The 72,089-nt window shown below is 44.7% G+C and overlaps 1 protein-coding gene across 1 annotated transcript; it reads left to right on the plus strand.

The window, feature by feature from the left end:
- The first annotated feature begins 9,500 nt into the window (after positions 1-9,500).
- LOC120394302 (butyrophilin subfamily 3 member A2-like) lies at positions 9,501-41,257 on the plus strand. Its single transcript, XM_039518555.1, has 13 exons — positions 9,501-9,602; positions 14,986-15,131; positions 16,330-16,680; positions 21,951-22,235; positions 24,168-24,266; positions 24,622-24,648; positions 26,068-26,094; positions 31,561-31,587; positions 32,116-32,142; positions 33,779-33,805; positions 36,083-36,103; positions 36,304-36,330; positions 39,293-41,257. The coding sequence occupies exons 2-13, from the start codon at positions 15,014-15,016 to the stop codon at positions 39,856-39,858; spliced, it is 1,602 nt and encodes a 533-aa protein (XP_039374489.1). The 5' UTR covers positions 9,501-9,602; positions 14,986-15,013; the 3' UTR covers positions 39,859-41,257.
- The last annotated feature ends 30,832 nt before the right edge of the window (positions 41,258-72,089 follow it).

Raw genomic sequence — 72,089 nt, forward strand, 5'->3', positions numbered from 1 at the left:
TGCCTTGAGGGAGGAATTTGAGGCTGAAAACCAACAGTAATGTTTGGTGCCTTGCACAGGAGTGAAGTGCAGTGGTTACAATGTTAGTAGGAATCTGTTTTTCCTAAGCTGATTTGCAGTGCCTGTTTCTTTCCTGGGCTAAGGTATCTTTGACTTTCTGCAATAATAAAGACTGTTTTCAAAGCCAAGAATTCATTTATTGAAAAGAAAATAACTTTCTTGACAGACACACAACATTTTGGGAATCTAAAAGGGCAGGGGGGTGGGGTGGGGAACTGTACAATCACAGATTTGCATATGTCCTGTCTGGAGTACTGTGCAATGACTGCTGCACTTCAGGATGCCTATACTGCATGGTGATGGGGGTTGAGTGCAGAGGGTAAGAGTCGTAGTTCTCAGGGCTGGTTGGTGAACATACAGGTGTTGGAGGCAGCTGGTGGTAGTAAGAACCTGGATGCTGGGGAAGGGGGTTTTGAGCTGACATTGGGGCACAAGGGAAAGAGCTTTGGGACGCGGAGGGGGCGGCGCGGTAGTGCTCTGCCTGCATTGCTACTGGATAGAGTCCGCTTGGCGTGCCAGGATGCTTATCAGCTGCTTTGTGCTTTTCTTCCTGGCCGCTGCATTTTTCTGGCAGATCCTGCTTTCCCTTTCCCTCCAGTCCTGCACTTTTTGATTCTCTGTGGCAGAGTGATCCATAACTGCTTGCAGCAGGTCTTCTTTGCTTTTTCGCGGCTTCTTCCAGAGGTTTTGGAGTCTTTGAGCTGTTGATAACACGGGCAGCCGAGAACTCAAGGTTGCTTGTGGAAAGGCAAAAAAGGCAACACTTAACAGAGGCAGCATTGTTTATATCTCAGACAGTTATTCCCACACAGTGAAGGAGTAACATTCTTCACAATAGCATAATTTTCCCATACCAAAGAGAGCGCACATAACCCACAGGAACCCCAAAATGGTGAGTAAGGGGGGCTGATTGCTTCAGGGCTGTACTGTCCTCGGGGTTTCTGTGCATTGGGGAAAGCAAACAGCTGCAGGGGGCACCTACACTGAACACTGTCCCAACAGTTTCCACAGGAGTTGATCCTGGAAGATATCTCGCTGATGCGGGTCACCTGGGAAGAGCGGGAGGGTCTTCTACAGCAATGCGGATTCCGCCCTGGCCCCTATGCAGCTTGCCTGTGTGCAGCAACGGTCCCTCCACCCCTCGCTATTCCACATCTAGGCATGCATGCAGAACCCTTCCTCCTCTCCCAAAAAATTTCCATCCTGAAAATAAAAGCCGCTTACCAGGAACCCGCTCCTCTGTTTGTCCTCCACCAAGTACCGGCTGCTGCGACTGGCTACCCCGTCCTCCTGGCTTGAGAAGAGCTCCTGGCTGCATGCCTCCAGGGACTCTGGGATGTCTTCCCCCACCCCAGTACCCTCACTCTCGGTTTCCTCCCCACCCTTCTCCTCCTCCTCCTTCCCCCCCCCCTGCTTTGAAGTGTCCATCGTGGTCCTCAGATTGGCGGTGGGGTCACCCCCAAGTATCGTGTCCAGCTCTTTGTAAAAATGGCAGGTCATGGGAGCAATGCCAGAGTGGCGGTTTCCCTCGCGGGCTTTGCAATAGGCACTCCGCAGCTCCTTCACTTTAACCCTGCACTGCAGCGCATCCCGGTCATGGCCCCTTTCCAGCATGGCCCTTGATACCTGCCCAAAGGTATCGTAATTCCTACGGCTAGAGCGCAGCTGGGACTGCACAGCTTCCTCCCCCCAAACACTGATGAGGTCCAGCAACTCGCCATTGCTCCATGCTGGGGCTCGTTTGGCGCGTGGAGGCATGGTCACTTGGAAAGATTCACTGATTGCACTCCACACCTGGCTGAGCAAACAGGAAGGGGATTTTTAAAATTCCTGGGGCATTTAAAGAGCGGGTCACCTGAGGCCAGGGCAGTAGAGTTCAAACTGATGAGCAGAGTGGCTGAACAGGCATTCTGGGATACCTCCAAATACCTCTGGAGGCCAATAATAGCGCTTTTGGTGGCCACACTGGCTGAGCAGCGCTGCATCACCAGCGCTGCAGTCATTATTCCCCAGGCCGAGGTGGAGTACAGCCAGCGCTGTAGCCAGGGAGATACAGCGCTGTATGTGCCTTGCAAGTGTGGACGGTGAGTGAGTTGCAGCGCTGTAAAGCCACCACCAGCGCTGCAACTCGCCAGTGTAGCCAAGCCCTTAGAATATGACTTTTTCCACACCTTGTGCACATAGGCTGGAATTTGTCCCTTTCTCTCCTTGCCTCAGGGGTATTAGCTCAGTGGTTTGAGCATTGGCCTGCTAAACCCAGGGTTGTGAGTTCAATCCTTGAGGGGGCCACTTAGGGATTCTAGGGCAAAATCAGTACTTGGTCCTGCTACTGAAGGCAGGGGGCTGGACTTGATAACCCTTCAGGGTCCCTTCCAGTTCTAGGAGATAGGTATACCTTTTTACAGTTATGCTAAATCTCTTTACTGCAGCTAAACTAGTTTCTTGTTTTTCAAGTTTGGCTTGTTGCGCTTGGTTTTGCTGTCTTACCAGCTCATACATCTTTGCTATTTGAATAGCTGTGGCCAGGGTTAAATCTCTCTTCAGTTTTAGCTGCTGTGAAATGCTTTTATCTGTTAACCCAATAACTAGCCTGTATCTGATATTTTCCTGTTTTGCATTGCCAAAAATCACAGTATTCATGTATACAGAGCTCTTACAAAACATTCAACAGTTTCACCTGGTTCTTGAATTCTCTGGTGGAAATATACACTTTCATAAACCACATATCTCTGAGGTATAAAGTATTCATCTGACACAGATCCACAGGACTATTGCAATAGCCCCAGCTTTGGAACAGTTTCTAGTTCCCTCTCACTCCTTCAGTGTGCCAGAGTTTCTTGGGGTCCCACTTTGGGTAAGCCATGAAGCTTCAGAGCCTCCTTAGACTGGAGCCCTGAACTGTCACCACTCCTGTTTGACACCGTGAGCTCTATTCAGTGAGTCCCACTGAGACATACCCGAGGGAGATTTGTGCAATCTTAGGGATCAATGCACCTCCATAAGCATCTGCAGTGGCACTCAGCCAATGCTGTCAAACAGTAGAGGTTATTAGTTGACTGGAACATGGCATAGGAAGTACTTGGTTAGTATGGAGAAATGAAGGTTAAAGCATAGTCCATTCTGCAAAGCTGGAGCCCAGCTAAGCTGCAGTGAACCCCCATTGTTCAAGCTCCATCTCTCCCTCTGTCTGATCTTCCTTGATCAGAATCCCAGGTCTACCCCTGACAGCTTCCCACAACATTTATACCTCTCCTTCATACCTCTACAGTCCTTTGTTCCCGTGCTAGGGAGTTGCAGCTCAGTCCTCCTGCTGAAAGATGGATAATCTATGGCAGTGGTTCTCAAACTTTTAAACTGGTGACCCCTTTCACATAGCAAGCCTCTGAGTACGACCCATCCCACAGTTCTGATACCAATATGAAATCATGGGAAACCAAAGAAATGAGGCAAGAAAATGTTGTCTAAAATCCACTAAATGTTAATGCAGCCAGAGCCTAGCACAGTAGGCTGATACAGGCTGCTCCATCCACTAAAAGAATGCTTTGTTTCAATTCCCATTCTCACAGCCTCTCTCTCAAACCACACACACATCAACAATACAGCCAGGGAGGGAGGGGTAAGCCCAATAAACTATAAAATAATTATGAACTAGAACTGGAACCCAGAAATAAGGTTGTCTATAATTTTCTATTAGGAGCCCCTCTTTGCAGTTGCTTGTAACTGTGCCATTTCTTTTCCCCTTTCAGAATGGAATTTTCTATGACTGGTGACTGATATGTCACATTTTTATTTAAAGTTTGATTAGCTCAGCCATTTTCAAAGCACAAAGTTAGTGAGAAAAAATGCTTGTATGTTTTTCCCAATACTTCACTAATTTTTAACAGCTCTAGGCCTCAGGATACTGGATTAGGAACTTAAAACTAGATGTGTGTGAAAAATGTTTTTTTTAAGTTTGCTGGCAAGACTGAAAACCTAAAAAAACATTTTGGGTTGTACCGTATGACTGGAGAATTACTAACATAGTTCCTATTTTTAAGAAAGGGGAAAAAAGTTATCCAGGAAACTACAGACCTATTAGTTTGACATCTGTAGTATGCAAGGTCTTAGAAAAAAAATTTGAAGGAGAAAGTAGTTAAGGACATTGAGGTCGGTGGTAATTGGCACAAAATACAACATGGTTTTACAAAAGGTAGATTGTGCCAAACCAACCTGATCTCCTTCTTTAAGAAGGTAACAAATTTTTTAGACAAAGGAAATGCAGTGGATCTAATTTACCTCGATTTCAGTAAGGCATTTTGTACAGTTCCACATGGGGAATTATTAGCTAAATTGGAAAAGATGGGGATCAATATGAAAATTGAAAGGTGGATAAGGAACTGGTTAAAGGGGAGACTACAATGGGTCATACTGAAAGGTGAACTGTCAGGCTGGAAGGAGGTTACTAGTGGAGTTCCTCAGGGATCAGTTTTGGGACCAGTCTTATTTAATCTTTTTATTACTGACCTCAGCACAAAAAGCAGAAATGTGCTAATAAAGTTTACGGATGACACAAAGCTGGGAGGTATTGCCAATACAGAGAAGGACCAGGATATCACACAGGAAGATCTGGATCACCTTGTAAACTGGAGTAATAGCAATAGGATGAAATTTATTAGTGAAAAGTGCAAGGTCATGCATTTAGGAATTAATAAGTCTATGATTCTATGATTCTATGAACAATGAATAGTTTTTTAAAGAAAATAAATTTTTGGGGTTGAATATAACAGTTCAACGCAAAATGAAATGTTTCATTTGGATTCTGAGCACTTTTAATTACATAAAATTAAAGGAAATTTCAAAAGAAAAAAAGTCATTTTGAACAGTATAATCAAAATGTTAAAATAAATTAGTTCAATTTTTTCCATTTTTTTTTGCTGAAACATTTCTGCAAAATCTATACAAATTCATTAAATGTTTCAGTGCCACTGAATATGTATTTTTTGCCTACAAGAATTTTGATAAATTTTTACCCAGCTCTATCTGAAATCTTGTAGGCAGATAGCCCTGAGGTCACAGTGGTATCTTCTGCAGCCTTTGTGAAAATTTGTCCAGATCTGGCTGAATTATCAGCTGCAAAAAATCTCCATTTCACATGTGCTTGACATATCTGAAAATACACTTTTGACCCATTTTGCTGCACTTGCTCCCAGACCCTCCTGAGCCTCCTTTGTCATTCTGAAATGACTGCAAAGGTCTCGGGCACAAAGGCTCCTCCTGCCACTGTTGCTAGTTTGCTCTATCAAGTACTTTGTGGCAGGAGGAAAACGGACACTAGACTGGGAGTTAGGCGGGCATGATTTCTAGTCTAACCTCTTCCACTGCCTGACCCAATAATTCTCTGAACTTCACAACCCTTGTTATTTAGGAAGAAATGTATGTAAGCAGATATCAATCCCCCAACACCACATACATATACAACATTTAATAGAAGTGGTAACTGAGGATCAGAAAGGCAACACAAAGTTATTTCTGACAGAGCTGAGACTAGAACCCACAGTACTGAGACCCAGCATTTTTACAGTCCAGCAAATGGGTGCACATAATGGAATTTAATGAGAAAATAACATTATGACATTAAGGTTGCAAGGTCAAGCACTGAATATGCTAGAATTAAGGTTGTCTTTGCAACCTTAGTTTGCCAGTTTGCGTGCATGCATTATGATAGACTTTAATTACATAATCAATGTTATGTTCACAGCATACAAGCAGTGAAATTAGATTAAAAAAAAAACTTGTAAAATACTTTTCTTGGAAGATTGCAGTGTAACACTACCTTATTGCTTAGAATCTTGAACTTTAACATGCAAGAACCAATACCAGAGAGAGACAAAGCAGGCGGCTCCCTTAGGCAGTGATGCAAAACTCACACCAGCTTGCTCTAGGCTGGTTCTTTGCAGACTGACTGCTGAAGACGCAGATCACACACTTCCCTGTAGAGCCCCCTAGCCTGCAAGCAGCACTAGGAATAATTCCTGACAATTTAAAGTGATAGCTTATCATTTTAACACAGTTTTCAATACACCATAATCACATAGTGTTTTCCCCTAACCTAATTCTCAGAAATGACTGGATCATTTTTACTTAAACTTTCTAAAAATAGTTTAACCTGAAGTGGAGACCAAGTAGGACAATTTCAGCCCAAACAGTTAAAGTTTGGAAAAGATACAAGCCATTTGGGAAAAAAGCAAAACAGCAAAAAAAGCAGGGCTCTGTAAAGGAAAGTTAGGCTATGTTAATTAAAGTGCCATTACCAGCTCTTCCTGTACTTAAGACTAAGAAGTAACATTGCAAAATTTGCTCCATTACACATATTCTCACCTGATAAGGAGATGAGAAGCTTTCAATCAGCACTGACTGCAGGTTAGGGTATAAAGTTTCAGCATACCCTTTCCCCTAACAGCTTATACAGTTGAGAAACAAAGTGGGTGACATCTGATCTGTCAGTCCTCATCCTCAAAGGAAACCTGCTCAAACATTTTCAAAAGATATGTCGGGGAGCTTAAATTCATAACATTGCTAGACACTAAAAAACCTGAACTGAATAGAGACACTGGATCTATGGCTTATTACAACAATCTATAACCCACTAACAACCCCCCTCCCGCCACCTCCAACTGCCTTTCCCACCTGTCCCTTCCTTTCACCCTTGTATTTAGCAGTGACACTCTGAGGGTATGTCTACACTATACGCCGGATCAGCGGGTAGCGATCGGTTTATCGGGGATCGATATATCGCTTCTCATCTAGACGTGATATATCGATCCCCGAACGTGCTCCAGTCGACTCCGGAACTCCACCAGGGTGAGCGGCGGTAGCAGAATCGACAGAGGGGGCCGCAGCCATTGATCCTGCACCGTGAGGATGGGAGGTAAGTTGAAATAAGATACTTCCACTTCAGCTACGCTATTCCCGTAGCTGAAGTTACGTATCTTACATCACCCCGCCCCCTAGTGTAGACCAGGCCTGAGATACTTTCCCAGAACTGAAGAAGAGCTCTCTGTAATATCGAAAGCTTGTCTCTCTCACCAACAGAAGTTGATCTAACAAAAGATATTACAGCACCCAATATCTCTTGCTAATTTCCTGGGACACACATGGATCCGTAGCTAATACAGTTGTCACACAACTTTAAAGGAAAATTAAGCTGGGATTTTCAAAGGGGCCTAACTGAAAATCAGTGGAATATGGGTGCCCAGCTCCCTTAGCTTCATTTGAAAAATCCTGTCCGTAAAACAGGATGATTCTGTAGTTAAATATTAAACCCTGCCACGCAGCATTTCTAGATGATAAGAGCGCAGTGCAGATGGAATTAAAAATCCAATATCCACAGGATAAGTGACAAATCATCCAGGTGTGGCAGTAGTCCCTCAGAGGCAAAACCTGTCTGATCTCCTTTGGGAATGGAAACTGGTGCCTGCAGAAGCACTTGTTGGGTTCCACTGTGCTAGACAGAGCTGGCCAAAACTCAGGATTTCTGGTTCCTTCTGTTTCACTCTGCTTCTGGGACTCCCAAGAGCTGCCCCACCAGCTGACCCAGAAGCCCTGGGTATTCAGCCCCAGGTCGGTCTGCATGGCTGGCTTTCCCAGAGTTGCAAACCCTGGGGCCTATCCCAGGACCTCCAGACTCCTAGACTTGCAGCAGTGAACCGGGAAAACTTGAGAGCCTCTTGTATTTCCAGGATCCCTGCTGCAGAGTTGGGAGCCTAGACTCTGAGAGCCCTAGAGTTTCTGCTATTTCCAGAGCAGCTCAATCTATAAATATTAACTCTTACCTTTAAGGGCAACATGTTAGAACACAGAGCAACACCAAGTGGGAGGGCAAGAGCTATTTCTGTGATGCCATCACCTGAACAGAGGGAGTCTTCTCACACTAAAGCCTATTGCCCTACAAATAATCATGATTCCACTAACATACTGTAGGTATCAGCAGGGAGTAATGGGGTAGAAACCAACAAAAGAACATGGGAATACACAAAGATTTTTTTTTTCAAAATATTTTTCATGAAAATATTGATTTAGTTGAAACAACTATTTTGTTGTTTAAATTTTGCTTTGAACAAAAGGATTCAACTTGTTATGTGAGTTGGAAGGAACACTGTGATGCAAAAATCATGAGACAAGGCACTAATATAATAATTATAGTGTATTATAATCCCAAGTACCAAATACTGAAAGACTGGGACTTTTCCTTATCAGTGACCATCTATACTTTCACAAATGCAGGGTAATAGTGCTTCAGATGCTCCCAGTGTGCCTCTGGACAGGGTAGACAGAAACTAGACAAACAACAGGGGAAAACTGAGAGGAAAATGCTACTGAAAATACATCATAACAGCTCCTGCTAGTCTCAAATAGAGCAGAAACAGATTAATAATATGAAGGGTATCGCTAATATTCAGACTAACATTTGCTTGCAATTTCAGTCTGCCTGTTGGCCTTACAGAATCTCTGTGAGTGTAATGGACCCAATCAAATCTCTCTATTCTGTCTGATTCTTTCTCATAGAAAATGGTTTTCAGTTTTATTGCAGTATTTGGTTGATGAATAACTATAGGCTGGATGATGAATCGTGCTGCAAAGGTGCCCAAGGATTTAAGGTTTATAAGCCTTCCCTTCTGCATATGCTCCTGCAAACCCTCCTGAACTTTGGATCCGGGTATGCAGGTGTAAGCTGGTGCTGTGCACCTGCTATTCCTGTCTGAGCAGGGAGTGGGCAGACCTTTGGCACTGACAAGCACGTCTGAGCCATTACCAAGATTAGGGTAGTACTTTGCTATTAGTAAAAGACCAATCACCAGTTATTAGTGTTCCATTCATGGTGCACACACTGAGAGGTTAGATAAAAACATAAAATATTATTGTTGGAAAGTTGCAGCCTAACACTGTTTATTGCTTAGAATCCAGAACACTACCAGACAAGAACCGCAAAACAGAGAGAGACAGGGCCAGCTCCAGGTTTTTTGCCGCCTCAAGCAAAAAAAATAAAATAAAATAAATAACCGGAGTGCAGCCCCTTGGAAAGTGCCACCCCAAGCACATGCTTGGAATGCTGGTGCCTAGAGCCAGCCCTGGAGAGAGAGAGAAGGTTGTTTCCTAAAAGAGAGAGGCAGAACTCACTTCACCTTGCTCTAGGCCGGCTCTCTGTAGTCTGCCTGCTGAATGATCCAGATCACACACCTTTCTGCAGAGCCACCTAGCATGCAATCAGGACCAGGAAACCCTTTGCAAACTGAAAGTGATAGCTTGTAATTTAAACACAGTTTTCAACACACTACAATTAATCCCTGGAGGAAGTGGGGCAGGGATGGTATTGCTCCTTTGTCACATGATTTCTTCCATACACTGACTTGACTGAGCAGATTGTTAAACTCACACTAGATAAATACAGAAGAGTAAAGAACAAAGTTCAATAGCCATAAAAGGGATCTGTAACAGGAGAAAGCTTTGTCTCAGCCTTAATCCCCGTACAGCATGTAATGGCTGCCCCGGATTCTGCTATTCAGGTAAGAAATCACAGTTTAGCTAAAACAGAAATAAAACTTGTCGTGTTTACAGGGATATTCAGATGGATGTTGGCCTAGTGATCTGGTAAAAAAAAGCCTCACCGACGGATTAAATTTGAGAATTAAAATTAGATTCTTCCAAGTCTGAAACTGCATGACAGAGAAACATTACTGCCATTTGCAGGTAAGAATGAATTTGCTCAGAATAGTATGTTTCACCTTATTTCAGGCATTAATCTCAGGAATAAAGTGAACTAGCCAACAGACATGAAGAAAGATGAGGAATTTGAGGTTGTTTCTGTATGGGAGAGTTTTCAGACAGCTCCTTATATTAATAGTGGGGTGTGAGCACTGAGCTTTTTTTATAAACTAGTAACGATGCTTAAAAGAGCTGTGTTCTCAAATCAGCCAAGACAAAGAAGCCTGTGTTCTCCACTGCAATGTATTGGTTTTGCCACAAGTGCACACAAAAAGGTTGTTGCTCTCTTTTTGTATTGAAAAATTAAATATGTCCTGTGTTTTCCAGACAGTTTATACATAAAATTATGGATGGCCAGCCTTTTTGTGTATGTATCTGTATCAGTCTGTCGATGGGATTTTAAATAAGGTCTATGGGTGCTAGGCACCCAAATGCCATTTAAAGTTAATGAGCCTTTATTTTTTAGCCTTTTGTCTGCAGGGGCGGCAGGTTATATGGTCTCGAGGACCAGGAATATTCAAGGCTGGGGTCTGTGCTCCACCAATATTTGGAGCTGGGTTTCTCCCCTGGCCCTGCCTGGAGCGGGCCCCGCCCCAGAGCGTCCCCCCTCTGCCTCAGAGCTTCCCTGCCTGAAAGAAAACAGCCCGTGCCTCTCCCTTGCTTGTGCTGCCTGCTGCCCACCACTGCTTCTGCCTAAGGCTATAGAGAACAGCAGCAGGCAGACTGTTGGAGCACCTCAGGAGGAGGAGGGGGAGAGGGGAGGGGGCACGTACGTGCTTGGGAGCCATCTCTCCCGGTCCCCTGGCACCCACCTGGAGGAGACGCCAAGGGGACTTCCGGCCAGGAGATGACATCTGGAGTTGACCTCACTCACCTGAGCAGCTGCTGGGGCTTCGGTGAGGTTTGACCCTGTGATCCACCCCCTCCTCCCCCGCAGCCCCCACTCCTGCCCCACGCTGGGCAAGGGGCATCCCCTTCCCACACCCCCAGTGAGGTTAGGGTGAGGGGCAGCAGGCTGCAGCAGGGGAGAAAGGAAGCCACATGTGATGGCAGTCCCCCCCCCAGCACCCACCCACCACAGGGGAGATGGGGAGGGGGGCTTCCTAGACCTGAGCAGCTGGGGCTTGGGTGAATTTTGTGACACCCTGCCCCCCACCCCACCACCCTGCAGCCCCCAGTCCTGCCCCACGCTGAGCATGGGGCAGCTCCATCCCCCATCCCCAGTGAAGCTAGGGTGAGGGGCAGCAGCAGAGGAGGCCACACGTGATGGCAACTCCCTTCCCCGCCCTGGTACCCACCATAGGGGAGGCGAGTGGGCTTTCTGTACCTGAGAGAGGCCCTAGGAGCATGTGCGGTGACCATGGTGCAGAGTGACTGTGCTGCCGGGGGAAGTGGGGGAAGAGGAGGGGTCCCTCCCCTGGAGCTTGCTGCTGCCAGTGGGAGGGGAGTCCTCTCTGTCCCTAGCCCTGGGGCAGCCTGTCTGCACCCCAAGTTCCTTATCCCCAGCCCTGCCCCACCCCAGAGCCTGTGCCCCCAGCAGCCCAACTCTGAGCCCCTTCTGCACTGTGAACCCCTCATCCCCAGCCCCACCCCAGACCCCTCACCTGAGGGGAAAAATGTGCAATTTAAATTTGGTGGTCAGTTTGGAGTATCATTGTGTTTTGCACAATACTTGATTATTTTATACCCTTTAAAGTATATAACTAGTCATATACAGGTGTTACAAAGTGGGAATGTTCTTAATGTTTTCTCTGAATACTGTGTGGATCCCTCAGTTTCCCCTATGCATTTCTCAAGGATCTAGATGGTGGGATAAGAGGATGTGATTGTTGTAGAGCCCTAGAGGGCTAGTGTAGTGCCGTCTGCACACAGAATGACTGAAACCCTGTCTCCGGGCAACTGATGGCCTGGGCCACTCTCCTGCAAGGTGCCAACTGAAGGTGTTGGAGAACAAAGAGATCAGGTGGCCTCCTAATGCCTGGAAAAGAGACAAAGGCCAGAGGAGAGAGTGTCAGTGCCTGTGCGGACTTCAGGGAAGTGCATGGTATGGAAAGGGATGCTGGGATGCTTTGGAACTACTCCATACAAAGCCATTCAGGACTCTCTCTGAGCAGACTGTCTCCAGGGCAAGAAGCTTACACCTTCCTGGGTCTGACCTTGGAGCATTCAGCACGCCCACCATGCGCTTTCTGCAGCGAGTCTGCCCAGGCAGGTCCTGGGGCAGCCAGAGGTCCCTGCACTCCAACTCTGCAGTCATACGTGACTCTCAGCCAGCCAGTAAAACAGAAGGTTTATTAGATGACAGGAATACAGTCTAAAACAGAGCTTGTAGGTACAGAAAACAGGACCTCTCAGTCAGGTCCATCTTGGGGGGTGGGGAACCCAGACCCAAGTTCTGGGCCTCTCCCCATTTCCCCAGCCAGCTCCAAACTGACATTCCCTCCTCTGGCCTTTGTGTCTCTTCCGAACAAGGAGGCCACCTGATCTCTTTGCCCCTTCAGTTGGCATCTTGCAGGGGAAACTGAGGCACCCACACAGTATTCAGAGAAAACATTAAGAACATTCCCACTTCGTCACAACAGGTGCAACAAAATATAATACTTTCCACTTTTAATTGACCCTTGTAATCTTGTGGCACCGACGCATTGTAGCTTCATTTTATATCATCTTACAGGGCAGGAACAGGGGGTGGGGGGAGCACCACCATTTTGGACACCAGCAGAAATTATACAAACCTGCCGCCTATGTTTGTCTGTGTGTGAGTAATCCCCTTTCTAGTTCATGTGGCAAAGGAGACCTGGAGATAATGATAGTTTCTGATTTCTTTTGAAAAAGGGAGTAAAATATTTTGAAAGTTAAGACAGAAACATTTGACCCTTTTTAAAAACAGATCAGATACTGCTTTCGCACAGGTGTAAATCTGGAGTAACTCTATGGATTATATGAACAGAGAATCAGTCCTATCTATTCCCTCCCCCCCTTTTAAATCTTTGTTTCCCTTTATTTCCTTCCAGACCTAGTGAAAAGCACACTCTGATCTTAACTTCTGTGTGCATAGAGAGTGTACAGACTGATCCACAGAAAGGTGCATTGATAGGATTTAAAAGTACAGTAGTGGGAACTGATGTGTAGTTCCATTTTGTTCTGCAGGAGATCTGGCCTCCATTTGAGCTCCGATCTTTCATTTTCCTTTATTGGGAGAACGTTGGAACTCACCCTTACAGAGGGCTGAGTGCCTAGCGCACTTTGCTGGGTGCCCTTGTGTCTATCCAGGAGCATTGCTGGACTCCAAGGAGAATCCAGTCCCATTCCAACCTGAGCTGGGCAGGACTGAGTTTAAAAATATCAAAAGAATGGTGTGGAATTTATAATTAGATATAGGAGGGATTAGGGGGGAGGGATGGATGGATGGATTGTTATTCAAATTCTACACTGAGCAATCTTTCCTATGTGACTTGATAATGGGGATATATTATTAGCAGATGGGGTTGATCAGAGGGGAGGAAATGAGGAACAATTGTACTAGGGCCCTGAGCACAAGGCGGGGGGGGGCAAAACCAGAGAATCATAGAATCATAACGTATCAGGGTTGGAAGGGACCTCAGCATGTCATCTAGTCCAACCCCCTGCTCAAAGCAGGACCAATTCCCAACTAAATCATCCCAGCCAGGGCTTAGTCAAGTCTGACCTTAAAAACCTCTAAGGAAGAAGATTCCACCACCTCCCTAGGTAACCCAGTCCAATGCTTCACCATCCTCCTAGTGAAAAAGGTTTTCCTAATATCCAACCTAACCCTCCCTCACTGCAGCTTGAGACCATTACTCCTTGTTCTGTCATCTGCTACCACTGAGAACAGCCTAGATCCATCCTCTTTGGAACCCCCGTTCAGATAGTTGAAACAGCTATTAAATCCCCCCTCATTCTTCTCTTCTGCAGACTAAATAATCCCAGTTCCCTCAGCCTCTCCTCATAAATCATGTGCTCCAGCCCCCTAATCATTTTTGTTGCCCTCCGCTGGACTCTTTCCAATTTTTCCACATCCTTTTTGTAGTGTGGGGCCCAAAACTGGACACAGTACTCCAGATGAGGCCTCCCCAATGCCAAATAGAGGGGAATGATCACATCCCCTGATTTGTTGGCAATGCTCCTACTTATACAGCCCGAAATGCCATTAGCCTTCTTGGCAACAAGGGCAAACTGTTGACTCATATCCAGCTTCTCATCCACTGTAACCCCAAGGTCCTTTTCTGCAGAACTCCTGCCTAGCCACTCAGTCCCTAGGCTGTAGCAATGCATGGGATTCTTCTGTCCTAAGTGCAGGACTCTGCACTTGTCCTTGTTGAACCTCATCAGATTTTTTTGGCCCAGTCCTCTAATTTGTCTAGGTCCCTCTGTATCCTATCCCTACTCTCCAGTATCTACCACTCCTCTCAGTTTAGTGTCATCTGCAGACTTGCTGAGGGTGCAATCCATGCCATCCGCCAGATCATTAATGATCTGTAACATCTGCATAAATTCAGTGAAATGGGAGGGAGTGGGGCCCCAAATTTCTCTGAAAGGGCCTGTTAACAGATAGATAATTAGCAATACATCAAAAACCCTATTAAAAAAAGGCACTGACTTCAATGAGCTTTGGGTCAGGCCTTCTATGAGGAATTGTAATCCACCGTGTGTGTGTGTGTGTAGTGATCACTTCATAGGTGGTATAGAGATGTTACTTTTCTCACATTAAGTACCTGTCTAGCTAGCTCAATCATAACAGTTTATGATTTCAGTTCTGTAAATCCCCACTTCAGTCCCCAGTGTCAGTCAAGAAGGCAGTTGTCCCACAATCATCTTTTAGTGCTAAGAACTTAAATACAGGTTTTTAATTTAAAAAAAAATGTATCTGACAAAATCCCTTTATAACCCCTGCGCATTTCCCAAGGGCCCTGGTCAGCACTACCTATTCCTTCCTTCCTGTGGGAAAATTATCAGTAAAGATAATTACTTTGAAAGACTAAGAAGGGTCTGTAATGGGTATATTTCTTCAACACAGCTCAGAGTATATAGGAACATTGGTTCCAATCCTGCTCCAATTAATAGCAGGATCAGGTCCTTTGTCTATAAGTTTCTTTTTATTTTTCCTACTGTGTTGAGCTATTTCTACCCTCACGGCTGTCATTTTTTGTTCTGCATTTGAAGAGACTGGAAGACTAAAAATTTCCCTTGGATGTTTCATCACTGTCCTATTGATGTCTTGAAAGCCTGCACAGTGATGGGGTCCGTATTTCACTGGGTGACAGCTGTTCACATACTAACTTTTCTACAGATGCCACATTTGATTTCAGGTAAATAGGGTTCTGTGTTAAACATATGCAATGAAATAACTAATCATTACCAGGGCCAATGGAAAACCATAGATTACAAAAATGATGTATTCATATGTCATCCTTTACTTTGCGAGGTATAAGGTTTCATTTAAAAAAAAACTATCTAAAATTTTTATTTTCCAGGTACATTCCCATATAACCAGTCCTGTTCAACCTCTTGACCTGACTCAAATGCAAGCCAAACAATCACATTATGTACTATTCTAATACAGCTTATCCATACAGACAAATGTATTCCCTTTGGGAGAGCAATTCACTTCTCTGCACCACTTAAGTCATATTCAATCCCTCACCATAGAGTTAATGTGGGACTTATTTTGTTCATTGGCCTATGTTAATTTACTAGGCAGGTTCTCATATCAATTTCCAGGGCTGTTCTTTGAGTTCCTTACAGGATCACTAAAATTCACTATTAAAATCTGAATGTCCCATAGCAGATGATATGGGCCCACATCATTGAAGCCCCCATTATGGAAGAGCCATGCAAAACATATTAGGTCTTTGATATGCAAAGTGAGACACTTACTGATGTTAGGTGGTACCTATTTCCAGTGATAGCCCCACTTGAAGTCAGTGCTACAAGTCACAGGGTTACTCATTGTGAGAAAGAATGGCAGAATATGGCATCTGTGACTAAAATACCAAATGTGTGATAAAATTTCGGACTGTTCAGATATAAATGTTTAATGGTGAGAGTAACTGACCAATTTTCCAAGGGCCATGGTGAATTCTGCATCACTGATATCTTCTAAATTAAGATTGGAGGTTTTTTCTAAAAGATCTGCTCTAGGAATTATTTTAGGGAACTTCTTTGGCCTGATGATCACAATGGTCCTTTCTGGCCTTGGAATCTATGGACCTATGTATGTGCATAAGTGTGCCCATGTATGGTTGTGCAATTACATGCACAACCATACATGGGTACAACCAGCTGGTGGTTCTTCCCATGTAAGAGGCTTTGGTGCTTTGGATATTCATTACCAGTTCCATTTTTTCCTGTATAAAAGTGCAGCTAGAGCAGGTGAAATATTTCAGCCAAATAGTTTAGTCAATGAAAATTGCTGTTGACCCAAAACTATTTGCCAATAGTTTCCTATAGAATCAACAAATGAGAGCATCGGCAATGGATACAACCTCTGTTTCTGTCTACACACAGGTCAGTTTAAAATCATCCCTCCTCAGAATCCTGTCATTGCTATCATTGGAGAAGGGGTTGTCCTGCCTTGCCAACTGACAACTCGTAATAATGCTGAGACAATTACTGTCCAGTGGATACTTTCTAGAGGCTCAGAAAAAATAGATGTGAGCACCTATGATGGACCAAATAAAGCAAAGAGTCAGGATGAGAGATACCGAGGCAGAACGCAGTTCTTCCAAACTGAATTTCAAGCAGGAAATGTGTCTCTAAACCTGAAGGATGTCATTGTCTCTGACAAAGGGAAATACACCTGCAGTGTCTCTTTGGGGACCTGGTATGATGAGGTGGTGGTAGAACTGGATGTGACAGGTGAGTGGAATGGCTCTCTCTCTCTTCACTCTAAGGTAATACAGTATATAATGTGGCAAAATGGCTGATGTTGGTATGGTGGGTTCTGCGCTTTTCTTGGTGGGGTGCTAGGATGCCACTCCTTGCCCCTGCTCTTGGGGCACCAAGGGCCCCACTAGTGGCCCAGGAAGGTGGTAAAGGAGGGAAGCGGGGGAGGGGTCTGGGTTTGCACCTCACTCTGAGCCCCAGCCCCTGTCAACTCTGAGGGTTTCTTATCCTCTTCCCCCTTGAGGTGGGGGTTACCCTCAGTCCTTAGATGGTGGGAGAGGGAGTCTCCCTGCCTCTGGTTCTCTGGTATTTCAATGATCAGGAACACACCTCCAAATTCCAGTCCTCTCTCCTCCCTCACACCACCTGTCTGCCTGAAGCAGGGTGTTTTATTAGATTCCTGACAGGGCCTTAACTGACTACAGGTGCCCCAATTAACCTGTAGCAACCCTCCCTAATCTACAGGGAATCATGCCTTAATTAGCCTAGGGCTTATATATTTCCCCTCTACCACTCTCCCACTGCTCCCTGGCCCTCCCGTATCACACTAACCATGTGGGGCCAACAAAGAGTAAAGGGACGTGAGGGAGGGGCCTTCCTGGGCCCCAGGGTCCAATGTCCTTCCTTTACCCCTTCTGCTCACCCTGTTAACAGTCTTCAGGGGAATTTGTCGGCCGGCTACAGCTCACAGGCCAGGGTTTGATCCCTTGTTCCCCCTCCCCTTTGCAAGGGGGGAAGGAAGATTTGGCTGGAACAAGGACCAGTCTCTCAGGCAGCCCCTAGAGGATCATCTGTAAGGGCTCAGTCTCACTGAGACTGTTGCCCCTGTATGGGGTTTATTTTCCACCTCTCTTCCTGGAGTGTATTGTTTTGACCTCGTTCAAGGGGGCTTTGGGGCAGTGTGTCTTGTAACTATCTCCTCCTTGGCTGGACTCCCTGTGCTGCCAGTAGTCCCTGGGTGGAGCAACCTCCTTCCTGTTCACCTTCCTGTGCTAAGCTTACACTTTTAAGCTCCTCCCCCTCAATAGAATCATAGACTCATAGAAGAATCACAGAAGATTAAGGTTGGAAGAGACCTCAGGTCATCTAGTCCAACCCCATGGTCAAAGCAGGACCAATACCAATTAAATCATCCCAGCCAGGGCTTTGTAAGCCGGGCCTTAAAAACCTCTAGGTGCAGGTCTACACTATGGGGGGAAATCGAAATAAGATACGCAACTTCAGCTACGTGAATAACGTAGCTGAAGTCGAAGTATCTGATATCGAATTACTTACCGTCCTCACGGCGCGGGATCGACGTCTGCAGCTCCCCATGTCGACTCCGCTACCACCGTTCGCGATATATGAGATGAGACGCGATATATTGATCCCCGAGAAATCGATTGCTACCCACCGATACGGCGGGTAGTGAAGACGTACCCTATGGATGGAGATTCCACTACCTCCCGAGGCAACCCATTCCAATGATTCACCACCCTCCCAGTGAAAAAGGTTTTCCTAATATCCAAACTAAAGCTCCCCCACTGCAACTTGAGACCATTGCTCCTTCTTCTGTCATTTGCCAACACTGAGAACAACCAAACTCCATCCTCTTTGGAACCCCCCTTCAGGGAGTTGAAGGCTGCTATTCAATGCCAACTCACTCTTCTCTAAATAAGCCCAGTTCCCTCAGCCTCTCCTCATAAATCATGTGTGTCAGCCCCCTAATCATTTTTGTTGCCCTCTGCTGGACTCTCTCCAATTTGTCCACATCACTTCTGTAGTGGGGGGACCAAAACTGGACAGAATACTCCAGGTGTGGCCTCACCAGGGCTGAATAGAAGGGAATAATCATTTCCCTCAATCTGCTGGCAATGCTCCTACTAATACAGCCCAATATGCCATTGGCCTTCTTGGCAACAAGGGCACAATGCTGACTCATATCCAGCTTCTCATCCACAGTAATCCCCAGGTCCTTTTCTGCAGAACTTCTGCTTAGCCAGTCAGTCCCCAGCCTTTAGCGGTGCATTGGATTCTTCTGTCCTAAGTGCAGGACTCTGCACTTGTCCTTGTTGAACCTCATCAGATTTATTTTGGCCCAATCTTCCAATTTGTCTAGGTCACTCTGGACCCTACCCCTGTCCTCCAGCATATCTATCTCTCCCCGCATCTTAGTGTTATCAATGAAATTGCTGAGGATGCAATCCATCCAGGGCCGGTGCAAGGAAGTTTCACACCCTAGGAGAAACTTCCACCTTGCGCCACCCCCCCACCCAGCTAACCCCCCCTCCCCCGTGGCAGCTAACCACACCCACCCACTCCTCCCACCAGAGGAGCCCCCACCTCGCAGCAGCTAACCCAGCCCGCCACCCCCTTACCCAGGAGCCCGCCGCCCCCAAGCTGGGGAGCCCCAGCAGCTACCTCCCCTGCAGCTAACCCTGGCCGGGAGCCCTCCATAGCAGCTAACCCCACCCACCACCACCCCACCCAGGGAGGCCTCCCCCGCGGCAGCTAACCCCGCCCATGGAGCCCGCCCCAGTTCACCTCCGCTCCACCTCCTCCGCTGAGCATGACGGAGCCGCTCTAATTCTCCTGCCCTCCCAGGCTTGTGATTGGAGGAGAATTAGAGCGGGGGCTGTGTGCTCAGCGGAGGAGGCAGAGTGGAGGTGATCTGGGGCGGGAAGCGGTTCCTCTGTGCACCCCTTCCCCCCCATTACTGCAGGCGGCCCTCACCGCGCTCCCACCCCCACCACCAGCTCACCTCAACTCCACCTCCTCGCCTGAGCGGGCTTTTAGGTGCCCTCAACCACTAGGCGCCCTAGGCGCCTAGTTCACCTAGTGGTTGCACTGGCCCTGAATCCATCCCATCATCCAGATAATTAATGAAGATGTTGAACAAAACCAGCCTCAGGACTGACCCCTGGGGCACTCTACTTGATACTGGCTGCCAACTAGACATCAAGCCGTTGATCACTACCTGTTGAGCCCAACGATCTAGCCAGCTTTCTATTCACTTTATAGTCCATTAAACCAATCCATACATTTTTTAACTTGCTGGCAAGAATGTTGTGGGAAACTGTATCAAAAGATTTGCTAAAGTCAAGATGAATCACATCTACCACTTTCCCCATATCCACAGAGCCAGTTATCTCATCATATCTGGTATCAAGTGAAGTGCCTTTTTCCAATATTCTGAGGCCTCCCCCGATCACCACCAGTGTTCAAAGATAATGGCCAATGGCTCTGCAATCACATCAGCCAACTCCATCAGCACCCTAGGGTGCATTAGATCTGGCCCCATGGACTTGTGCATGTCCAGCTTTTCTAAATAGTCCTTAACTTATTCTTTCACCACTGACGGCTGTCCAGTGCAGCAGTCTGTGAGCTGACCTTGTCTGTGAAGACCACGGTGAAACAAGCATTGAGTTTCCACTTCTTGTAAGCTTTCTTTTTGTGTTTAAGCTCACTGAAGATTTCTCTGTTAAGCCAAGCTAGTCTCCTGACATATTTTCTATTCTTTCTGCATATCAGGATGGTTTGTTCCTGCACCCTCAATAAGGCTTCTTTAAAATACAGCCAGCTCTCCTGGACTCCTTTCCCCCCTCATATTAGCCTTCCAGGGGATCCTGCCCATCAGATCCCTGAAGGAGTCAACGTTTGCTTTTCTGAAGTCCAGGGTCCGTGATCTGTTGCTCTCCTTTCTTCAGGATTCCTGAACTTGACCATCTCATGGTCACTGCTGCCCAGGTTGCCACCCATTACTACTTCCCCTACCAATTCTTCCCTGTTTGTGAGCAGCAGGTCAAGAGGCGCTCAGCTCCTAGTTGGTTCCTCCAGCACTTTCACCAGGAAGTTGTCCCCAGCACTCTCCAAAAACTGTTGTATTACTCTCCCAGAGATGTCAGGGTTATTAAAGTCCCCCGTGAGAACTAGGGCCTGTGAACTTCTGTTAGTTGTCCGAAGAAAGCCTTGTCTACAGCAGATGCCCATCACAATGTAGAATATCAGGGTCGGAAGGGACCTCAGGAGATCATCTAGTCCAACCCCCTGCTCAAAGCAGGACCAATCCCCAGACAGATTTTTGCCCCAGATCACTAAATGGCCCCCTCAAGGATTGAACTCACAACACTGGGTTTAGCAGGCCAATTCTCAAACCACTGAGCTATCCCTCCCACACAATTACCCTTGTTGTTCTCGCCTATAAACTTAAACCAAAGACTCTCAACAGGCTTTTCTCCAGTTTCATATTGTAGCTCTGAATAATCATACTGCTCCCTTACATACAATGCACCTCCTCCACCTTTTCTCCCCCGCCTGTCCTTCCTTATACACATCCATGACAGTGCTCCAGTCATGTGAGTTACCCCACCAAGTCCAGGCTGAGCAAACCTTGCAGGTGTGTCTCATCAGCATGGAACTGGCCAAAGAAGAGCTCCTTAGCCTCCCTCATACCAGGGTGAGGGGGTGTCCCTTCACAGGACTTCATGTAATTCCGTTGAACTCAATTAAATTCTATGGAGGATGAGTTTTATACAGGGAGGGCAGGTGTTTATGTTAGAAGATTTCCCTACAGAACTAAGCCCCTATGTAAAATGTTAGCTGACACATCTAGGTCATACCGTGGTGCGGTCCACTTAGCTCCCAGATATTGTGGTCACGGCATACAAACACAGAAGTTAGACAAAAGCCATAAAATGCTCTTTCTGGGAGATTGCAATGTAACATTACCTATTTTCTTAGAATCCAAAACCCTAACACACAATAACCAAAAAACAGAGAGAGACAAAGCAGGCTGCTCCTTATACCAGAGAGGCCCAACTCACCCTACATTACTCTAGGCTTCCTCTTTGCAGACTGACTGCTGCTAAACCTAGATTCACACTTCTCTGCAGAGCGCAGCACATGGGACCCGGAAAAAGCCCTGAAATTTAAAGTGACAGCTTACAATTTGAACTGAGTTTTCACCACATCTGCACACCAAGATATCTGGATAAATAAGAGTTGTCCACAGAGGCTTTCAGGTCTTTGAGAGATTCTGAACTGCTATAGGCAAAGAGAAACAGCTCCAATGTATAGGTTTCTTCAGATGCGTCACTATTTTAACTTAACATGGGAAGAGTTCTTGCCATTTAATTTCATATGAAGGGGTGACAAATTCTGTCAGAATTCTCAGGCAGCATGTGTACAAGGCAGTGGGAAATCCCCCAAACTCTGCACTGTTTGGGGAGGAGAAGGTAATAACAACTTTTATTCTTTCTTTGTAGCTAGAGGTGGTGAGTCTTCCATTTTCATGGAGGACTATGCAGACCAGGGGATTGGCCTCACCTGCAAGTCGGAGGGATGGTTCCCTGAGCCCCAGGTGCTCTGGTTAGACAGTAAAGGACAAAACCGATCAGAAAAGCCGACCACCATCAACACAAAGACACGTGCTGGAATCTACAATATTGAAAGTGCCATTAACATTGAACCAGGCTCAGACAATGAAGTCTCCTGCAAAATAATCAACAACATACTAAAGACAGCGAGTGAGTCCAGAGTCCTAATTTCAGGTGAGTGCACTTTGGGATCATTGACTGTAAGGTTCAATAAAGAGTCTGCTTGGTTAATGAGATGGGTTCCATTTTTCTCCCCCCCCCCACCCCTTTGTAGTAAGAAATAGGTGCCCAGAGTTTGTCTAGTCCAGCAGATGGAGCACTGGGTTAGGATTTAGGAGTCCTGAGTGCTATTCCTGAATATGCTACTGACCTGATGAGTGACACTGGGCAAACCACTTCCCCCCTCTGTGCTTCAGTTTGCCCAAAACTGGGGATAATAATACTGACCTCATTTGTAAAATGTTTTGAGATCTACTGTTGAAATGCTCTATATAAGAGCTAGGAGTTATCTTCTTGTAAATCTATTTCCCTATGTTAAATTCTCCTCACACCTTCTATGGGCCATCTTAATTATCACTTCAAAAAGTTTTTTTTCCTCCTGCTGATGATAGCTCATCTCAATTGATTAGACTCTTCCTGTTGGTATGCATACTTCCACCTTTTCATGTTCTCTGTATGTATAAATATCTCCTGTCTGTGTGTTCCATTCTATGCATCCGAAGAAGTGAGCTGCAGCTCATGAAAGCTCATGCTAAAATAAATTTGTTAGTCTTTAAGGTGCCACAAGTACTCCTGTTCTTTTTGCAGATACAGACTAACACGACTGCTACTCTGAAACCTTCTTGTAAATACTTGCCTGTCAGTTTCCAGCAAAAACCCATTTTGATTAGACTGAGTTAAAAAGTTTAAAAATCATAATTTGCACAAGTACATCAACTATTTTCTTTCTACACAATAACCCAGTGTTCTAACAGCTTTCATTGCACGTGAATATGTAACAAAGTTGCATGGCATTTTCAATATTACTAAAAGATATGGAAAACTGTTTCATTCAATGTACTGATGCATCATTGAAAAAGAGAGTAAAGTTAAGGTGGTGTATATGACCTTCATTTTGGCCTCTCCTGATTCTTGTGTGCATAATTTTTCAACATTAACGTTGAGTTTAAGTTTTCATTGTTATATAATGGTTATTGGGCAGATTCCATAGCCCTTACTCATACTTTGAAGTACTCACCCAGGTGCATTGTCCCATTTATATCTGTTGAGTACAGGGATTCTGTACTGAGTTCAAGCCTTGCCACTGACTTGTTTTATGGCCTCAGAGATGTTGCTTAACTCCTGTCAGTTTTTCACCTCAATAGGGAGTTAATGATATTTATCCCACTACTTCACATGGCTGTTGACAGGGTTAATTAATTTTAGTGCATACAGAGAAATGTTTTATATCATTAACCTGAGTAACTGCACCAAGGATACTACATTTAGGTTCTCTACCTCCCTTCCTCAGTAGAGGATCTTTCTGCCTTTCTTTTTATTTTATACTATTTCTGGTGGGAATGCAATGGCAAAGAGATGCATCTTGCATTTTCCCCAGTAAGCACCAGGGGTTGTGCCCAGGAGGTAGCTTGGATATGACTTTCACCATTTCATGGACTGATGGAGAACAAGTTATAATTTAAATATGTGCACATTAAAACCTGTTATGAAATATGCATACAATTTCTGTATGAATACTAGTGCTGAAAGGGGATTTGAGGTAAATCCTGCGAACCTTACTCATGTGAGACATGCCAATGTTTGAGATGTTTCTATCTGCAGGAGTAAGGTGAGCTGGGTGTGGCTGAAGGTGTGTGCTTTTCCATAACACATTGGAAGAGCCCACACCTCTGTTCTCCATGAGATCCTTCCTTGAAGATGTGTAGAATCTTTTGATCTAAATTCATCTAGACTTTGTTCTGCCAGAAAGAAAGAGCAGTCTTTAAATTCAAGTGAAATCTGATTTTACCAGGTCCTTAGACAGACTCCGTTTGCTTGGCTTTATAATTTTCATGATGTTTCTTAAGAATTATTGGAATGTAACTGACATTGTCACATATTTTTCAGATGTTTTCTTCCCAACCACCTCCCCTTGGATGGCTGCTTTCCTGGTCATTTTATTTCTTAGCATAGCCCTTATTGCTGTTGTAGGGTATAAACTGAAAAGTAAGTATTTCTTTGTATGTTTTTTCAATAAATATGTGAAAATGTTTAAACAGATGATATGGAATTCTTTAACTATACTAAAACCAAATAAAACCTGAAATGAGTTTTCTAGGGGGAGATTCAGAAAATTAAATATAAGGGTCTGTACATTTAATTCCTTACCAGATAAGTCCTTTGTTCTGAAAGACAATTTTTAAATTCCTCACATATAAGTATATACAAGGCCAGAATAGATACCAATGGATGGTTAAGGATTACAGGCTTAGCGTTCATGACAGTGACTGTTTCAATCAAAATTATTGTAGGATGCTATGAAAAGTGTCTCATTTTCATAAGGCATTTTAATTTTTTTCAGAGAATAATGACACAACATCTCAATCAGGTAAGTCACTAGGCAGGTGAATGCAAATTAACATGAACATATTTTATATCTTGATTTTGACACAGTCCCAGGGAGCCTGTGCAATCCCCATCACTGGAGAGTTTTTAGAACAGGTTCGACAAACACTTGTCACAGATGGTCTAGGTTTACTTGGTCTTGCTTCAGCACAGAGGGTGGGACTGGATGACTTCTCAAGGTCCCTTTCAGCCCTACATTTCTCTGATTTTAGAACAAAAGTTTAATGTAGCAGTTGCTGTTCTGATCTGAGAAGCTGTTTATAAATTACAGGAGATGGGTGGGTCTGTTCTGTTTTAATTGAGGTCAACAGCTGTGTGCTTTTAAAGTTTGCAGTATGCATCCAATGATTTCATAGAAGTTGGGGTTTATATTCAGGAATTAAGCAACAGCGACTATTGCCATTAGTAGCCCATTAGGAAAGTTTGTTTCCTTCTGTTATAAACAGATCTTGTTATTAAAATAGATCACATTCAGGCTAGCCTTCTGCCATTCATCCTTATGTGGACATTGTTCCAGAATCATTAACAGTTGTAGAAAAGGGTTGCTCATGTACATGAAGAAATCACTTATATCCTCCAATATAGACTGGGTAAAGTATAAAATTCAAGGCCTTTTATAACATAGGCACTGGAAACAGGAGTGATTGCCTCCTGCTGGTTGTTTGCCTGGGAATTCTGTTTGGCCTTAGTGGATTTGCTCTTGGTCCACAAGATTCATTCAGGACTAGGGCAAGACCTGGACTTATTTAAAAAGCTGGGTGAGCATCTAGCTCCTCTGATCACTCATTTCCCTTGTGGGTGTTCAGGGGGTATCCTAGAAATGTCAGCATCCCATAATATTTCTCTAGTAAAAACAATTCTTCCTCAATTAAAGTTTCACTTTAGTCTTCTTCAGCAGATTGTAAGTCTCATGATCGGTTCTATTTATTTTACTTCACCGACACTTAATTGTTTTGGACTCCTTCCTTAATTTTTCAGCTCTCCCAAAACTTCACTCTAATGCCTCTCTTTTTCCACCCCAATCATTGTACCAGTTGGTATCTGATCCTTTGTCTGGCTAACTCAGAAGCTGTCCTGTAAAGTCAGAGGATGTGGGTTGGGGGGATGTGCTGAAGCAAGGGGTCTCTATAAGCATCCTGACATTTTCACAGATGATGGGCCATCCGTTGCTTTATGTCTTCAGATTCTCTGCATAATCAATGAACTGGAAGAAACCATCTTCCAATATAGTGAATGAGGTGATGATCTTCAAGTGAAACAATCTGTTCCTGTCTCCTAAAGCAGGTTTTTCCTAAATGGAGAGAATCTGGTCCTGTATTTTAAAGCTGTTTTGTGGTTGAAATAGGCTTTGGGAAACTTATAAGAGTAATTAACATTGCAACGTGATTCCATGTATTTGCAGTAACTGAGAAGAAAACAATGGAAGAAGGTAAATATATTTTTTGATGTGATATAAGGTGTTAGGAATATTTCCATAAGTCCGATTCATGGAGACAGTATTACATAGCATGCTGGAATTTTCCAAGACATTAACCACAGAGGTATCAGTCCTTACCCAGGTAAAGGAATTATGAGGACTGACTCTAACTGTCACTAAGGGATTACACCAGGGCTATTCACCACTAAAGACTTACTTATTCCCTCGAAATAAGGCTTACGTGAGATTTAGGCTATGTACACACAACAGCTTAGGTCGGTAAGTTATCACAGAATCATTAAATCATAGAAGACTGGGGTTGGAAGAGAACTCATGAGGTCATATAGTCCAACCGCCTGCTCAAAGCAGGACCAACCCCAACTCATAGACTCATAGTGTAGGGAGCCAGGGTGGCTTCCCTCCGAGCCTGAGGGTAAAAAGCCACTCTCTCAACCTGAGTGGGCGGGGCCAGGCCAAGCTTGCTCCACCCCCCGGAAGGGGAGGGGTGGAACAGGAAGTACAAAGGGCGGGGCCCTTAGCTCAGTCAGGGCAGCACCAGGGAGGGAGGCAGATGCAGACTGCACGCTGCTCCCTTCAGACCCTGCTGCCACACCAGGGGAGGCCCTGGATCAGGGGAAACCTGAGCTGGAGGAAGGACTGGGCCTACCAGGACTGCCTGCCGCCGAGTACTCAGACGAACTGGAGGAGCCAGAGCCAGGGGGAGAGCTTGAACTGCCAGCAGCAGTCTACCCGGAGGAACTGGAGGGACCAGAGGGACGCGCAATCGGGTAGGAAGTAGCCCAGGGACAGAGCGACACTGCGGTGAGTCTACGTTGCGGACAGACCCCCGCTAACCCAGCGGTGGGACCCTCGTCTCGCCGCGGCCAGGGCCCTGGGCTGGAACGCAGAGGTGTAGGGCGGGCCTGCATTCCCCTACCCGGCCAGTCCACCTCAGGAACCGGGCCCCGACAGCGCTACAGACTCTTGCCAGCGCTCCCCTGCCTGAGGGGCGCGCTACCGACTCTTGCCGGCGCTCCCCTGCCTGAGGGGCGCTACAGACTCTTGCCGGCGCTCCCCTGCCTGAGGGGCGCTACAGACTCTTGCCGGCGCTCCCCTGCCTGAGGGGCGCTACCGACTCTTGCCGGCGCTCCCCTGCCTGAGGGGCGCGCTACCGACTCTTGCCGGCGCTCCCCTGCCTGAGGGGCGCGCTACCGACTCTTGCCGGCGCTCCCCTGCCTGAGGGGCGTGCTACAGACTCTTGCCGGCGCTCTCCTGCCTGAGGGACGCGCTACAGACTCTTGCCGGCGCTCCCCTGCCTGAGGGACGAGCTACAGACTCTTGCCGGCGCTCCCCTGCCTGAGGGACGTGCCGCAGCCGTTTGCCAGTGCTCCCCCTGCCCCGGGTTCTCCCGAGACCGGCCGGGGCTCAAGCCGGCCAGGGGGAAAGTAGCTCACCACCGCCCCTAGCGGTGGTAGGCCAGGCGACGCAGTTTACACATAGACTTTAAGGTCAGAAGGGACCATTATGATCATCTAGTCTAACCTCCTGCATAATGCAGGCCATAGAATTTCACCCATCCACTTCAATAACTCAGACATAGGTTAGGGGGTTGTTATTGAAGTCCTCAAATTGTGGTTTGAAGACCTCAAGCTGCAGAGAATTCTCTCGCAAGTGACCCGTGCCCCATGCTGCAGAGGAAGGCGAAAAACCTCCAGGGCCTCTGCCAATCTGCCCTGGAGGAAAATTCCTTCCCGACCCCAAATATGGCAATCAGTTAAACCCTGATCATGTGGGCAAGACTCATCAGCCAGACACCCAGGAATGAATTCTCTGTAGTAACTCAGATCCCATTCCATCTAATATCCCATCACAGACCACTGGGCATACTTACCTGCTGATAATCAAAGATCAATTGCCAAATTAATTACCAAAATTAGGTTATCCCATCATACCATTCCCTCCATAAACTTATCAAGCTTAGTCTTAAAGCCAGATATGTCTTTTGCACCCACTACTCCCCTTGGAAGGCTGTTCCAGAACTTCACTCCTCTAATAGTTAGAAACCTTCATCTAATTTCAACTGTAAACTTCCTAGTGTCCAGTTTATATCCATTTGTTCTTGTGTCCACATTGGTACTAAGCTTAAATAATTCCTCTCCCTCCCTAATATTTATCCCTCTGATATATTTATAAAGAGCAATCATATCCCCCCTCAATCTTCTTTTGTTTAGGCTAAACAAGCCAAGCTCTTTGAGTCTCCTTTCATAAGACAGGATTTCCATTCCTCGGATCATCCTAGTAGCCCATCTCTGAACCTGTTCCAGTTTCAATTCATCCTTCTTAAACATGAGAGACCAGAACTGCACACAGTATTCCAGATGAGATCTCACCAGTCCCTTATATAATGGTTCTAACACCTCCTTATCTTTGCTGGAAATACCTCGCCTGATGCATCCTAAAACTGCATTAGCTTTTTTCACAGCCATATCACATTGGCGGCTCATAGTCATCCTGTGATCAACCAATACTCCGAGGTCCTTCTCCTCCCCTGTTACTTCCAGCTGATGTGTCCCCAATTTATAACTAAAAATCTTGTTATTAATCCCTAAATGCATGACCTTGTACTTTTCACTATTAAATTTCATCCTATTACTATTACTCCAGTTTACAAGGTCATCCAGATCTTCCTGTGTGATATCCTGGTCCTTCTCTGTGTTAGCAATACCTCCCAGCTTTGTATCATCCGCAAACATTCTCCCTTTTTGTGCCAAGGTCAGTAATAAAAAGATTAAATAAGATTGATCCCAAAACTGATCCCTGAGGAACTCCACTAGTAACCTCCTTCCAGCCTGACAGTCCACCTTTCAGTACAACCCGTTGTAGTGTCCCCTTTAACCTGTTCCTTATCCACCTTTCAATTTTCATATTGATCCCCATCTTTTCCAATTTAACTAATAATTCCCCGTGTGGAACCGTATCAAATGCCTTACTGAAATCGAGGTAAATTAAATCCACTGCATTTCCTTTGTCTAAAAAATGTGTTACCTTCTCAGAGAAGGATATCAGGTTGGTTTGGCACAATCTACCTTTTGTAAAACCATGTTGTATTTTGTCCCAATTACCATTGACCTCAATGTCCTTAACTACTTTCTCCTTCAAAATTTTTTCCAAGACCTTAGATACTACAGATGTCAAACTAACAGGCCTATAGTTACTCGGATCACTTTTTTTCCCTTTCTTAAAAATAGGAACTATGTTAGCAATCCTCCAGTCGTACGGTACAACCCCTGAGTTTACTGATTCATTAAAAATTCTTGCTAACGGGCTTGCAATTTCATGTGCCAGTTCCTTTAATATTCTTTGATGAAGATTATCTGGGCCCTCCGATTTTATCCTATTAAGCTGTTCGAGTTTGGCTTCTACCTCGGATGTGGCAATATCTACCTCCATATCCTCATTCCCATTTGTCATCCTACCATTATCCCTAAATTCCTCATTAGCCTCATTAAAGACTGAGGCAAAGTATTTGTTTAGATATTGGGCCATGCCTAGATTATCCTTAACCTCCATTCCATCCTCAGTGTTTAGCGGTCCCACTTCTTCTTTCTTTGTTTTCTTCTTATTTATATGGCTATAGAACCTTTTACTATTAATTTTAATTCCCTTTGCAAGGTCCAACTCTACATGGCTTTTGGCCTTTCTCACTTTATCCCTACATGATCTGACCTCAATAAGGTAGCTTTCCTTGCTAATCCTTCCCATCTTCCACTCCTTATAGGCTTTCTGCTTTTTCTTAATCACCGCTCGGAGATGCTTGCTCATCCAGCTTGGTCTACAACTCCTGCCTATGATTTTTTTCCCCTTTCTTGGGATGCAGGCTTCTGATAGTTTCTGCAACTTTGACTTGAAGTAATTCCAGGACTCCTCCGCCTTTAGATCCACAAGTTCTTCAGTCCAATCCACTTCCCTAACTAATTTCCTTAATTCTTTAAAGTTAGCCCTTTTGAAATCAAAAACCCGAGTCCCAGATCTATTTTTGTTTATCCTTCCATTTAGTTTGAACTGAATTAGCTCATGATCGCTCGAACCAAGGTTGTCCCCAACAACCATTTCTTCTATGAGGTCCTGACTACTCACCAAAAACAAATCTAAAATGGCATCCCCTCTTGTTGGTTCTTCAGCTACTTGGTGAAGAAATCCATCAGCTATCACATCCAGAAAAACCTGAGCCCTATTATTATTACTAGCACTTGTCCTCCAGTCTAATTCTGGGAAGTTAAAGTCTCCCATGATCACACAATCCCCATTAGTGTTTACTTCATTAAAAACATTAAAGAGGTCTCTATCCATATCCAAATCAGATCCCAGTGGTCTGTAGCACACCCCAAGCACTATCTCAGGGGAAGCTCTAGTAGCTTGCTTTCCCAGTGTGATTTTTGCCCAGACAGACTCTGTCTTATCCAGAGGTTTGAATAAGCTCCTAAGTATATCTAAGTAACTTAAGTTACACTGACCTAAGTGCCGGTGTGGACAGCACTATGTCAGTGGGAGAATGTCTCCTACTGATAAAGTTATAGCTTATAGTTATAATCCACTATAAAAAATAAGAAAGGAACCAAGAGTAAATCACTCAAAGTATAATTTAAACTAAGAACAGTTTATGTAATGACTGAATAACTGTATATGATAGATTAAACAAGACTAATTTTTAGACTATCATATAACACCAGAAAACCTTCATACATAAATACAATCTGAGAATGAAAAAATATTATGTAATTTACTTTTAAAAAGTATTAATAGATTTTGATTCATGAATGATGGGGATCTGTTTGATACTGGTTAGCTATATAGTTTCATTCAGATATACATAGGCAGATTATGTTAATATATTATGTTGGCTGAGATAAACCGTTTGTCCAAGGCAGTACTCCTCTGTCAGTCAAATATATTCTAATGTCTAAGGCTGTATGTGAGAGATATATCAAAATCACGGGAATACTGCATTTTTCAACAAAGTCCAAAGTTTGGCCTGTTCAAAATTTTGAGGGGGGGGGGGTCACTATTTTTTCTTCCAGAAAGTGTTTATGTTCTGTGGAAAACCTACAGTATTCATTCAAACACTGCACATTTCTAAAACAAAAACTTTTGGGTTTTGCATGAACATTTTAAATTTTGACTTTTTAACAAACAAGGCCCATTCTCAGTTATACCTAAAAATGTAGTGAACTATACAACTATTCAAATAAAGTAAAAAACATTGTGATATGATCATGGATTAAATCAGTGAGTTTACACTCGATTTGCTCCACTGTAACTGAGAGCAGAATTTGACCCATACAGTATGAATGATTGTATTTTAAAATAAATTATAGAAATAGGTGTAAAGTGTAATGCATATTTCATAAATGCCATAAAATAGACTAAACAACATTTGCCTTCTATCTTACAATGATATTTAAATATCATTTCTTTCAGAAAAAGAACGTCTGCTCTCCACACTAGGTGAGTCTGCAAATGCTCTTATGGTTCGTCATTTCTCTTATGTGTGTTCATGTGAATGTATAGAAGAAAGGCCACCATCCCCAAATATTTTTGTCTGGTTAACAAGCCCAGTCAAGTTCTTATATGAGTTTAGATTTTCAGTATTAAATATGGATAATTGAATGCAGATCATTTCCAAGTGAAATGCTCTTTCTTGGATGTATGTAGAGACATTTTTAGATGTTTTTAAAATGTTATGGGTTATTTATTATTTTAGAAATTGTTTTCATATCCATTTTGCAAAGACTTGAATCTGGTGTAACAATGGAATAATATGGAATAAAGTGTCACAGCCCACCTCACAGCTTTTCACCCAGGAACCCAGGATTTAGTTTGGGACAGCTTTCTGGCCTCTGTTATAAAAGAGGTCAGGCTAGGTTATCACAATGTCCCCTCTACCCTTGAAATCCATGAACTCTCTCAATTAAAGCCAATCACTATCCCAGTAACATGCATTTGTTCTTGTTTTTCATTCATTTACTCTTTTAGAGACAAACAAAAGGACAGATCAAATAGGTAAGTCTCATTTTATTAAAATACTCAGTGTAGACAGACAGAGCTTTGCCATAAATGAAAATAAGCTGCTTTATAAAAATGAACAGCAGCATATTATTTGAATGACTATTATATGTATTTTATTTTCAGTCACTGTCAGAGATTATTAATAAATGGGGCTGAACACTAGAAAAAGTGATCATACATAGCTGCCTACTTACTGACATCATAATCATTGCTCGCATACTAGGGACTGGATAGAGATCTCCACTGGTGTCTCTATGCCTTTGACCCTCTCCTATGCCCTCTCTCCCTGTGGGACATCATTTGAGCACACAGCTTATACTAGTTCTTCTAAAACAAAGACTCATAGATCATCTTCTTCACCTCTTAGCTCTTCCCTCCATTCAGTCACACATCTCTGATTGCCTTTCAGATGCCACTCCCAGGCTGTCTTGCCACTAGCAACTGCAAAACAAATTTATTTTCCTCAAAATCCCTGTTTTCTTCCTCCCTTCTCTATCACCCTTGGAATGCAGCTTTGTCATCATTTCCTTCTCCTCTCTCTCCATTTTCCCATAGGTTGATGGAGTTGGCAGGATTTGACTATTTTGTGTTCTTCCACAATGATATTGGCTCATTCTACTCAATTTCCATCACCAAAAGTCTTCTCCAGCTTTCAGCTTGACCACCACAACGTCCACCTTTACAACCTGCTAGACTCTCACCGCATCCCCTCCCACTTTCCATTGACTCAAATTCTGCTTGACTAGTCACCTAATTTCTCCCCTGATCTAAGTCCACCTTTCTCTTCATATTCTTTCACTGGCTTTCCCTTGCAATCTACAACAAAGATGTGATTGTTGTCCTAAAATTCATCTCCTGTCTCATTTCTCCAAAATAGTTTCTCGTCTCTCCTCCAGCACCTTCTTTGCTTCACCTGCAAATTTCATTCCATTTTTCATCCATGATTTCTTCCCATGTGTCCCCATGCTTAAAAACCTCACGACCAATGATGATCCAAAGTCCCTCCACATTATAACTGCAAGTCTCTTATTAAAACACATTTCACTTCTAATGCCTGTAAACCAGAGCTCCACAAAGTAAAGCTGCTTGAAAAAATGGAAACAATTTTCACAAACTTTTTTTCCAATTTTCCCCTTTATAATTTCTTCACAGTTCTGAAATTAAAAAAAACCTGATCTGCTCCATCATATAATGAGATAAAAGAAATATTAAACAAACATACATGCATTTAAAGATTAATTGTGGAACTAACTAAGAGGACTCTGCTAAACATCTTTGTCAGTCACTCTTATTGCATAGCATCCTTCATCTCTACAGGAAATTGTCAGTGTACATTACATGCTCTTAGTGGCAGGGGCCTTGTTGAGTTAAATGTCTTAAAGCTTGTAACATGCTGTTGGCACACTACAAATAATACAAATAATGACAGAGATCACTCAAAGCCTCTTCAGATGGCTATTAAATATTGAGTGAGAATTTAGCAGGATCCCTGCTATGCATGGGTAATAGTAGAATTCTCTATTAATAGTTTTCACAACATTTTCCATGGATCACTCTCTCTTTGCTCACTCTCTCAGTTCTTATTCTCTCTCTGCTGTTCATTGCACTAATTTTAATTACTATTTTGCAGCAATTCAAGACATACAAGAAAATATTGGTAAGAAAACTTGTCTATTTTGTTACTTGTCTTAGAATAAAAGAGGTGAATGTTCTGGTGAGTCTGCCCAGGGCATCTGGAAAGTGGAGCCCAATAAATGTAGTCATATACCAGCCTGTGAGATTCTGCTTCCACTTCAGGAACAGAAGATCTGCCATACTGGGTCATTGCAAAGGTCCATCTAGCCCGCTATCCTGTCTCCTACACTGGCCAGTACCAGAGCTTCAGGGGGAGTGTATAGAGCAGCCAATTCTGAGGAGATCCATCCTAAGCTTCCCCACCTGTCTTCTGGCTATCAGAGATTTAGGGTCACCTCCAGCAAGAGGTTGCATCCCCGACCATCTTGGCTAATACCCATTGATAGACCTGTCCTCCATAAATATATCTAGTCCTTTTTTGAACCCATTTATAAAATTAGCCATCACAACATACCAGGTTGACTGGGTGTTGGGTGAAAACAGTACTTCCTCTTGTTGTATTGAACCTGGCTATTAATTTCATGGTGTGACCCCTGCTTTTTGTATTTTGAAAGCAAAGCATGTGGCCCGTTATCCCCACTCTTTTGGGGTTGAGAAACATTCTCCTTTGATCATGAGTCTCTCTCGCTCTCTCAATACATTATAACAAAACTGTGGGCACAAATAATTTTTATTTATTTATTTATTACTATAACACCTAGCCAAACTCCACTGTGGTAGCAGCTGTACAATATATATTTGATGAATTACAGTAGCATCTATCAGAGGGGTAGCCGTGTTAGTCTGGATCTATAAAAGCAGCAAAGAGTCCTGTGGCACCTTATAGACTAACAGACATATTGAAGCATGAGCTTTCGTGGGTGAATATCCACTTTGTAAGATCCCAGTCATGGCACTTGCTAGATGTTGTGTATTCTTTGTTAGGTGAGTTACAGTAGCACTTAGTATCCTCAGGCATAACCCAAGAGCCCATAGTGTTCAGTGCTGTACCTTATTTAGTAGGTGTTTTATGTAGAGCAGGACCCCATTGCTCTAGGTGCTGTACAAAAACAGAACAAAAAGACAGCCCTTGCCTCAAGGGGATTACAATCTAAGTAAGACTACAGATGTTACTATTCTACACATCACGGCCACTGGGACCTCCATGACAACAACATAGATGGAACCCAGATCTCTCCTATTTCTATAACACAGGCACCTACTGCTTCAGCTAAACAAACGTCTTCAATAACTGTTAGATATATAGGGCTTGTGAAATGCAGGTGAACAGTTCTGATTCCATCCAGCAGAAGGCGCTGGTGATACACACACACACTTGCAAAATCATTAAAATGTAGTGGCCCTGTCTACCTTAGGATTATAGCCTAGATGCAAAGGGTAATGACATCTTTATACTTACACAGATTCAGGTATATAATGATAGGATGTGCACTAACCACAGTGCTGAGATTATCAATGTTAATGCTTGTGAGGTTTTGTTATTTTTTTAAGAAATTATCTTTGTTTTAAAACCACGGCAGTCATTGGAACTGCAACAGGGATGAATTTGGCTCATTTCGTTTTTGCAACATCGCTATTAGGGAGACAACAATCATATGAGCTAACACATTCTACACTGTACATCAGTATCACACAAAAATTGTGAGGCAGGACTCAACAGTGCTAGACAATAGCACTGGTAAATGATGATGTTTCAGATAAGAACTAAAAATGTTTATTTCTGGTGCTTGATTGTATGATATAGGTACAATAATTTATGTACGATTTATGAGGCTACAACTACAAAAACAGATTCCAGTAGTCACCTTTGGCTAGAGGCACTTTGAATGGCTGAGTTAACTGAATATAAAGATGTTGGTGAATACAATTGAATATAAAGATGTTGGGGAAGTATTTATATAATGGAATGAACCAACATTGCTCTTTGCTTTGTGTCTTTGATAGTCACAGCACAGAGATTGTAACATATCATTGTCAATAACATTTATGCCTAGGATTTTCAAGGGAGCTTAAGGAAAATAGATGCCCAGCTCTCATAAATCTCAGCCTCAGTGGCCATGCTATTGCCACTCTTCCAGTAAAGAAGCTCTAAAACTAAAAGCTTAGTTCTTACTTAGGTGAGTAGTCTCGTTAACTGTAATGGGACTGTTACCATGGTTAAAGAACTACTAGCACAAAAAAAATTGCCTGACTGAGCCCCATTGTCTAAGCATTGTTTATACAGAGTTCTTAGAATTTTAAAAACAGTATCAGAAAAGAACTAGTTAGGGTCAGTGACTGAAGTTTCCTTTCATTTCAGATCGACTCTCAGGAGAGCTGGGTAAGTTGATTGGTTTTAAATTATCCGCTTATTCTTTAAATGAAAATTATAATTATTGCTCATGTATTAATTAGATTAAAACAGCATGGAGATGAGTGTGCTATAAACACATGGGTAGACAGACAGAAGATATTTTAAACTCCATTGTATTTCCCTGTGCCATAGATTGTCAAGGCAGTAATTGCTTTTTCCCTCTGTAGAGTTGAGAAGAGCTCAGAGCTATGCAGGTAAGTTCCATTGCATACAGTAAACCTGTTATCTGTAAATTATGAGATTTTCTTTGACAAATTAATATTTGAATTGAAAATCATTCCTTGTGCATTGACTGGATATATTTACAGATGATATAAACATATGTTATATCTCTCAGTCCCTCGGTACCTTAAATTCTATTGTATTGACCTGTTTCTCAACAGAAATAATTATCTGTTAAGCGTTAACGATGAGCTCAATGCTGTAGAAACATGTGGAAGGTCTGGTCTCTGTCAAGAACAGTTTACAGTTGAAGGCCCCAGTCCAGCACAGTGTTTAAACACGAGCATGACTCTAAACATGAATAGCCCTGTTGTCAATTGTTAGCTATGTGTGTGTTCTTTCTGTGTGCTATGTCGTCTCTGCGCAGATCGCTGACACGGCAGACCTCAATTGAATTGCTCAAAAAGACCACAGACTTGGGTCAGTAGTGAAGACTCTTGGCCAGGTTGATTGTCAGTGAAGTATGGTAATAGCACCTGGCAGACTCTATGGGGATATTAAGACATGTATGCCCGTTACAATGAACTCGGCTCAGTGAGCAGCAGGACTCTCCGCTCCCCCCTAGTCTGGACAGACACCCCCTCTGTGATCCCTCTTATACACTGATACAAACACATCACGTATTGCCCCTCTGACATGGTTAGTTACCACTCTTAACCTCGTACCTATTGGTTCACTCAAAACATCTCTATCCACCGCACTGTCATCCTGATCTTAACCTTAGGAGGGGTCAGTGTGTCCCGGTACTATCTTTGGGGAGTGTATTTACACTGTAACCTAGTACCAGAGTGTTCCGATACTACCCATCTGGAACGTGAATACTTTGTGTCTAGGAGTGTTTGTATTTTTTGCTATGCCAGCCCTCTCCTTGCCAAGTTCATGTATTGGATAGTGAACCTGCAAGCAGGCATCTGCTTTGTAACAGGGCCTGACTTTTGTTCATAGCCTGACTTTTGCTAATTTTCCTTTATAGCAGCAGGGCCTGACTTTAGTTCAGGCCTTAGGCCTCATACCAGGCCCTTTATTCCAGGTTCTCAGGTTCTCTCTTTCTACTACAAGCCCCATTATTGGTGCCTAATAAATAGAGAAAAATATTCATACACTGCATGTTATGGATAAAACCTAAATGGTACTTATGTCTTATAACATGATTTTGGGTGTATGTGTGTTTCTGCAACAGCATTTTGCTTTTGTGGATTAATATTAGTGATGTTTTACCTAAGAAGAAACATCAGTGTAGAGAGGATGTGTGCCTTGTATACTAAGAGAAGAGAGGTTGCCAGGAATAAGAGGAAGCATGGGAAAAGGCAGAAAGATGAGGGGGAGAAGAATAAACAGGGAATGTTGGGGTGAGAATCTGGTGGAGTGAAAGAGGGAATAGTGAGAGACGAAGGTGCAGAGGCAGGTTCCCTATGCAGAGCCTTGAAGATGTGGATGAAAAGCATGATCCTGATGTGCAGGGTCAGAGAAAGACAATGGAGGGATTAAAGAAGGTGACTGACAGGTGAGACAGTGAGACACAGAGCATGTGAGGAGCCTGAATTGACCTCTTCTGGTTTAAATGAAAGTTGGGATATGAGGTGCAAACTGGGGAGGTGAGAGAGGAGGAGGTTGTGGGAAATGTGGATGCATGAGATGACCAAGGACTGGAGAAGCATTTTAGTCATAGGGATAGGCAGGGAGAGGTGGATTGTTGAGATGTTGTGAAGAAAAAACAGACAAGTTATGTCAGCAGAGAGACCAGGTGAAGATAACACCAAGGTTGTGAGTCTGTGCACCAGGGTTAAGACAGAGTTGCCTCCAGCAGTGGAGAAAGGCAGGAGAGTGAAGGTTTTGGGAAGAAGACCGAGTTCAGTGTTAGCGATATGGTGTTTAAGCTGGCAGCGGAAGAGCGTATCTGCTGTGAGCATTCCCAGAGTTCTACAGGCAGAGCAGGGGACCTGACTGCACCATTTTAAGTGTGCTGCTTGACGCTCCCCTTCATACTGGGAGCTCTGGGATGGACCATGTGTCTGGAAGATCAAGCCTGAAATAAGCCTCTTATTTAAAGACAAAGCAATTGCAGAATAGAGCCTCATTCCAGGAGTAATTCACCCTTTGAGTCCAGTTTTTAAAGCACTTGTGGTTTATAACATAACACTAGAATTTCACATCCTTCTGGTCAGTTGTGGTGGCCTTACAATGTGGCACAGCATTGTATGATTCTTGCCTTGAGAGAGAGAGAGAGTGCGTGCGCATGCACACACGCACACACACACACACACATTATACAGCACATAGGATTTGGTCCTGCAAGGTGCTGAGTACTCTGACCTGATCCAAGGAAACACTTGCACTCAGTTCAGCTACTCGTGTTCTGATGCACTTTGCTGGGCTACAGAGCTCAGCACATTTCAGGATCAGACCTCTAGTACTTTTCCTAATCATTTTTCCATAGCAACACATAGGAAGTATCCTGCTTCTCTTCACTAAAGGAGTGGGAGCATCTGAATAGCACGTCCAGCAGCCATCCAACCACAGCAGGGCAGGATGGGTCAGAGTGATGTGTATGCAATATGCTCCTTATTCCTCCTTACTGCTACTCACAAAGGAGAAGCTTGTATCTCACCTCCAGAAATTGCTTCCTCCTGGCCCAAAGCCAGCAGATGTTGCTCCCTTGGAGCAAAAACAGAACAGCAGGGACCTTAGCAGCTCCCCTGCTGCCTTACTCCAGTACTGGAGTGTAAGAACAGGAAGAGCTCCCCATGCCCTCTCCCTGCCCCAGGGCTGGACTTTGCCTGCAGAGTGTGTAAATTACTGGTATGCTTATGTTTATATGAATTTGTCATTTTAAAATTCATTTCTCCCCGTTTTTTCCCTGTCTCTTCTCTTTACTCTGACTGTCCCTGATTCACTCCTTACTAACCAGGGAACCATTCCGGTTTCTCTCCCCAGTTCCCATCACTCTGGATCCGGATTGCAAACACCCAGAACTCAAACTGTCAGAGGATCGGAAAAGAGTCTGGCAAGAACCTGCATCTCCTGAGCTGGATGCAGCCTCCGGGGCCCTGCTCGTGGTGGGGAAGGAGGGGTTTATGGCAGGGAGGCACTACTGGGAGGTGGAAGTGGGGAAGAAACTGGATTGGGAGCTGGGAGTGCTTAGTCAGTTGGCGAGGGACAGAGTGAAAAGAGAGAAGGCAGAGAAACTCCCTGAGGAGGGATATTGGTCTCTGAAGAGATCCCAGGGAGACTTTTTTTCAAGCATAGAAAATGCTAAGATTGAAAAGAAGGATATGAAATATAAAGTGATTGGTGTTTTTCTGGATCAGGAAGAGGGAAGAATCTCATTTTATGATGCAAGACATATGTCCCTCATCACAACTATCCCTGCAGGGTTTAATAATAAAATTTGGTACTACCCATTCCTCAGTCCCAGGAACAACACAGGTGAGCAGAAACCACTAGCAATCCTCCCCATCAGAGCCCCTATTCCTTTAAAGCCTCTAAGAAAGGAAAACTGAGCTTTAGTTACTTTAGAGAAGTAAAATTCAAAACAGAGGGGAGAAGGGAATGTAAACACGTGAAACACCAGAAACAGTAAAATAAGCAAATAGAAATTGAAGATAAAATAAAACACATAAAACAGAAGAAAAAGAGACAAAAACGCTTGTCATAGGCTTGTTGACTCAGAAGTCGAAATCAATAAATTCTGAAAGGAGACTTGTCTTCATAGAAATATTTTTAACTTTGTTGCATTTTTTTAAAACAGGAAAATACTTTAATGACAAAATCTTGGGGGCGGGGGGTGTTGAGATGGAGGGGAAATGAAAGTGTGATATTGCCAAACAATGTAGCAATAGTTAGAAAAGACACTATTATGGATGGCTACCCACAGAGAAGAGGATAAAATCTTGCAATTATTCAGTTGCTGATTAGGAGTTATACAGGAATGGTTATGAAGAAAAATTAAATTTCTAATACAAACCTTCAAAAAGCACATTAGCTCTCCCCTGTGACATCTAAAGCAATACTAGGAAGAGAGAGTTTGATTATGCAATACAGAAAATTAAGGTTATGAATAGAGTGTAACTTTATGCTCTCTTGGAAGTCCGCAGATGTTTTCTGCTGCCTTTGTAAGTGGTTAGACCTCAAAGAGTGGTGTTGTCATTATGATGTATTTTTTATTCAACTGTCCATATTTCAGTAAACATGGAACCTGCCTCTGGGTGTATTTCACTGATGGGGATAATTCTCTAACTTTGGCTCTATTGATCCCAGTAGTTATAGTAGTTTTGTTAATACATTATATAAATCTGTAGGTGCTCCTGAGTCACTAATGGAGCTTAAGCCACACAAAATTTATTATATTCCTCAGAAACCTTGAAGTAGTTTATACATGACTCCTGGGCTTCATATTCTACTTTTCCCACACTAGCTCAAGCAGTTTAGGAATTAAGATGAGTCATGAAGTGTTAGGAACTTTCTCAACAAGCAAAACCCCCTTGTGTCTCCAAAACACCTGCCCAGTTCATCTCAAATAATCAAAAACAAAACTATTCTACCGATGGAGGAAAAAAGAGAGTAGATTTTAATACTTCTCTTTCTCTCTCTCATGATAAAATATATATTTTATATAAACCGATACCAAGAGGGAGGCAGTATAACCTAGTTAATCAATCTCTGGAGTGCGGTTCATGAGACCTGGTTTCTGTTCTCAGTTCTGCTGCTCTTCTGGGTGACACTGGCGCAGTCACAGTCTCTCTGTGCCTCAGTTTCCCCAGCTGTACAATGGGGATAAGGAAACTGACATCCTTTGTAGAACACTTTGAGATCTACTGATGAAAAGTGCTGTATAAAAGCCAGGTGTTGTTATTACTCTAAACACCAAATACATGTTCTTTTCCTCTTTTAGTCTACTTATTTTGTGTGGTTTTATTTTCATGCATTATTCTTCCTCTAAGAAGAATCCAAAGCTGCTTATTTCAATGCAACTGAAACACTTTAAAAATACCTGGTGCTTTAAAATCAATTTGAACATCACCTGTCCAACAAATACAACCTGAAATAATCCATTTGGATAATGCAGCATCATGCTAGCTGTTTGTGCTTATCATTTGGATTCCTGCACCCTGGCTTTTCAATTATACAACTTCCTTCCGTTCTTTGGTGTCTCCAAATAAACTGACCTGAGTAAAATCCATCTTTATGGATATTTGTTGCTCTTGTATTTAAACTGTGTGGGTCAAGGTGCAGAGGTATTTTGAGGAGGCAGATTTACTGAGGTGCAGGTGTGTCTCAGGAACAAATTATGCAATGTAAGTGTCCTAGAAGGGCAAATCATCCCAGCCAGGGCTTTGTCAAGCATGACCTTAAAAACCTTAAGGAAGGAGATTCCACCACTTCCCCAGGTAACCCATTCCAGTGCTTCACCACCCTCCTAGTGAAATAGTTTTTCCTAATATCCAACCTAAACCTCCCCCACTGCAACTTGAGACCATTAATCTTGTTCTGTCATCTGCTACCACTGAGAACAGTCTAGATCCATCCTCTTTGGAACCCCCTTTCAGTTTAGTTGAAAGCAGCTATAATATAGCCCCTCATTTTTCTTTTCTGCAGACTAAATAATCCCAGTTCCCTCAGCCTCTCCTCATAAATCATGTACTCCAGCCCCCTAATCATTTTTGTTGCCCATTGACTCCTTTTGTGACTTTGGGCAGGTCACTTAATCTCTCTCTCCCTTGCATTTCTCACTCTACAATTGGGATACTAATGTTCACTCACCTTTCTACACCCTTAGTGCCCAAGAAAATGAAGCCCAAGCCCAGACATCTACACTGCAATTAAACTGCTCCATAGCCCAAACCTGCAAGCCCGAGTTAGCTGTTATGAGCCAGCTGCAGGTGTCTAATTGCAGCATTGGCATATCCTTATGAAGCTCTCAGCCACAGGAGTGCTTTAGGGGCCTTGTCAGCAACTTGCATTGCTAGGAATGTGCATCACGCCAGGAGTACCTGAAGAGGCTGTTTCATCTCTGCGGCACTTTGCAAGGATTGCTGGCTCCTGCACAGCAGGAAGGAGGCCCATTTCTGCATATTGGAATGTGGGATCCTGGGTGCTTGGCAGAACTGTAGATGATCCAGCTGAACAGGGTAAAGTTCTTCAGAACTCAAGTGAACTTCACAGGGATAATAAGAGTCCATGTGGTGCCTAAAATCACAGCCTGAAACACCAATTTCATTATCCCATTCAAAATTTAAAAACTGAAAATACAACTGTAAAATTCAGGGCAGGAACCTTATGACTATCTTGTTTCATATCAGGCTGCTTCTACATCATAAAGTGCATTCATCGATTAATTATCTGAAACAGAGAAAATGTATATCTCTATATCCCTAAAGGTGAATAAAAATCATTCACCCTGAATCGCCTGTTATTGGATTCCCTGGTGAAGACGTTACCCCCTCCCTTGCCAGGTGATATCCACAAGTATCCCTGGGGACATCACTCTCCATGGGAGACTTGTTTGACCCCAGGAAAATATAGATTTGAGTTCCAGAGGAAACAAAGAAGAAACAAGATCAGAGATACCAGGATTAAATAGAGTTCTTTCAACATGAAATGAAACAGGAAACATGTCTCTAAAGCTGAAGAATGTCCAAGTCTCTGACACAGGGAATTACATGTGCTGAGTGGTTTCTGAGAACTGGTATTATGATTTGGTGATTGAAATGGATGTGACAGGTCAATAAAGGTAATATTCAATCTTTTAGTATAAGAGATTTTATTATTGACAGAAAGAGATAAGGATCTCAATTAAGTCTTGGTGAAGCTCTTTTGTAGTCAACTCAATTATGTCAGGAATGAGAAGAGCTGTGAGAATGATTTGTGGTTTCAGAGAACAGACACGAAAATATGAAGCCCTAGAAAGCCTGCCTCACAGTGAGATACTAAAGAACCTCCATCTATTTAGTTTAACAAAGAGAAGTTTAAGAGGCAGTTTGATCACAGTTTATAATTACCTGCAGGGGGAAGAGATTTCAGATATTAGAAGGTTTTTTAGTCACGCAGAAAAAGGCAAAAGAAGATCCAGTGCCTTAAATTTAAGGTCAGCAAAGTTCAGATTGGAAATATGATCCAAATTTGTAACACTGATGATAATTAACTTTTGGAACAGATTACCTTTTACATCAAGGTTGGATATCTTTCCAAAAGATACCACCTCAAGCTGCTGGTCTCAACCCGGAAACAATCAGGTGAAATCTATGTCCTGCATTATACAGGAGGTCAGACATAATGGCCCCTTCTGGCCTTAAAAACTATAGACTTGGCCTCAAATGCTTATTAGCAAGATTGTCTAGTGAACCAACACACTCGGCAATTTGGTTCTTTTAACCTCTGATCCACAAGTGAGAAAGAGAGCGAGGGTGTGTCCACACAGGATTTCACTTCTCTTATAGATTGTGAAATGATATCAAGAAAAATAAGTTTTCTTGAAGTACTGCTGACTGCAGTACACTTTGAGACACAACATCTTTGTTTGAACTTGATGATGAAAGCTCCTCAGATTAACATGAGGGGAGAAACCTGTATAAAAGCTCAGTGGGAAAAAGAGGCTGGGAATTTCCCTCTAATGAAAAGATCAGTTCCCAAATTATGATAGACCTCATAAGCTGCTTTTGTACACAAGGTGCTGTCTGTGGTGCAATTCGGCCAGACTCTGGGCTGTTTGGGCAAGGCATGCAGGTCAGAGGGATGGTTCCCTGAGCCCTAGGTGCTCTGGCTAGATAATAAAGGACAAAACAGAACAGAAAAGCTAACCACTATCAACACAAAGAAACCCTCTGGAACCTTCACTATTGAAAGTTGCATTAACATAGAATCAGGATCAGACAGTGAAGGAGAGGAAGGTGATCAGGAACAGTTAACATGGATTCACCAAGGGCAAGTCATGCCTGACCAACCTGATTGCCTTCTATGATGAGATAACTGGCACTGTGGATATAGGGAAAGGAGTGGATATGAGCTATCTTGACTTTAGCAAAGCTTTTGATATGGTCTCCCACGGTATTCTTGCCAGCAAGTTAAAAAAGTATGGATTGGATGAATGGACTGTAAAGTGGATAGAAAGCTGGCTAGATTGTCGGGTTCAACAGGTAGTGATCAATGACTCGATGTCTAGTTGGCAGCCGGTCTCAAGCAGAGTGCCCCAAGGTCAGTCCTGGGGCCAGTTTTGTTCAACATCTTTATCAATGATCTGGATGATGGGATGAACTGCACCCTCAGCAAGTTTGCAGATGACACTAAGCTGGGGGGAGAAGTAGATACACTGGAGGGTAGGGCTAGGGACCAGAGTGACCTAGACAAATTGGAGGATTGGACCAAAATAAATTTGTTGAGGTTCAACAAGGACAACTGCAGAGTCCTACACTTAGAAGGAAGAATCCCATGCACCGATACAGGTTGGGGACCAACTGGCTAAGCAGCAGTTCTGCAGAAAAGGACATGGGGATTACAATAGACGAGAAGCTGGATATGAGTCAGCATTGTGCCCTTGTTGACAAGAAAGCCAACGGCATATTGGGCTGTATTAGTAGGAGCATTGCCAGCAGATTGAGGGAAGTGATTGTTCCCCTCTATTCAGCCCTGGTGAGGCCACACCTGGAGTATTCTGTCCAGCTTTGGTCCCCTCCATTACAGAAGGGATGTGGACAAATTGGAAAGAGTCCAGCAGAGGGCAATGAAAATGATTAGGGGGCTGGGGCACATGTCTTACGAGGAGAGGCTGAGGGAACTGGGGTTATTTACTCTACAGAAAAGAAGAGTAAGGGGAGATTTGATAGCAGCCTTCAACTACATGAAGGGGGTTCCAAAGAGGATGGATCTAGACCGTTCTCAGTGGTGGCAGATAACAGAACAAGAAACAATGGTCTCAAGTTGCAGTGCGGGAGGTCTAGGTTGGATGTTAGGAAACATTATTTCACTAGGAGGGTGGTAATGCACTAGAATGGGTTACCTAGGGAGGTGGTGGAATCTCCATCCTTAGAGATTTTAAAGGCCCAGCTTGATAAAGTTGGGATGATTTAGTGGCTGTTGGTCCTGCTTTGAGCAGGGGATTGGACTAGATGACCTCCTGAGGTCTTTTCCAATCCTAATATTCTATGATTCTATGAATGAAATCTCCTGCAAAATAATCAGCAGCATGCTAAAGATGGCAAGCGAGTGTAGAGTCCCGATTTCAGATGAGTGCACATTGGGGTCAGTGACTGTAGAATCAGTAAAGAGGCTGCGCAAATGGAGCACTGGGTTAGGATTCAGGAGGTCTGAGCTCTGTTCCTCAGTGTTCTGCTGATCCGCTGAGTGACACTGGGTGTCAAGGCTGAATCGCCACTCTTTCACTTTGAGTGCGGAAGATGGGGGCCCGCAAAGATTCTAAAAATTAATACTGGCCACTCCAGGCTTGTATTACACTCCCAAGGTTACAGCTTCTTTCTGACCTTGGCTTGGTAAATGCTGCCTCCACCCAAATGCAAAAAAAAACCCTTTGAACCCAGGAAGAAGCACTTGGGAATTCCCCCTGTGGGGTACCCTCAAGCCCTTTCACACACACCCCTCCTCCGGGGAAAAGCTGAGAAAGAAAACAAAGGAAATTAGCTGTGGCTACCAGCTAATCCAACAACATACACAAACCTCTTAGAACACCAAAAATCCAATCCTGTTCTTAAAAAAGGTAAATTTTATTAAAAAGAAGAAGGAAAAAAAATACATTTGGAACTTAGGCTTTTTGCTAGATCTTAAAAGAAACAATTACAAAAATTAAGCACCCAAAATAGCTTTCTTGGGGGTTCAGCTTAAAGGTTACAAGCAAATGAAAGCATCTGGGGTTAGCACAGAGGAGATCCACAAGCCAAGATAATAATAATAATAATAAAAATTAATTGCATCTATTTAAACATGCCCTGCCAATAATTTCTTCTAGGTATGGAAGATGAATTTTTATACCTGGTTCAACCTTACACAGCGTTCCTGCTGCCCTCTGTTCCTCTCTTTCCCAGAGAGACCCAACACACAAACAAAGGGAAGGTTTTTTTCCTCCATTTTAAAAAGTTCTAGCCCTCCCATTGGCTCTTTTGGTCAGGTGTCCACTCCCTTTTTTTTTCTTTACCTGGGGGACTTTTTAACCCTTTACAGGTAAAGCAAATAAAGAACAGCTACCAAGAGGGATTTTACAGCTAAGTGGCTGTCTGTGTGTCCATCAAAGGGAGCTTCCCCCCACTTTATTTATCACACACCACCCAAATTACAGATGGTGCTGGCCAGCCTGGTTCAGGCTCGGTCCACACCAGCTGGGATTTCTTCCTGGAGGTTTAGGAAACAGAGTTAATAAGTATCAGAGGGGTAGCCGTGTTAGTCTGGTTCTGTAGAAGCAGCAAAGAATCCTGTGGCACCTTATAGACTAACAGACGTTTTGCAGCATGAACTTTCATGGGTGAATACCCACTTGCATCCGAATAAGTGGGTATTCACCCACGAAAGCTCATGCTGCAAAACGTCTGTTAGAGTTAATAAGATACATGCACCTCTAATTTTATTAATTAGGCCTGGTCTACACTAGGACTTTAATTCGAATTTAGCAGCGTTAATTCGAACTAACCGCTCAACCGTCCACACCAGGAAGCCATTTAATTCGAACTAGAGGGCTCTTTAGTTCGAATTTGGTACTCCACCTCGACAGGTGGAGTAGCGCTAAATTCGACATGGCTAGCTCGAATTAGGCTAGGTGTGGATGCTAATCAAACTTAGTAGCTCCGGGAGCTATCCCACAGTGCACCACTCTGTTGACGCTCTGGACAGCAGTCCGAGCTTGGATTCTCTGACCAGCCACACAGGAAATGACCCGGGAAAATTTGAATTCCTTTTCCTGTCTGGGCACTTTGAATCTGACGTCCTGGCTGGACATCGGGGCGAGCTCCGCAGCACCTGCAACGATGCAGAGCTCTCCAGCAGAGGAGTCCGGGCAATCCAAGAATAGAAAGAGGTCCCCAGCATGGACAGACCGGGAAGTCCTGGATCTGATTGCTGTGTGGGGCGAGGAGTCTGTGCTCTCGGAGCTGCGCTCCAACAAGCAGAATGCAAAGACCTTCGAGAAGGTCTCTAAAGCAATGATAGAGAAAGGATACAGCCGGGATGTGATGCAGTGCCGCGTGAAAGTCAAGGACATGAGACAAGGTTACCAAAAAGTCAGAGCGGCAAACGGACGCTCCGGAGCACAGCCCCAGACATGCCGCTTCTACGAGGCACTGCATGCCATTCTCGGTGGGTCTGCCACCACTGCCCCACCAGTGACCGTGGACTCTGAGGATGGCATAGTGTACCTGGACAGTTTCTCAGCGATGTTCGCCGATGGGGAAGATGAGGAAGGGTTTGTGGAGGACGGCGCAGGCGACAGCGAACACAATACCGCTTGCCCTGACAGCCAGGATCTCTTCATCACCCTCACAGAGATCCCCTACCAACGCTCCCCACCCGTTAACCCGGACTCAGAATCAGGGGAAGGATCAGGCGGTAAGTGCTATAAACATGGAAACTTTTATTTTTTAAAAAACGGGTATAGAAAAAATAGAAATACTATATACAAAATTTTACATGTCAAACTATATAAATAGTAGGTCCACACATATAGGGATTGAACAATAATCCTCTTGGGACAGTTCAAGAAAGCTCTCAGAGAGCAGCTCGAAAAGCCTCCGCAGGAGGTTCCTGGGGAGAGGTGCCTTATTCTGTGCTCCATGGAAGCACACTCTTCCGCGCCAGGAGATCCTAATGTAGAGAGGAATCATCGCCTCCACCAGCATTGCTGCATATGGTCCTGGTCTGTGCAGGGCTTCCAGTAGCATCCGCTCTCTCTGACTGCGAGTGACCCGCCTCAGGGTGATGTCGGTCTGGACAGGCTGCATCTAAGTCGGGCAATTAGTGTATTGTTACTATTGTTAACCGTTTACAATTAGGTTGCATAACAACGACCCTCGCTTAACAGCCACATGCTGGAGGCCACAGAGAACAAGCAGACATTGATCTTTCCCGTGCACTTGCGGGAGGGGCTGGAAAAGGCTCAGCCTTTCTGCTTTCCAGATTGCCTTTAGCAGGAGAGCACAGCTATCCACTAACTGATAAGCATGATCTACTTTAAGGCTTACCAGGACTGTCTGCAAGACGGATTATGCTGTCTCTCCCCGCTTGTCCGCTCTCCTGTGCAATGGCGCCGCCAATGAGAGCGTATTCCAAAATCTCGAACTTGTCCTGAGATCTCGTGGAACTTGGTGCCCTGTATGGTCTTGTTCAGAGAAACTGACTAGACTGTGTTCACTGTTCGCAAACATGTATCTGTTCAAGGAAATCATTTACTGTTTCCCATCACACAGCTTCTGCTCTTTCCCGGACTGCACCGGCATCCCCCTCGCAGAGGCTGGCTCAGATTAGGCGGCGAAAGAAAAAGACTCGGGAAGAGATGTTCGCGGAACTGATGGCCTGCTCCAGAGCCGAGGCGGCAGAGCAGAGACAGTGGAGGGAGAGCCTATGTCAACAGCATCGCACACACATCGAACGGGAGGATAGGTGGTGGCAGGAAGACCATCAGGCGACTCAAACGCTGCTTGGGCTAATGAGGGAGCAAACGGACATGCTCCGGCGCCTTGTTGATGTTCTGCAGGACCGCAGGCAGGAGGAGAGAGCCCCCCTGCACTGTATCTGCAACCACCCTCCAACGCCAAGAAGTCCTGTCCCCCCCTCACTGAAAATTACAAGACGGAGGGGCGGTAGGGGCTGTGAGAACTGTCACTGCACCACAGCTGAGCGCTAATGTTCCACACACCTCTGATGCTATAACTGTTTAGAAGCGCTTCCCTTACAGGATCACCCAGTCCCAAATCCAAGTTTCATCACCCCACTATGTAGTAGATTAATAAAAGCTGTTTGCTGTTGTTCACTCTTTCCGTCACGTCTTTCGTGTCAGAAGACTGTGTATGTAGGGGGGGGCAGGGGATTGATAATTGCACGGGATAGCCTACATTAGCAGGGTACAGACTATCGGGGGCAGGATCAACTGCAGGGCACACACAGACTGCATTCAGTAGTCACCAGGGTCCCTCTGTGTGGTGTATGCTGCCCCGGGTCATTCTGTGATGTGTACGCTTGTCCACGGTCCTAGCGCCTGCCACCCCCTAATGTTAAGGCATGCTGCCCTTACCATGCACTTCCACCGTAGGCGCGATCCTCTCCGCTGCCCTGAGCCCCAACAAGAGCCCTCATCCACGGACAGATACTCACCCTTCCCCCACACCCCTCACCCCTTCCTACGCCCAAACCCACAGCCCAGAGCCTGCATCCAAATCCCTATGCAAAGACGGCACCACTCGCCCCTTCCTGCAAACCCACCCCTACATGCACAACCACTTGAAACCGTCCCCCACCCCAGAGACCTATGTAGGAGCAGGAGGCTGTCCGTCCTGTATTGCACAAGCGGTCTGTACATCAGTGCACACCGTACCCAGCACAGTATGCATCCATGTTCCAAACCCTGAACAGAAATTCAAAGTAAAGGAAAGATTTATTAAAAATAACTGTTCCATTTAATTTGTTTAAAAACGTGTTTTGGAAGTGGGGGAAACTTGGAGAACGGGGTATGTAACCGCAGATCTCACTCAACACATAGAGACACAGGCCCAGGATCAGCTTCTCTTAAAATCAAGTGTAGAGTCATAGGTTACCCTGCTCTCCGAGGAAACTTGCTTTCAAAGCCTCCCGGATACACAGCGCTTCCCGCTGGGATAGTTTTTCGGCACGGGTGTCTGGCTGAGCGTAAACAGCAGCCAGGTGATTTGCCTCAACCTCCCATCCGGCCAAAAAGGTCTCGCCCTTGCTCTCACAGACATTGTGGAGCACACAGCAAGCAGCAATAACTACGGGGATATTCTTTTTGCTGATGTCCGAGCAAGTCAGTAAGCTCCGCCACCTCCCCTTAAGACGTCCGAAAGCACACTCCACCACCATTCTGCACTTGCTCAGCCGGTAGTTGAAGAGTTCCTTCTCACTGTCCAAGGCGCCTGTATAGGGCTTCATGAGCCAGGGCATTAGCGGGTAGGCTGGGTCCCCGAGGATCACTGTAGGCATCTGCACATCCCCAACCGTTATTTTGTGGTCTGGGAAGAAAGTTCCTGCCTGGAGGCGTCTAAACAGACCAGAGTTCCTGAACACACGCGCGTCATGAACCTTGCCCGCCCACCCAACGAAGATGTTGGTAAAACGTCCCCTATGGTCCACCAGTGCTTGCAGCACCATTGAAAAGTAGCCCTTTCGGTTAATGTACTCGCTGGCCTGGTGGGCTGGTGCCAGGATAGGGATGTGAGTCCCATCTATAGCCCCACCGCAGTTTGGGAATCCCATCGCGGCGAAGCCATCTATGATGTCCTGGACGTTTCCGAGAGTCACTACCTTTGAGAGCAGTTGCTCAACGATTGCGTGGGCTACTTGAATGACAGCAATCCCCACGGTAGATTTGCCCACGCCAAAGTGGTTCGCTACTGACCGGTAGCTGTCTGGCGTTGCAAGTTTCCAGAGGGCTATGGCCACTCGCTTCTGCACACTCAGGGCTGCTCGCATCCGTGTGTCCTGGCGCTTCAGGGCAGGGGCCAGCAAGTCACAGAGTTCAAGGAAAGTGCCCTTACGCATCCTGAAGTTTCGCAGCCACTGTGATTCATCCCAGACCTGCAGCACTATGCGGTCCCACCAGTCCGTGCTGGTTTCCCGGGCCCAGAATCGCCGTTCCACACCATGAACTTGACCCATTGCCACCATGATCTCCACTGCGCGGCGTACCCTGCTTTGTGAGAGGTCTGCGCCACTCTGTGAATTCCTGTCCTCACCGCGCTGCCGGAGCCTCCTCGCCCGATTTCTCAGCAGCTGACTGTGGAAGAGGTGGACAATAAGGTGCGAGGAGTTGACAACGGCCATAAGTGCAGCGATGATCGCAGCGGGCTCCATGCTCGCAGTGCTGTGGCGTATGCGCTGTAACTGACAAGAGAAGGGCGCGAACAGATTTCCCACCGGCGCTTTCAGGGAGAGAGGGCGGGAGTGACGGTTCAATAATGATAGTTACCCAAAACCACCCTCGGCACATTTTTTCCCCCAGCAGGCATTGGGGGCTCTACCCAGCATTCCAATGGGCAGCGGGGACTGCGGGAACTGTGGGATAGTTTCCCACAGTGCACCGCTTCCAAAGTCGACGCTGGCCCCGTGAATGTGGACTCAGAAATTTGAATTAGTGTATTTAGTATGGATACACAAATTCGACTTCATAAGGTCGAATCCACAAATTCGAACTAAGTTGATTCGAAATAGTCTTGTAGTGTAGACAAGGCCTTACATGAAGAACTAAACAGTACTTTTTACATTTCAAGGACTACAATGACTTAGAATACAGGGACATTTTCACCTGGCTAATTCTGGGAAACTTTCCTGGGAGAGTGCATCAGCCACTTTGTTAGAGGCTCCTGAAATGGGCAGTATTTCAAAATCAAAGTCTTAAAGCGCTAAACTCCAGTGAAGAAGTTTTTCGTTAGTCTTTTTGACTGTGTGAAGCCACTTTAGTGCAGCATGGTCAGTCTGCAGGTGGAGCCACCATCCCCAAAGGTATGGGCATAGCTTCTCCAGAGCATACAAAATATGATAACATTCTTTTTCTGAGCCTGACCAGTGGCTTTCCCTTTCAGAAAGTTTTTTTGCTGGGAAAAACAAAAGGACGGAATTGTTGATCTGGTCCTTCCTGCATTATTACTGCTCCTACACCATGCTCGGAAGCATTTGTGGTTTCGAAGTCCGGGGACCTCAGTACAGGGTCAGATGTAAGGGCTGCCTTAAGCTGGTTAAAGGCTTTTTGACACTTCTTAGTCCACTGAATGGCATGGAGGGATAGCTCAGTGGTTTGAGCATTGGCCTGCTAAACCCAGAGTTGTGAGTTCAATCCTTGAAGAGGCCACTTAGGGATCTGGGGCAAAAACTGGTCCTGCTAGTGAAGGCAGGGGGCTGGACTCAATGACCTTTCAAGGTCCCTTCCAGTTCTAGGAGATTGGTATATCTCCAATTATAAATTTGGCTGTTTTTTCCTGGTTAGGTCTATCAGTGGGGTAGCAAATTTGGCTGTACATCATCAGTAATACCCAGGCAAGCCCAAGAAGGATTGTACCTGCTTCTTTGACTTAGGGACAGGCCAATTTTGGATAGCATTTACCTTAGCCTGTACGGGGTTGATAGTACCTTGACCCACCTGGTGTCCAAGGTATGTTACCCTGTTTAGGCCTATTTGACACCTTTTGGCCTTAACGGTTAATCCTGCCTCCCTTATGTGCTGGAAGACAGCTTGGAGGTGTTCCAGGTGTTCTGCCCATGAATCTGAGAATATAGCCAAGGTAGATGACTGCAAATTCCCCAAATCCAGCCGGAAGGCTATCTACCAGTCTCTGGAAGGTGGTAGGTGCATTTCTCAGTCCGAAAGGGAGCACATTAAATTCATAAAGTTCTACATGGGGGATGAAGGCTGACCTTTCCTTGGTGGGGTCATCTAGCGGCACTTGCCAGTACCCTTAGTTAAGTCTAAGGTGAAGATGAACTAGTCACATCCCAATTTCTCCAATACCTCATCTGTGCGTGGCATTGGATAATTTTCTGGGCGAGTTACAGCATTTAGTTTATGGTAGTCCACACAAAGTGGATTTCCCCATCTGGTTTGGGAACCAGAACCACTGGAGAGGCCCATGAACTTTCAGAGGGGCAGATTACACCCAGCTGTAACATGTCCTTGATCTCCCTTTCTATTGTGGTTTTGGCTTGAGGAGCCATCTGATAGGGTTGGGCTCTATTTGGGCAAGCATTACCTGTGTCAATGGAGTGGTATGCCCATTCTGTCTGTCCTGGGTGGCTAAAAACATTGTCGTGAAGCTGGTGCACAGCTCCTGGATTTTCTGTCGCTGCTTACACCCAATGGTCATGGAAAGGCGCACCTCTACTACGCCACTTTTGCTTTTTCAGTCATAGTAGGCTCCTGCAGGCTGTAAACTGGGCTGTAAACTGGAGAACCCTGATTTATTGGGAATAAAAGGATATTAGAGAATTAACATGCTATACTTTAGGTTTTAGGGTAGAGTTTGGGAATGCTATGAGATAATTAACAGCTCTCAGGCACTCTCAGACCATAAATGGGCCCTCCCATGATGCTTACATCTTATTGGCCTGGAGCGCTTTCAGGACCATGACTTGGTCACCTACTCTGAAGGAACGCTCTCTGGCATGTTTATCATGCCAGGCCCTTTGCTCTTGTTGAGCATCCTGTAGGTTTTCTCAAGCAAGGGCTAGAGAGTCTTTGAAGGTGTTTTGCAGGTTGATTACAAAGTCCAACATGTTAGTTCCTGGAGAAGATGTAACCCCCTCCCATTGCTGCTTCACCAACTGTAATGGCCCCTTAACTTCATGGCCATAAATGAGTTCAAAAGGTGAAAATCCCAAACTGGGATGCAGTACAGCCCTGTAGGCAAAGAGCAACACTAGATCCCAGTCATCAGAGTGCTCATTCACGAATTTGCATCTTGTGGCCCCCAAAGTCCCATTAAACTTCTCCACTAGGCCATTTGTTTGATGGTGGTAAGGGGTGGCAACCAAGTGGTTCACCCCATGAGCTTCTCAAAGACGTTTCATGGCCCCTGCCAGGAAGTTAGCTCCTGAATCTGTAAGGATGTCGGGGGGCCAACCTACCCTGGCAAAAATGTCTGTCAATGCCTTGCTCATGCTTTTAGCCCTGGTGTTGCTTAGAGTTACTGCTTCCGACCATTGGGTGGCAAAATCCATGAAAGTCGGTATGTACTGCTTTCCTCTGGGTGTCTTCTTAAGGAAAGGACCCAGAATATCCACAGCTACATTCTGAAATGCAGCCTCAATGATGGGGAGTGCCTGGAGAGGAGCCTTGACCTGGTCTTGGGGCTTTCCCACCATCTGGCACACCTCACAAGACTGGACATAGGTAGAAACATCCTTGCCCATTCCCTCCCAGTGAAATGACTTCCCCAAATGGTCCTTGTTCCTGTTCACCCCAGCATGGCCACTAGGATGATTGTGGGCTAAATTCAAGAGCTTTTCCCTATACTTTCTTGGAACTACCAACTGTCTCTAAGGATGCCAGTCCTCCTTGTGCCCCCCAGAAAGGGTCTCCTTGTATAAGAGTCCTCCTTCTATAACAAACCTGGACCTATTAGAAGAGTTGAGAGTTGGTGGGTCACTCCGTGCCACCGTCCAAGCTCCCTTGAGTCTCTCATCTGCTCTCTGCTCTGCCTGGAACTGCTCCCTTGATGCTGGAGACATTAGTTCCTCACTGCGTTGTGGACTTGGTTTTGGTCCCACTGGAAGCGATGCAGGTGATGGGATTGGTGCACTAGGTGGTATTTCAGGCTCCAGTTGAGCCTCTTGCGCCAGTTTAGCTGCTGCTGCAGGTGCAGGCTCTGTGGTGCCCTTTGGTGCTGGCTCCCCTGACACCAGTGGGGTTGCAAGCACAGGCTCTGGTGTGGACTGCTCCACCAGTTTTGATTTTTTGGCTGGTTCTGACTGAGTTTCAGGAACTGGATCTACAACTACTGCCATAGACTCTGGTTTGGGATCGGGTTCCACCACGTCTGGCTGGGTTCCTGAAGAAGGTTCAGGAATGGAGTTAGGTGTGGAGGCCTGGTTAGCCTGGCTGTGGGTGACCATCCCCAACCTTTCTGTTAGCCGCATATGGTTGGCTAAGTCTTCTCCCAGCAGCATGGGAATGGGATAATCATCATAGACTGCAAAAGTCAACATTCTGACCAGCCCTTGTATTGGACAGGCTACCTGGCTGTAGGCAAGTTAAAAGAGTTGGCCTTAAAGGGTTGCACCGTAACTTGGGCCTCTGGGTCGATGAATTTGGGATCCACCAGGGACTGGTGAATAGCTGACACCTGTGCTCCAGTGTCTCTCCATGCAGTAATCTTCTTCTCACCCACACTCACAGTTTCCCTTTGCTCGGGGGTATTTGCGAGACATCTGGGCATGAAGGCTCTTGGTGGGAATCCGGTGTGATGAGTTGTAGTTGGCTGATGCTCTTGGGGCACTTGGCCTTCACATGCCCCAGCTCATTACATTTAAAGCATCACCCAGCTAACTGTGGACTGGGGCAAGGTGGGTAGTTGGAGAGTGGAATGGTGGTGTGAGAAGGCATCTGGGGGCTCCCTGGTTCTGTTCTCACTTGCAAGGTGGGACTTTGGGCTGACCCTATCAGATGCTACAGGTGTGGTGCTCTGCTCTGTTCATTGTTGATAACAGTTGGCTGCATGCGTGTGTTCCCTCTGTGTGCTGCCCCAGCTCTGCGCAGATATCTGACACAGCAGACCCCCAAGAGAACCCCCAATGACCACAGACTCCGATAAGGTACAAAGGCACCTGGCCAGGTTTATTGCCAAACAAAACACAGTCTCTAGCTCCCCAGATCAGATATCTACAGTTCTGCTAGTACATATGTGCCCCCTGACAATGAACTGTCTCACACAGTAGCGGGACTTTTCACTGCCCCCTAGGCCAGACAAAGAAACCACCCCAGGGATGTATTCTTATACACAGGTACAAACAAGTTAGACATCACTCCTGACATATTGAGGTGCAACCCCCCAACTTAGCAAGGTACAACCCTTCTACACAGTAATGTGCCACCTCTCACCTTAGAATCATAGAAGCATAGAATCTCAGGGTTGGAAGGGACCTCAGGAGGTCATCTAGTCCAACCCCCTGCTCAAAGCAGGACCAAACCCAACTAAATCATCCCAGCCAGGGCTTTGTCAAGCCTGACCTTAAAAACCTCTAAGGAAGGAGATTCCACTACCTCCCTAGGTAACCCATTCCAGTTCTTCACCACCCTACTAGTGAAAAAGTTTTTCCTAATGTCCAACCTAAACCTCCCCCTCTGCAACTTGAGACCATTACTCCTTGTTCTGTCATCTTCTACCACTGAGAACAGTCTAGATCCATCCTCTTTGGAACCCCCTTTCAGGTAGTTGAAAGCAGCTATCAAATCCCCCCTCATTCTTCTCTTCTGCAGACTAAACAATCCCAGTTCCCTCAGCCTCTCCTCATAAGTCATGTGCTCCAGACCCCTAATCATTTTTGTTGCCCTCCGCTGGACTCTCTCCAATTTATCCACATCCTTCTTGTAGTGCGGGGCCCAAAACTGGACACAGTACTCCAAATGAGGCCACACCAGTGCTGAGTAGAGGGGAATGATCACATCCCTCGATCTGCTGGAAATGCCCTTACTTATACAACCCAAAATGCCATTAGCCTTCTTGGCAACAAGGGCACACTGTTGACTCATATTCAGCCTTTCATCCACCGTAACCCCTAGGTCCTTTTCTGCAGAACTGCTGCCCAGCCATTGGGTCCTTAGTCTGTAACAGTGCATGGGATTCTTCCGTCCTAAGTGCAGGACTCTGCACTTGTCCTTGTTGAACCTCATCATATTTCTTTTGGCCCAATCCTCTAATTTGTCTAGGTCCCTCTGTATCCTATCCCTACCCTCCAGCGTATCAACCACTCCTCCCAGTTTAGTGTCATCTGCAAACTTGCTAAGGGTGCAGTCCACACCATCCTCCAGATCGTTAATGAAGATATTGAATAAAACCGGCCCCAGCACCGACCCTTGGGGCACTCCACTTGATACTGGCTGCCAACTAGACATGGAACCATTGATCACTACCCGTTGAGCCCGACCATCTAGCCAGTTTTCTATCCACCTTACCGTCCATTCATCCAGCCCATACTTCTTTAACTTGCTGGCAAGAATACTGTGGGAGACTGTATCAAAAGCTTTGCTAAAGTCCAGAAATAGCACATCCACTGCTTTCCCCTCATCCACAGAGCCGGTTATCTCATCATAGAAGGCAATTAGGTTAGTCAGGCATGATTTGCCCTTGGTGAATCCATGCTGACTGTTCCTGATCACTTTACCCTCCTTTAAGTGGTTCAGGATTAATTCCTTGAGGACCTGTTCCATGATTTTTCCAGGGACTGAGGTGAGACTGACTGGCCTGTAGTTCCCTGGATCTTCCTTCTTCCCTTTTTTAAAGATGGGCACTACATTAGCTTTTTTCCAGTCGTCCGGGACCTCCCCCGATCGCCATGATTTTTCAAAGATAATAGCCAATGGCTCTGCAATCTCATCGGCCAACTCCTTTAGCACCCTCGGATGCAGCGCATCCGGCCCCATGGACTTGTGCTCATCAAACTTTCCTAAATAGTCCCGAACTACTTCTTTCTCCACAGAGAGCTGGTCACCTCCTCCCCATACCGTGCTGCAGAGTGCAGCTGTCTGGGAGCTGACCTTGTCTGTGAAGACAGAGGCAAAAAAAGCATTGAGTACACTAGCTTTCTCCACATCCTCCGTCACTAGGTTCCCTCCCTCATTCAGCAAGGGGCCCACACTTTCCTTGACTTTCTTCCTGTTGCTAACATACCTAAAGAAACCCTTCTTGTTACTCCTAACATCTCCGGCTAGCTGCAACTCCAAGTGTGATTTGGCCTTCCTAATTTCACACCTGCATGCCTGAGCAATACTTTTATACTCCTCCCTGGTTATTTGTCCAATCTTCCACTTCTTGTAAGCGGTTTTTTTGTGTTTAAGACGAGCAAGGATTTCACTGTTAAGCCAAGCTGGTCGCTTGCCATATTTACTTTTCTTCCTACACATCGGGATGGTTTGTTCCTGCAACCTCAATAAGGTTTCTTTAAAATACAGCAAGCTTTCCTCGACTCCTTTCCCCATCATGTTATTCTCCCAGGGGACCTTGCCCATCAGTTCCCTGAGGGAGTCAAAGTCTGCTTTTCTGAAGTCAAGGGTCTCTGTTCTACTGCTTTCCTTTCTTCCTTGTGTCAGGATCCTGAACTCGACCATCTCATGGTCACTGCCTCCCAGGTTCCCATCCACTATTGCTTCCTCTACTATTTCTTCCCTGTTTGTGAGCAGCAGGTCAAGAAGAGCTTTTCCCCTAGTTGGTTCCTCCAGCACTTGCACCAGGAAATTGTCCCCTACACTTTCCAGAAATTTCCTGGATTGTCTGTGCACCGCTGTATTGCTCTCCCAGCAGATATCAGGGTGATTAAAGTCACCCATGAGAACCAGGGCCTGTGATCTAGCAACTTCTGTTAGTTGCTGGAAGAAAGCCTCGTCCACCTCATCCCCCTGGTCTGGTGGTCTGTAGCAGACTCCCACCACGACATTACCCTTGTTGTTCATACTTCTAAATTTAAACCAGAGACTCTCAGGTTTTTCTGCAGTTTCATACTGGAGCTCTGAGCAGTCATACTGCTCTCTTACATACAACGCAACTCCCCCACCTTTTCTGCCCTGCCTGTCCTTCCTGAACAGTTTATATCCATCCATGACAGTACTCCAATCATGTGAGTTATCCCACCAAGTCTCTGTTATTCCAATTACATCATAATTCCCTGACTGTGCCAGGACTTCTAGTTCTCCCTGCTTGTTCCCCAGGCTTCTTGCATTTGTGTATAGGCACTTAAGATAACTCGCTGCTTGTCCCGCTTTCTCGGTCTGAGACAGGAGTCCTCCCCTCTTGCAGTCTCCTGCTTGTGCTTCCTCCCGGTATCCCACTTCCCCACTTACCTCGGGGCTTTGGTCTCCTTCCCCCGGTGAACCTAGTTTAAAGCCCTCCTCACTAGGTTAGCCAGCCTGCTTGCAAAGATGCTCTTCCCTCTCTTCGTGAGGTGGAGCCCGTCTCTGCCTAGCAATCCTTCTTCTTGGAAGACCATCCCATTGTCAAAGAATCCAAACCCTTCTCTCCGACACCATCTGCGTAGCCATTCGTTGATTTCCACGATTCGACAGTCTCTACCCTGGCCTTTTCCTGCCACAGGGAGGATAGACGAGAACACCACTTGAGCCTCAAACTCCTTTATCCTTCTTCCCAGAGCCACGTAGTCTGCAGTGATACGCTCAAGGTCATTCTTGGCAGTATCATTGGTGCCCACGTGGAGAAGCAGGAAGGGGTAGCGATCCGAGGGCTTGATGAGTCTCGGCAGTCTCTCCGTCACATCGTGAATCCTAGGCCCTGGCAAGCAGCACACCTCTCGGTTTTCCCGGTCAGGGCGGCAGATAGATGACTCAGCCCCCTGAGGAGAGAGTCCACGACCACCACCACCCTCCTCCTCCTCCTGGGAGTGGTGGTCGTGGAACCCCCATCCCTAGGACGGCGCTTCTCATGCCTTCCAATCAGTGGAGTCTCCTTCTGCTCTGTTCCCTCAGATGTATCATCCACCTTGTACCTTGTACATGTTGTTTCGAACAAAACAACTCTACCCATCATATTACCCTTTTAACCCTGTCTTTAGGATGGGTCAGCCTGTTCCTTGTTATCTGTGTGGAATGTGCAAGTATTCGAGTGTTCTGATATCTGGTGTCCAGTACCTTTTAGGTATGTATCTTTTTGCAGCATCAGCCCTTTCCTTGCCAGCTTCTGTGAGCAGGGCCTGCCTCTGGCTCACAGCTTAACTTTGCTTTATGTTAGCAAAGTCTTGACCATTATTTTAGTTCAGGCCTTAGGCCTCATTCCGGGCCTCTGATATAAGGGTTTATGTTGCATCTTACTACAGTGGGGTGTCATCTTGGGTTGCCCCTTCTGGTATCTGCTCCAACTGCTATTAGCTTTCTTCTTCTCCGCCCCCTCCACCCATTTGGTTCCAATCTCCCACACCTCAGTTACAGTTTTGGGCTTCCCATCTAGGATGTACCTTCCTATTTCCTCAGGAACACCCTCTAAGAACTGCTCCATTTCCAAAGGGGAGACAGCTCGTCCTGAGATTTAACATTTGCTCCTGGTATCCAGGCATCCCAATTTTTTACAAAGTGTTAGGCATGTCAGGAAAATGCCACGTCTGGTTTCCACCTTAGGGCTCTGAACCTCCGATGGGCATGCTTGGGTGTTAACCCCATCCGAATTCTGGCCTTTTGTTTAAAAAGTTCATACTCATTCATGTGTTCTTTAGGCATTTCAGCTGCCACCTGTGCTAAGCCACCACTGAGCTGCGGCCTCAGCTCCACCATATACTGGTGTCAAGGTTCCTCCCCCCCTCTGAACTTTAGGGTACAGATGTGGGGACCTGCATAAAGACTTCTAAGCTTAACTACCAGCTTAGATCTAGGTTCACTGCCACCATCCAGATTCCTCAGTGTCTGGAACACCCCCTTTCCTCCCAAAACCTTCCCCTCCCTGGGTAGCCTTGAGAGGCTTTTTCACCAAGTTCCTGGTGAACACCGATCCAACCCCTTGGATCTTAACACGAGGAAAATTTAACCATCCCCCCTCCTTTCCCCCACCAATTCCTGGTGAGTCCAGATCCAATCCCCTTCGATCTTAAAACAAGGAAAAATCAATCAGGTTCTTAAAAAGAAAGCTTTTAATTAAAGAAAGAAAGGTAAACATCATCTCTGTAAAATCAGGATGGAAAATACTTTACAGGTTAATCAGATTCACATAGCCCAGAGGAACCTCCTCTAGCCTTAGGTTCAAAGTTACAGCAAACAGAGTTTACCTCTCAGCAAAAAGGAACATTTACAAGTTGAGAAAACAAAAATAAGACTAACACGCCTTCCCTGGCTGTTACTTACAAGTTTGAAATATGAGAGACTGGTTCAGAAAGATTTGGAGAGCCTGGATTGATGTCTGGTCCCTCTTAGTCCCAAGAGCGAACAACCCCCAAAACAAAAAGCACAAACAAAACCCTCCCCGCACCAAGATTTGAAAGTATCTTGTCCCCTTATTGGTCCTTTGGGTCAGGTGTCAACCAGGTTTCCTAAGCTTTTTAACCCTTTACAGGTAAAAGGATTTTGGTGTCTCTGGCCATGAGGGATTTTATAGTATTGTACACAGGAAGGCTGTTCCCTTCCCTTTATAGTTATGACAACTGGTCTATAGGGGTGTCATACCCAAGGCAGGGTATAGGGACATAGGGGTCTATAGGGATGTTGTACCCAAGGCAGATTCTCCTATAGAAGAACAACTAACCTTTTATACATACGCTATTTTTTTCTTCTGTTTTTTGTATAAACCCAAACTTTAAAATGCAATCTTGTTTTCTTTTTTTTGTTAATTTTTCATTTTTTTATGTAAATTCCCCACAATTTCCAGTTTTCATATTCTTACCCAGTTGCTGTTTTGGTACTTTTAAAACACCATTTAAAAAAGGATAGGCTAGTATCTTAAGCTTTTTTAGTTCACCAAACATCTACAAAATATCCCTAAGAGTGGCCTTGTTTTGTTACAGCTCAGTCAGTATTGCTTTTTCATGTTAAACTTTTAAAAAAACAAACATAATGCTTCAAATAGGACTCACTGCATACAGAATATCCTTTACAAAGGTCATGTTATGTTACATCTCAGTCAATGCGGTATTTTCATGTCAAATGTTAAAAAAAACACCTTTATATAATGAAACACTGCATGTTTAGCATTAAAAGTATGGGGGAAAAGTCAAGGGGTGGAGTATTCTTCAGATAGGCTGTCCCTGAGCTTCATGCAGTCACAAAGATATGGTTTTTATCTTTTACAATCAGTAAATGGAATAAAAAACTTGTTATAACTTTCACAAAGTGTCTTTCAATGCAATCTCACCATTTGTTAAAACTTTAACTGTGTTTAAAAAGTTAGGAAAGAAGTCTGTGAAAAAAAAAAAGACACTGAAGGGGTGACCCTAAAGCATTGCTAAGGAAGATTATAGTGCATGGATCACTGGCTAGCCTAATTAATCTTATCTGTTTTTTAAATGTAGAGAAAGCCACAGCTCCAGACTGTAATGTATTATTTTAATAAAATCTATCAGCCAAAGCAAACACAGGAGCTTGTACCTGTGTCTCAGCACACGGGTTGCAAACATTTAAAAACAAAGACATTCTGATAATGCAACAGAAAAAGTCATACTTAAATCTGAAAGTCCTAAGAAAATGGAAGCTTAATATAACTTTCACATGGATTTGTTAAAAAGTGGGGAGGAAAATAAATTTCTCTCTGACCCACTGGCTTACAGAATAAGGGGAATATAAACTAGTTGTTACTAAGGTCCTGTGGTTTTAACTCTGGGGTGTTTCTCCATGCTCATTTTTTTGTATTGAAACACGCATGTAAAAGTGCTAAATGAAGGGTTGTTTTTTCAAATAGGCTTGTCTTTTAAAGTGTTTATTCCTTTACAAAGGTTAATATAACTTTCACTTGCATTTCTAAAAAAGTGGTGGGAGAAACAAACTTCTTCTCTTTGATCCAGTGGTTTACAGAATAAGGGGAATATAAACTGGCTGTTACTAAGGATCTGTGGATTAAGCCTGCGGTGTTTCTGCATGCTCTATTTTACTGAAACACACCTGTAAATATGTTAAATAAAGGGATGTGTCTTCAAATAGTCTTGTCTTTTAAAGTATTTATTCCTTTACAAATCTTAATATAACTTTCACTGGTATTTGTTAAAAAGTGGGGGAAGAAACAGCCTTCCTATTTCTGATCCACAGGCTTACAAAGGCTGTTTTTGCTAACAGTGACTTTGCTGCAAAAGCATGCTGCTCTCAAATTGTCCTTACTAAATATGGCCAATGTTAGTCTAAAACATAGGGGGGGAAACGTTTTATCACTATAAATTACTTTTATAAACAGGTTCTCTGTATTTTAACCCTGAGATGTTTCTGCAGGCTAACTTTTTATTGTAACACAGATGTAAAAGTGCTAAATTCAGGGATGTTTCTTCAGATAGGCTTGTCTTTCAAAGTGGCTTTCTTCTTTTCTAATCCACTAACTTAGAAAGGCTACTTCAAATTGTCCTCACTAAAAAATAACCAATGTTAGCGAAAGCACAGGGGAAAACTTTTTTTGGTTACTATAAATTACTTTGATAAACTGGTTGTCTGTGGTTTTAACCCTGGGGTGTTTCTGCATGCTCATTTTTTATTAAAACACCTATAAAGAAACAGCTGTTTCTTCAAGTAGGCTTGTCTTTTCAAGTGATTATAAAATAGAGCTTCATTCCTTTACAAAATTTAATATAACTTTTACTTGCTTTTGTTCAAAAGTTTAAAAAGAAACAAACTTCTTATCTCTACCTTCTGGACATCTAACAGCCTTCTTTATCTCCAATTCACTGGCTAACAAAGCTGCTTTTGCTGTAGCTTCAAATTGTCCTCACCAAAAGCATAGGGAAAAACTTTTTTAAACTGCTTGTTACTTAAGGCCTATGGTTTTAACCTTTATTAAAGCACTTATGTAAAAGTGCTACATGGTGGGAATGATGCATGGAGTCTGTTGTTTTTTTTAAAAAATAAGAATCAGGAAGTTTAAGGAGGGAGGGAGTAGTGAGGGGAGGGAAGGAGAGGGAGATGGCTCTTGTTTAAAAATCTTGGGACTGTAGGATTGGTTCAGGAAAATGTATTCTATGACACAGTGGAGAACAGCATTTGATTGGTCCGATCCAAAGACAGAGATAACTAGCCTGAGGGATTGTGAATCTTGGGAGCTCCCTCTTTCCCAGGAACAGTCGCAAAGGTAAGATATCTCTCTGTGACTCAGCCACATGCTCTCTATCTTAGCCCTCTGCAAAGCGGCTTTCTTTTCCTTGGTCCTGCCATGTTCTCTCTTTTAACCTATCTTTATGTTTCTCATTTATTCAATAATTTTAAATGTTCTTTTCTTAACCTACCCTTATATTTAATATTTTTATGTTTCTTTTTTAACCAAACTTTATATTTTTACCATGTGCTTACTAAACAGTCTTTGCATTAGTAAATTACCTTTTTTTTTCCGTATGTATTTGTCAGAAACAGATAATTAAGGGTTAATGCCTCTTTTACCTGTAAAGGGTTAAGAAGTTTGTCTTTGTGCAATTAGAGCAATAATCAAATTGGGAATTCTTTTGTGTACTAAATTTTGCCCAGGGGAACATCCTCTGTGTTTTGAATCTGTTGTCTGTGAGAGTAGCTGGTATGCTAATCTCTCCCAGAGGTTTTTTTCTTTTACTTTTCTTTTCTTTAATAAAAAGTCTTATTTTTAAGAACCTGATTTTTCCTTGTGTTAGAATCCAAGGGGATTGGATCTGGACTCACCAGAAATTGGTGGGGGAAAGGAGGGGGGATGGTTAAATTCTCCTTGTGTTAAGATCCAAGGGGTTGGATTGGTGTTCACCAGGAAATTAGTGAAGAAGTCTCTCAAGACTACCCAGGGAAGGGAGTTAGTACTTGGGAGTGGTGGCAGCAAAACCAGATCTGAGCTGGTAATTCAGTTTAGGGGTTCACATGTAGGTCCTCATGTCTGTACTCTAAAGTCCAGAGTGGGGGTGAAACCTATGACAGTATTTTTAAACTAGCTTTATATTTTTCTCTTTTATTTAACTCTTTTTAAATGCTCTTTTCTAACCTACAGTTATATTTAATACACCTTTTAAATTTATCTATTTTTTTATTCTTTAATAACATGCCAAACTAGCCCTTTAAAAACACCTCTCCTTACTAAACCTAAACAAAAATCTTTCTTTTCTTTAATAGCTTGCCTTTATTCGTTCAAACTAACCCTTTAAAAACAAAAATCTTTATTTTTCTTTAAGTTCTCTATTTCTATTCTTTTATAACATGCCAATCTAGGCCTTTAAAATCATCTCTCCTTACTAAACCTAACCAAAAATCTTTCTTTTCTGTAATAATTTACTTCTATTCTTTCAAACTAACCCTTTAAAAACAAAAATCTTTATTTTTCTTTTTTTTCTCACTCTATTCTTTCAACCTTTTTCTCTAAATAATCAACTAAATATATCAAAGCACAAGCACACAGCATTCCTCCTATTGAAACATAAAATAATAATAATAAAAAAATTCAAAATCAACAATGGCACCAAACCTCAACACCAACAGAAATGGGAATGGAGTGCGGGACATAAGCACTAACGGGGGCATGGAAACCTGTCAAAAATACATGGTGATGAATGCTATCGAAGTACACACTATGCATACAGTAGTTTAGTTAGGAACTTTCTCAAGAAGGAAAGTCCCCTTGTGTCTCCAAAACACCTTCCCAGTTAATCTCAAATGCTATTAATTAAACAAAAACAAAACTATTCTACAGCTGGAGGACAAAAGAGAGTAGATTATAATACTTCTCCTTATAATTGGAATTATATATATATGTGACAGTGTACCCCATAAGGCTTTATGGGGGTGCTTACAAAGGTATATATGATGTAACTGAAATAGAGTTTTGCTACATATGCCATGTAACATATCTATGTAAAGGTTATGATCTACTGGTTATGTTCATCCTAGTTGTATGCAGGCACCATTTGTGTGTTCAGAGTTATGAACATTGGCTGTATAATTGCTTGATTTCTAAGGAGCCTTAGTTAGAAATATTTGGTCACTTCTTGGGAAAGGAATGTGCTCAATCAGGAAGCATTTAACAGACAAAAGAGCTTGGAAGATTCCAATCCACATAAGAAGTCTACCTGAGGACATTCAAGGTAGCATGTGGGTAATGGCTGCTCCCTGCAAGTCCTGAGTCATGCCTGAGCAGATGACTCGCCCATGTGGTTCTAAATCTCCATTTTTGTGACTGGATTCTACACAGGGGGAGGAGGGGGTCTCCACCCACAAGAGAGAGTCTATAAAAATCCCTGGGAGACCCCTCCAGGAGTTCTTCAGCTGGCTAAAGAAGGAGCCTCTCCACCCCCCACCCCGCCACCCGGATACTTAAAGGAAACTGGGACAAAGGACAGTAACTATAGGGGGTGTGAGTGATTGCTGGACCCAGGCTAAAAGGAGATTAGCCTGTAAAAGGGAGCATTCTGGAACTGGTGAGGATCTTATCTGTATCTAGTTTGATTAGACATAGATTTGCGCATTTTACTTTATTTTGCTTGGTAACTTACTTTGTTCTGTCTGTTACTACTTGGAACCACTTAAATCCTACTTTCTGTATTCAATAAAATCACTTTTTACTTACTAGTTAACTCAGAGTATGTATTAATACCTGGGTGACCTTGGCCCAGTCACACACATTACTTTTCCTCTAAGAAGAATCCAAAGCTGCTTATTTAGATGCAACTGAAACAATTCAAAAATACCTGGTGCTTTAAAATCAATTTGAACATCACCTGTCCACAAACACAACCTAAAATAATCCATTTGGATAATACGGCATCATGGTAGCTGTATACGGTTACCATTTAGATTCCTGCACCCTGGCTTTTCAGTTATACCAGTTTCCTTCCATTCTTTGGTGTATCCAAATAAACTGTCCTGAGTGAAATCCATCTTGAAGGATATTTGTTGCTCTTGTATTCAAACTGGGTGGATAAAAGGGCAGAAGTATTTTGAGGAGGCAGATTTACAGAGGTGCAGTTGTGTCAGGAACAAATTGTGGAATGTAAGTTGTTAGGATATAGACATTCAGGCCTGTCTGCAAAGGCCTATACTTAAACAATTTAGGTGTATTCTTATCACTTAGCTAGTTATAGAGGTATAAAAGAAAGAATTAAGATCACTGTCTGTGTAATGGCCTTGTCTTACTGTGACAGGCTAAGGCCTTCAGCTAAGATGTAGTTAGGCAGCCATAAGCTGGGAAGTGTATGGTCACATCCTCACATTCCAAACTAGTCACACTGAAATAAGGTGCTATTGGGCTATTAGGAATACAATCCTGTCCTGATATTCCTATCACCTCCAGAGAAAGGGTAGAGCCTAGAAGATGTAAAAGGAAAGGCTGGATCCGGTTGACTGAGGAAACCTGGTTCAATGGTCAGGAAGGCGGTGACAGCAAGCGTTGTGGAACGCTCAAGAGCACAACAAGACACGTAGGCGTCCTGGTCATCCACTGCACCCTGCCCTATCTCCAGCCGTCTCGACTCTTGTCCTGCCACTGGATACAGATAGGAACTGGGAAGAGAGAGTGAGGTTGACGTTGCACAACTCTCCCTCACTTTAATCCAATTCACGCGCAAGTCTCGACATCATATCATATCATATCACATCATATCAAGTCCTGTGGCGATGGGTGAGCGACGAAGCAGCAGGTGTGGATACACTGGGAGCTGTAGCCGCAGACCTGCACACAGGCGGCTCAGGTATAATGGTCGTTCCTCACTGACCGAAGCAGCGGTGGAGCTCGGCATCTTCTTGAGCGACTGAGCAGCCCTATTCAGGATTGCACTGCTCACCTCCGTAGAACGAGGAGGGGGCTAGAAAAGGTGCCCTAAACATTGCCTGCTTCACCTTATCAGCATACCGCGGCTGGCGGGGATCCCATAAAAGCGGTCGAACAAAAACAAAACTTAGAGTGACACCGATCACCATTGGCACATGGAATGTGCGCACACTACTGGATAACATCACGGCAGACAGACCAGAGAGAAGAACAGCACTTGTCCCCAGAGAGCTCGCACGCTACAACATTGACATTGCAGCCCTTAGCGAAACTCGCCTTGCTAATGAAGGACAGCTGTCCGAGTCAGGCAGAGGCTATACATTCTTCTGGAGTGGCCGCAGCGGTGATGAGCATCGCGAATCTGGAGTTGGCTTCGCCATCAAGAATCATCTTGTTCGGAAACTTGCCAGTCCCCCCAAGGGTGTGAATGATCGTCTCATGACAATGCAGCTTCCACTTCAAAATGGAAAACAAGCTACTTTGATCAGCACATACGCTCCCACAATGACCAACCCAGAGGATGTGAAGGATAAATTCTACGAAGAACTAGATGCTCTGCTATCATCAGTTCACTGCACAGACAAGCTGATCCTGCTTGGTGATTTTAATGCAAGAGTCAGATGCGATGCCGCAGCCTGGGAAGGAGTCATCGGGAAAAATGGAGTGGGAAAGTGTAACAGCAATGGTCTGTTACTGCTGGAAACTTGTGCAGCACATGACCTTCTGATCACCAATACGGTCTTCCGCCTCCCTACCCGTAACAGGACTTCGTGGATGCATCCCCGTTCCAAGCACTGGCATCTGATCGACTATGTCATCATCAGGAGAAGGGACAGACAAGATGTCAGGGTTACAAAAGCTATGTGCGGCGCTGACTGCTGGACAGATCACAGGCTCATAGTATCTAAAATGAAGCTCCGTATCATGCCGAAGAGACGACCACAAGGCTGTAAGGTTCTCAAAAGGATCAACGTGTCGAAGCTGAAGAACAGCCGCATCACTGAAAATCTAGCAGAAGACCTAGAGAACGAGCTTGCTGATCTTCGTATTGAGAATGACGCTGAGAGAGACTGGGAGCAATTCCGCAACACTGTCCATACAGCTGCATCGAAGGTATTGGGGCCCTCCACATGCAGGCGGCAAGACTGGTTTGATGAAAATGATGCAGAAATCCAGGCCTTACTTGCTGAGAAGCACCGCCTGCATCGCGCATATCAGAACAATCCATCCTCAGCGGCAAAGAAGACTACCTTTATCAACGCTCGCAGAACAGTACAGAACCGACTGCGCAAAATGCGGGACTTGTGGCTGAGCTCCAAAGCAGATGAAATACAGGCATACACGGACAGGAACGACTATAAGCAGTTCTATGAAGCCCTCAACACGCTCTGTGGTCCACAGGCTTCTGGGAGCTTTCCCCTCCTGAACTCTGATGGCACTGTGCTCCTTACAGAGAAGACGCAGATTCTCCAGAGATGGGCTGAATATTTTGAAGCAGTTCTCAACTGCCCCTCAGTCATCAATGATGAGGCCATCGACAAGATGCCCCAGGTTGCAGTCAATGACTCCATGGATGCTTCACCAGAAGAGGACGAAGTGAAGAAAGCCATCAACCAGCTGTCAAGTGGCAAATCCCCAGGGTCAGATGCTATACCAGCAGAGGTGTACAAAGTCAGTGGACCAGTGCTGCTACGGAAACTCACTGAGCTGTTTCAGTCCTTCTGGAAGCAGGGATCCATTCCACAGAAATTTAGAGACGCGTCCATCATGCACCTCTATAAGAGGAAGGGCAATCGTTAGGTATGCGACAATCACCGTGGAATCTCGCTGCTCTCTACAGCGGGGAAAGTTCTTGCACGGGTTTTGTTGAACCGACTGATCACTCACCTGGAGCAGGGCTTACTGCCAGAATCACAGTGCGGCTTCCGCAAGGGGCGTGGGACCATTGACATGATCTTCGCTGCACATCAGCTACAGGAGAAATGTCAAGAGCAAAACCATGAACTCTACACAACTTTTGTGGACCTCACGAAAGTGTTCGACTCTGTCAGTCGCCAGGGCCTGTGGCGGATCATGTCGAAATTCGGCTGTCCAGACCGATTCATACAAATGGTACGTCAATTTCATCACGGTATGATGGCTCAAGTCCTGGATAACGGTGAAACATCTGAGGCCTTCCCAGTCACCAACGGCGTCAAGCAAGGGTGTGTTTTAGCACCCACTTTGCTTAGCATGATATTCTCTGCCACTCTGACTGATGCCTTTCAACACTGCATTGAAGGAGTAGGCCTGAAGTACAGAACTGATGGGAAACTATTCAATCTGAGGCGACTGCGTGCCATCACCAAGGTGAAGGAAACTGTACTTCGAGACTTTCTCTTTGCCGATGATTGTGCTCTGAATGCTAGTACAGAGCCAGAAATGCAAGCCAGTATGGACAAGTTTTCATCTGCATGCAACAGCTTCGGCCTTACCATTAACATCAAGAAGACTGAGGTCATGCACCAGCCAGCTCCCCACACTCTGTACTCAGAACCGTCCATCACTGTAAGTGGACAGAGACTTCAGGCAGTGGACTAATTCACGTACCTGGGCAGTACCCTTTCTCGAGCAGTGTCAATCGATGAAGAAGTAAAGTGCAGAATTGCTAAAGCCAGCTCTGCATTTGGCCGATTGCGCTCCAACATCTGGGAACGTCGAGGGATCAGCCTACCAACGAGGCTGAAGGTCTACCGAGCAGTGGTGCTTCCAACTCTGCTGTACGCCTGTGAGATGTGGACTGTCTATCGGAGTCATGCACGAAGGCTCAATCACTTCCACACTTCCTGTCTGCGAAAGCTTCTAAAAATCAGATGGCAGGACAAAGTGCCCGATACTGAAGTCCTTATCAGAGCCAGTCTGCCGTCAGTTCACACACTGCTGATGAGATCCCAGACCAGATGGGCTGGACATGTCGTGAGAATGTCAGATGAGCGCATTCCTAAACAGCTCTTCTACGGAGAACTCGCCCAGGGAAAGCGCTCCCATGGAGGACAAAAGAAGCGGTTCAAGGACACGCTGAAGATCTCTCTGAAGTCCTTTGAGATTAACACCGCCACATGGGAAACCCTCGCACTGAACCATCCAGCACGGCACAGCCTCATTTACACAGGCAGTAATACCTCTGAGGCGAGGCGTACTGCTGAGACTGAAAGAAAGCATGAGCTGTGCATGTCCAGAGCTGCCCGCACATCATCGACAGTGCCATCACATGTCTGCCCAATGTGTGACAGGACGTTCCATGCCCGAATCGGACTGATCAGTCATCTTCGGATGCACATCGAAAGAATGAGTTGTTGAGGTCTTCATCGACAACGATGGATGAACATCATCAGTTAGGCAGCCATAAGCTGGGAAGTGTATGGTCACATCCTCACATTCCAAACTAGTCACATTGAAATAAGGTTCTATTGGACTATTAGGATTACAATCCTGTCCTGATATTCCTATCACTTCCAGGGAAAGTGGAAGATGTAAAAGGAAACTTAGTTTAATAGCATCCTGTCTGGCAAGAACTCTCTTATCAATAGACACAGCTGGAAAACCCTTATGTCTGTATAGATATAGTTGTGAAATCCTCACTTCTGTATTGTTTTGTATGTTTATTTGCATGGTCTCTGTCTGGTTCTGTAATTGTTTCTGTCTACTGTATAATTAATTTTGTTGGGTGTAAACCAATTAAGGTGGTGGGGTATAATTGGTTAAATAACCATGTTACAATATGTTAGGATTGGTTAGTTAAATTTCAGTAAAATGATTGGTTAAGGTATAGCTAAGCCGAATTCAAGTTTTACTGTGTAGTCTGCAGTCAATCAGGAAGGAAGGGTGGGGGGAAATGAGAACAGGAACTGGGGATGGGGGAATTAAAATCATGTCTTGCTAAAGGGGTAAATGGGAACAGGGGATGGGAACAGGAACAGGGACACAGGCAAAGCTCTGTGGTGTCAGAGCCGGGAAGGGGGACACTAAGGAAGGAAACTGGAATCATGCTTGCTGGAAGTTCACCCCAATAAACATCGAATTGTTTGCGCCTTTGGACTTTGGGTATTGTTGCTTTCTGTTCATGCGAGAAGGACCAGGGAATTGAGAGGGTGAAGGAATAAGCAACCTAACATCAGTCCCCTAGAGGGGCAAATTTGGAGGGATAATTCCCTACCAGCAAATTATGGGGTGCAATCTCTCCTAAGGGACACATTATGGAGTGCAATATCTCTGGAGAGTAGATTATGGGGACATTTCAACCAGGAATACATTATGAAGTGTAAATCCTGCCTGAGGAGAGTCCCCCAGCTGCAAACCACCTGAGCAGCGAACAGCAGAGAGGCAAACAGAAGGAGTTTGCCTGGGATCCCTCTGAGCAGAGGTACGCTAAGTGCTGCAGTAGGGGGACTGCACTGGTGAGTATCTGAGTGTCTGTTGGGGGGGCAGTT

Source organism: Mauremys reevesii, unplaced genomic scaffold (assembly GCF_016161935.1).
Source record: "Mauremys reevesii isolate NIE-2019 unplaced genomic scaffold, ASM1616193v1 Contig5, whole genome shotgun sequence".
NCBI classification, from domain to species: Eukaryota; Metazoa; Chordata; order Testudines; family Geoemydidae; genus Mauremys; species Mauremys reevesii.

Bases quoted from the DNA above. Each gene is read 5' to 3' on its own strand.
- LOC120394302 (XM_039518555.1), top strand. From the start codon at position 15,014: ATGTTTCATCACTGTCCTATTGATGTCTTGAAAGCCTGCACAGTGATG. The intron at 22,236-24,167 runs GTGAGTGCACTT...CATATTTTTCAG, and splicing joins GTCCAGAGTCCTAATTTCAG to ATGTTTTCTTCCCAACCACC. The intron at 32,143-33,778 runs GTAAGTCTCATT...ACTATTTTGCAG, and splicing joins CAAAAGGACAGATCAAATAG to CAATTCAAGACATACAAGAA.